General features: G+C 32.9%; 3 protein-coding genes, 1 long non-coding RNA gene and 1 other non-coding gene across 11 annotated transcripts; 2 read left to right on the plus strand and 3 right to left on the minus strand.

The window, feature by feature from the left end:
- Positions 1–6,982: 6,982 nt before the first annotated feature.
- On the plus strand, positions 6,983–9,248 carry LOC547709 (nucleoside diphosphate kinase). Its single transcript, NM_001249763.2, has 4 exons — positions 6,983–7,220; positions 7,702–7,750; positions 8,094–8,325; positions 8,813–9,248. The coding sequence occupies exons 1-4, from the start codon at positions 7,167–7,169 to the stop codon at positions 8,925–8,927; spliced, it is 450 nt and encodes a 149-aa protein (NP_001236692.2). The 5' UTR covers positions 6,983–7,166; the 3' UTR covers positions 8,928–9,248.
- A 4,961-nt stretch (positions 9,249–14,209) lies between these two features.
- LOC100801211 (ELMO domain-containing protein C) lies at positions 14,210–24,680 on the minus strand. Of its 6 annotated transcripts, XR_001389163.3 has the most exons (11): positions 24,378–24,680; positions 22,540–22,649; positions 21,963–22,031; positions 21,690–21,805; positions 21,544–21,598; positions 20,026–20,146; positions 19,658–19,705; positions 19,362–19,456; positions 18,890–19,009; positions 14,756–14,812; positions 14,210–14,664 (listed from the first exon to the last, which is right to left on the minus strand). XR_001389163.3 is itself a non-coding variant. In XM_026129218.2 (10 exons), exons 1-9 carry the CDS (start codon positions 24,448–24,450, stop codon positions 18,908–18,910), a joined length of 789 nt encoding a protein of 262 aa, XP_025985003.1. In that variant the 5' UTR covers positions 24,451–24,680; the 3' UTR covers positions 16,862–18,731; positions 18,890–18,907. The 6 variants fall into 6 exon arrangements, 5 of the variants coding, with proteins under 5 accessions (XP_025985003.1, XP_040873061.1, XP_003529029.1 ...); XM_026129218.2 differs by lacking the exons at positions 14,210–14,664; positions 14,756–14,812 and adding an exon at positions 16,862–18,731; XM_041017127.1 differs by lacking the exons at positions 14,210–14,664; positions 14,756–14,812 and having other exon boundaries at positions 16,862–19,009; positions 24,378–24,678.
- MIR5782 (microRNA MIR5782) lies at positions 23,372–23,512 on the minus strand. The gene has a single exon (NR_126640.1). It is a non-coding gene; the product is annotated as a microRNA MIR5782 (primary transcript).
- A 16,799-nt stretch (positions 24,681–41,479) lies between the features above and the next one.
- Positions 41,480–56,128, plus strand: LOC102668086 (uncharacterized). 2 transcript variants are annotated; one of them, XR_005892271.1, is made up of 7 exons: positions 41,480–41,764; positions 42,043–42,159; positions 42,241–42,475; positions 43,394–43,650; positions 43,891–44,299; positions 45,108–45,188; positions 55,472–56,128. It is a non-coding gene; the product is annotated as an uncharacterized lncRNA (long non-coding RNA). The 2 variants fall into 2 exon arrangements; XR_005892270.1 differs by having other exon boundaries at positions 41,500–41,764; positions 44,156–44,299.
- A 4,137-nt stretch (positions 56,129–60,265) lies between these two features.
- LOC100793626 (long chain acyl-CoA synthetase 2) lies at positions 60,266–61,662 on the minus strand. The gene is made up of 4 exons (XM_014777549.3): positions 61,456–61,662; positions 61,232–61,371; positions 60,651–61,051; positions 60,266–60,453 (listed from the first exon to the last, which is right to left on the minus strand). Exons 1-3 carry the CDS (start codon positions 61,646–61,648, stop codon positions 60,827–60,829), a joined length of 558 nt encoding a protein of 185 aa, XP_014633035.1. The 5' UTR covers positions 61,649–61,662; the 3' UTR covers positions 60,266–60,453; positions 60,651–60,826.
- Positions 61,663–72,089: the final 10,427 nt, after the last annotated feature.

The following is a 72,089-nucleotide window of genomic DNA, read 5'->3' on the forward strand; positions in this document are numbered from 1 at the left end:
GTCTTGGAGAGTAATAGTACACTCTCCGCATCTTATGTGAAACGTATGTGTTTCCGGCCTCCATCTTTCTATCAAAGCACTAATTAATGAGGCATTTATTTTTAAGTATCCCATCTTCATAATCCAGTAAAAACCAGATTGTCGAAGAAAAGGAAAATTTTGCTCTGGAATTTCTTCTTCCCCTTGATTCGTAGGGACAACTCGTCTGATATGTAATTTCCGATCTTCTTCCCCATTCCAAACATGTTCTGAAACATGCTTAGGTTGCATCTATAATGTTGGATCGAGTGGCCTCATAATAATTAAGAAAAGATTTCTTTCAACCTTGTAAAAATCCTTTTACAAGAAAAGATCCACAAGGGATGTACCCTCCCTTGTTCTCTTTGAAACCCTAGTGGATGTACCCTCCACTAGAACTGATCCACAAGAGATGTACCCTCTCTTATTCTCAGTCAAATCCAAGTAGATGTACCCTCTACTTGTACCACAAAGGATGTACCCTCCAATGTGTTAAGACAAAGATCTCAGGCTGTTAAACCTTTGATACTTTGTGAATGGGGATACAAAAGAATTCTCAGGCGGTTAGTCCTTTGAACACTTTTGTATAAGGGAATGGGAAGAATCAAAAGAATTCTCAGACTGTGTCGTTTTTAATTCTTTGACAAGGGAGAAGGGAGACACAAAAGAATTCAGGCGATTAGTCCTTTGTTCTTTTGGAAAAGGGAGAAGAGAGACACAAAAAGAATTCAGGTGGTTAGTCCTTGGCGAATTCTTTTTGGCAAAGGGAGAAGAGAATAAAAAGATGAATAGCGCAAGTTTTCAAGGTTTAGAAAACCATAAAACTTTAGAAAGCTTTTGGTACAAAGAAGAAGAAGAAGTTCAAAGAGATTCAAGGCTTGTAAAGGATTGTAAGAGATTGATTGGAAAAGTATTCAAGATTATTGAAATGCAAAACAAAGTCTTGCTTTTATAAACTCTTCATGTCTGGTCAAGACAACCATTTAGAAGAGTTATAACTTTTAGAAAAACTTAAAACCAATTTGAAAAAGTCAAAAACCATTTGAAGAGTTACATCTTTTGATTTATTCAGAAACAAACACTGGTAATCGATTACCAAATTAGTGTAATCGATTACACAAAGCTTTTATGTGAAAGGATGTGACTCTTCACATTTGAATTTGAATTTCAACGTTCAAAGGCACTGGTAATCGATTACCAAAACAGTGTAATTGATTACAGCATTTTGAAATTAATTGGAACGTTGTAAATTCAGTTTGAAAACTTTTTCAAAACAATTTTGCTACTGGTAATCGATTATCAGAGAGTAAAAACACTTTGGTAAACATGTTTTGAGAAAAAATCATGTGCTACTCAATTTTTGATAAAAACTTTTCATACTTATCTTGATTAAGCCTTCTTTTGATTCTTGAATCTTGATCTTGATTCTTGAGATCTTGAACCTTGAATCTTGATTCTTGACTCTTAACTTTCTTCTTGAGTCTTGAATTCTTCTTGATTCTATCTTGAACTCTTGAATTGTTCTTGATTCACTTGAGTTGTTCTTTGATTGATCTTTGAGTTTTTTGTCATCACCTTTGTCATCATCTTTTGTTATCATCCTTGTTATCATCAAAACACTTTTGAATCACCTTTGATTCACCATGAAGCTTTGCTTCTACACATAATACATCACTATCGATCGGGCCAAACTTAATTTTAATATGTGATGAACATGACGATGAAGATGTCATTGATACTGCAAAATAAAATATAATACAATAAATTCACAAAACAATTTATACATTATTTGTAGATAATATAAATAAAACTACGCACATTTATAAAAACATTATTAAATATATATAAATAAATTTGTAATAAATAAAACTGGGCAATTTTGAATATATTCTATAGATAAATTAAAATACATGCGAAGACAAATTTAAATAAATAACATAATATATTCTACAATTAACAAATAAATAATTAAATAAAATATGGACTACCAAATAAATTAAAATACAAACAAATATTCGAATGCAAAAAATTATTTAAACAACGTGTAATCCAAAAATAATAATAATGTACAATGTATCATATATTTAATCACGTAAATTTTCTAAAACAATTAATATTAACCTACAAACTGAAACTAACAAATAATATATATAACATTCTAACTAAAAATAATTAACTCAAATAATATTAACTTATCAACTCATTTATTTAAAATTGTACTATCTATATATAACATACAAAATTATAATACTAAAAAGATAAACTTACGTGTGTGAAGTGTCTAATATTACAATTATTTATTTACGTATGAAGTATTTAATATTACAAAAACTAAAAATTTACGTGTGCCTAAAATTTACAAATATATACCTAAAGCTAATATTAACTTGTGCCTAATACTACAAAAGTTAATATTATGTGTGCCTTGGCTAAAGTATCATGCTTGTATATACATTTATTTGGCTAAAGTATCATGCGTGTAAATATATACCTAATACTACAAAAGCTAATATCACACATATAATATCTAAGAATATATACAACAACTAAATAAAATTTTCATTCTAACTAACCAAATAATATTTTCATACTAACTAACTTAAACTTAGAATATCTATTAATACTAACTAACCTACTATTTTTATAATATTATTAACAGAATATATAAATGTTATTTACTTTGAAAACACTTACCAGGAATTTATGGAGGATAAGGGCACACACCAAACTTGAAGGAAGGAAGCACAGCAAGCACCAAACTTGAAGGAAGGAAGCACATCAAGCACAAGAAGCTCACACTCAAGAAGAAAGAGAAAAAGAGTTCAGCAACTTGAAGGAGAAATGTACATCCATTTACGTTGATGAACATTTTTTTTATAGGTGAAAACGTAAACAAGTAACGTTCAAAAGCTTAATGTTCACCTACAAAATCCTAGCCTTTTCAGAACACTGCAAACCCTAACCCTAAACACTGCAAGCCTACACTGCCATCTTCAGAACTGTGGCTGCATGGCGTGAAGGTGTCTCGCAGGAAGAAATGGCGGCATTGCTTATGTGGAAGGCTTCTCGTCATTGGGAGCAGCGAGACAGCATGCTTCTCGCCAGTGGGAGCAGCGAGACAACGTCCATGTCAGCTTTCTCGCCAAGCACAATGGCGGCACCCTCTTCTCTCAGCCAGGTCAGCATGCTTCTCGCCATTGACAATGGTGGCACCCTCCACGTCACCAAGCTTCTCGCCATTGACAATGGCGGCACGCATTTTTCGCCACTACTGTTGGCGGCATCCATGGTAGAACAGACCCCCTCCGTAAATACTTAGAAAAGAGACCCCTTTACGTAAATAATTTGTAAAAGTGACCCTCTACAGTAAATTTGCCTATATATGTCTTTACTGTGAATATGTATATAAGAAGTGTTTATAAGTGTTATAGAAAAAATTTAGAGATTAAATTGCTAAAGTATATAAGATTATTAATTTTCAAAAAATATATTTAAAACTATAGTAGAACTACTAATTTTGCACCAATTATTATTCACACCTGATCTCACATTAATTTTTCCTCCAATCAAATCCTAATTGAAAAATGTTTTTATGAGATCAAGAACTTTGCAAAAATGTTTTTGGTCCTACATCACACTAAAATGTTAGACTCTCATTGTTGACGTGGCTAATGACATCCATGTTAGTCATTCACACGTGTAATTAATTATATGAAATATTTAGAGTATCGTAATGTAATTGAGCTAAGGATTCGCCGTCTCGTGGTCTCCATGAGTACCAGATAACATATGAAGAACCACCAAGACTAAAGATTAAAATTCCTAAAATATTTAAAAATTTATTCTTGTAATTTCATGAGTTGATAGCAAATTAAAAAAAATTCAATTACAGAAATAATGGTTTTTTATCCCAAAAAATTAAATATAATAATTTACAAAAAAAATCAAATATAATTCATCTCCACAAGATCGAAAATGAGAGGAACAAGATATAAAGTTTGAATAAGTGAAAGAAATAGAGATATCGGATCAAGTAAAAGATAAATGAGTACTCAATGAGGTACGCATGGCAACGGGGCGGGTCAGGATCAGGTTTTGCTTACCCCACCCCGTCCCCGACTCCCTATTTCCCTCCCCGCCCCCGTCCGTGAAACCCAACAGGGGTGTATATTTACCCATTCCCGTCCCAATGGGGTTGTTAGTCATTCACACATGTAATTAATTATATGAAATATTTTTGTTTTACAATTTCTTGGCTCAAATATTCTTTTGGTTTCTCAAAATTGGGTAAGGTTTCTTTTTAGTCCTCAAATTAAAAAAAAAATTCAAATTTTACAATATGATCATCGTCATCCATCAAGAATCTTCAACTTGGTTATGTTCATGGCCAAATCATAATTTAGAGTATCGTAATGTAATTGAGCTAAGGATTTGCCGTCTCGTGGTCTCCATGAGTACTAGATAACATATGAAGAACCACCATGACCAAAGATTAAAATTCCTAAAATATTTAAAAATGTATTCTTGTAATTTCATGAGTTGATAGCAAATTAAAAAAAATTCAATTACAGAAATAACGGTTTTTTATCCCAAAAAATTAAATATAATAATTTACAAAAAAATCAAATATAATTCATCTCCACAAGATCGAAAATGATAGGAACAAGATATAAAGTTTGAATAAGTGAAAGAAAAAGAGATATCGGATCAAGTAAAAGATAAATGAGTACTCAATGAGGAACGCATGGCAACGGGGCGGGCCAGGATCAAGTTTTGCTTACCCCACCCCGTCCCCGAAACCCAACAGGGATGTATATTTACCCATTCCCGTCCCAATGGGGTTGGGTTTTCCCTGTCCCGTCCCGCCCCTGACATATTTATAAAATTTTATTAAAAAAATATAATTTTTCATAAAATGAAAATTATAATTTTAAATAACAACCATAATATATTTTTAGATTATACATGACAATATAAAATCTAATGCAACACTAGCATAAAATTTAATTTAATAGTTTCATGTTTTAATGTGTTATATATATGTAATGATATTTTTTTAAAATTAATTATTAACGGGACGGATTTGGGATATGTTCGGGGCAGGTATTAATAATTTCATCCCCCACCCCGAACCCGTCTTTGCCTATCGGAGAAAACCCGACTCCGACCCCGGTCAACTCAAATTTTTTCGATCAAAATCAAGGCGGGTCAGGGACGGACCCCACGAGTTCAGGTCTCGTTGCCATGCCTACAATGAGGTAAACAAAATAAAGAAATTTAAATCATCAATACACAAATTAAAATAAGGATAATTTCCTTAAAAATGTTAAGGATAATTTGAATCAAGATATTTTATTGACATAATGTGTTAAAATTTAAATTAAGATTAATGAAATTATAATAATCTTATTTTTTTTTATTAAAAATAAATATATTTTTAGTTTAATGTAATGTATCAGTATTTAAAATTAATATTAAATAATTGTATTTGAAATGAATAAATAATTGTAAATAAAAATTTAAATACTTAAGAAAAATAAATTTATTTAAAGATAAGAAATAAGAATATTTTGATTAAAAATTAAATTACTATGATTCTGAAAATATATAGATTACGAAATAAAAAATATTTTGGGTAAAAAAATTGAACAATTATTTTATGAGTGATTAAATATTGAAACGCTTTGATATTACCAAGTGAAATCTGCTAACAAAATCATCTTTTTTTTTATTGCTAACAAAATCTTCTTTTATAACCCATAGACATACTATTTGCGTCTCTTTTTATAAGATACTTTTTTGGATTTTTTTTCTTTTTTATAAGACTATATTCTAGTTGCACCTTAGATTAGTCATTTTTTTACCATAATATTCTTAATTATTTTAGTTTATAAATAATATAGATTTTATTAGTGGTCTCTTTACTGTTACAGAATTAGAGGAAACTTTAGTGCTACTAAATTAAAAATTTATGCCACTAAATTAGAGGAAAATTTTAAATTTTTGTGTGAATTCCACACTTTTACAACTATTTTAATGTAAGATTATGTTTAGTAAAATTAACTGAAAGTTAGATAAAAGTTGAAAAGGTAGCCTTTCACTAAAATTCTGAAAGTTGAAAAATTACAAAAATATATAATTACATAAATGGATATATTTATGTAATGCTTTTATACAAAATTTTATTTGATTTTTGTGATAAAAATATATTTTGTAATATTTATAATTTTAGTTTTAAATCAATTTTAAGCACTTGTAGCTTTTTATTTATAAAGTATATAAAATAAAAATAAAACCACATAAAATTATTATATATTATATCAATATCATATATAATAAAAAAATAGAAAAGATTAAAAAGAAAATTTAATAAATGTTTAAGGATAAAAAGAGAATAAATACAAAAATTAGAAGTTAGTATTTTTAAAAAAAATATTATTTTAAGTATTATCTCAAGAAATATTATAAGTTATTTAAATAAATTTATTTATCACACAATCAAATAAGCTTGTATTGTAAATATTTTTCCTCCATCATAGGCAAACTAGCTAATCCTCTATATGATAGCTGAAATGGCCTACCAAACTTATTGATGTTAAAAACTAAATTAACAAATTTTGTTTAACAACTTAAATTAGTTTACCCTTACTTGTAATCAAAGGAGGAAGGAAGTATTATATATTTGAGCCCGGTTATTTTGTAGACCAAAGAGAGAATTAGGTATTAAAAAAAAATTAAATAGAGAATTTGAATTGGAATATGTAGGTATAAGAAAAAAATATTAAAAATATTTCATTATAGAAAAGAGAGAATCAGAATATATATAGAGAGGTATTAGAATAAAAATATACAAAAATGAAGGAAATTCGTTACCATCAAAGAATTTATCCAAAAAAAAAAACAAAAATGAAGGAAATACGTTACTGTCAAAGAATATATATATATAAAAAAAAAAGTATAGCGTAAAGAAAATGATTCCCAACGCCAAAGGCAGAATATTCGTTCGGGAAATTAGGGTTAGGGTTGCAGCGTCCTCCATCAGCACCCGTATATAAATACCCTTTTCCCCCCCACTTGTTCTACCGTAATCCTTACGCTCTCTCACTCACAAACGCACACTGAATTCAAAAACATCGAAAGAGAGAGGCATGGCCGAGCAAACCTTCATCATGATCAAGCCAGATGGCGTTCAAAGAGGCCTTGTGCGCTTCCTTTCTCCACAACTCTCTGTTTTGTTCTCTTTTATTTGATATATTGCATCTTGTTCTTTAGAAATTTGGGATTTTTGCATGAATTTCGTGATATTTCTCGATATCTTGTGCTTCTTAGGGGGAGTTTCCAAGCATTTTTTTATGGGGTTGTGTTTTTCTTTTTTCTTTTTTGTGATTTGTATTTTCTGAACTGGGTTTTGAGAAATTGTGTTTTGAAAGGATCGGTTTGCTATTTTTGGATTTTCAGAAATTGAGTCCATGATTGTTTTGGTGGTGAGTTTTTGGTGTTTTGGGGATTTGAGTTTTCAGAAGATGGATTTGCTATACATGGATTTTCAGAAATTGGGTGGATGTTTGTTTTGGTGATGAGTTTTTCTGGGTCGATAATTTGATTTTTTATGTTTTTGAATTTAAGGTTATGCATGTGATTTGTGGTTTGTTAATATTTGACTGAAAAGTGGTTCTGTTTCAGATTGGCGAGATTATTAGCAGATTTGAGAGGAAGGGTTTTTACTTGAAAGGTAATAATTAGTTAAATACTTAATAGTATACTGAATTTTTGTTATGAGAGCATCCTGGCTAAGGTTGGAACATGATTTTTCGTTTCTGATTATTATCAGAAAACACAGTTCCTATTTTCCCCTAGATTATAGTTGAATATTTTGCCTAGACATCAAATGCAAGATGAATTCTAAGGTTAGAACAGGATTTGTCGTTTCTGATTATCAGAAAACACATTAGTTCCTGTTTTCCCCTTTTATAGATGACTATCAATTCTCAAATTTTGATTTGACAACATGTTATGGTTGTTTTTCAAAGTTTTGAAATTGTTATTAATGATTGTATGGTGTGATTTGGTTTCAGGGTTGAAACTCGTTACTGTGGACCGTCCTTTTGCTGAGAAGCACTATGCTGATTTGTCTGCAAAGCCTTTCTTTAGTGGTTTGGTGGATTACATTGTCTCTGGCCCTGTTGTTGCCATGATCTGGGAGGGTAAGAATGTTGTTACAACTGGCCGAAAGATTATCGGAGCCACAAACCCAGCTCAATCTGAGCCTGGAACTATTCGTGGTGACTTTGCTATTGACATTGGAAGGTATAATAGACTTGTTTCATCACAATCTTGTTCTTCAAGCTTTCAAATGTTTTGTTTCAGCTGCATGATTATGTGTTTGTTTTCATTTTTCAAATTTCTAATTTAATTGTGTGGATCTTAGGATGACTATTTTGTTGTATGATTTTCCATTTGTATATTTGTGTGTTTTTCTTATTACAATATTTGGTTTCTAAAGCCACATATTTTAGAGACAAGAGCATCCTCTGCCTATTTTTAATCTTGCGCTAATATTGCAATATGTTCATAATAACTTCAACTAAAGGAGATGTTAACAGTAGTGAGAATATATAAAACAAGGGAGTGCATTTTGTTGTATCCATGTGCTGTATCTATGTTATTGTGTTCATCAAAATAAAATTGTTGGTATTTTAGTCATGTTTTGTTGATCTAGATATTTTATTTGAATTTCATAGATTAATTAGAGTGGAACTTTGAATTTTGTTTAATGCAAACTTGTTTTGTGTAGGAATGTTATCCATGGAAGTGATTCAGTTGAGAGTGCTAACAAGGAAATTGCATTGTGGTTCCCTGAGGGCCCTGCTAACTGGCAAAGCTCCCAGCACTCTTGGATCTATGAGTAATACAAATGCCTCAAGTTGATCTTGAAATTGGCCTTAGGTTGATCCAGATTATCTACATGTTTTCTGTTTTTGTCCATTGTTGGACTTTTGCTAAGAGTTTGGTACCGTGGTTTGCATGTAGAGTCTATTTATGTCATTTCTGTTGAAACATGCTCACAGTTTGATAAATTAAATCCCAAACTAGTTTTGCTTTTACCTTGTTGATTGTTAATGTTTTTGCATATGAGCCATTGATGAGGATGCAGGTGCAGTTACATTATAGTCTTCCATTGTCATCTCAACTTCCCAGTTATCATAAATAAATTGGCACTTGTTAAAACATGTTCGCTTCTATTGTGTTGTCAATTACACCATCTATTTAAGAATAAATAAGGTGCTTGGAATAGCTAAATCAAAGTTTAAATGGAGCTGTAAAAAAATTTAGAGTTTTATAAGTAGTAACATTCTCACAACTTTTTCTTAACTTGATAAATTTTTTGGTACAGCTAATTTATATAAAGATTATGTTCTTGTTAAATAAATGATTTTTAAAGCTTTTCACATGTACTTTAAATCCTAAAAAGGTTTTGTTTTATTGTTGCAGACAAAATGCCTCTATCTTCCATTCTATATCCCGTTTGTGTTTAATTGGAAAATGGCATACCTTTTAAACTTGTTGCAATGTTACAGAATTGTCAAATAATGATTTAAAACTGGGCTTAAATATATTTTTTTCTTTTGCAATTTAATATTTTTTTTATTTTGTTTTTGTAATTTTTTTTTAATTTTAGTTATTACAAAATGGGTTTGTTTTATTTTGTCTTTAAAGTATTTTAGACATTATTTTTACTATCTAAAGCGTTTAATAGATATATTTTACAAGAATTAAAATGTAATTTTTTAATAGGAATGAAAATAAAAAATATGAAATTGTAAGATAAATATATTTAAATCTTAAAATTATACTCCGGGACAACGGACTAATTTTTTCGTATAGGGTTTCAATAAATAACGTTTTTCTTGGGACCGTACCAAAAAAAGATATTAAAAATGAGTGTTGCATATCAACGTAAATCTAACCTATTGTTATTTAGTTAAAATTAAACAGCTATGCACTTTATGGTATTAACTAATCACAAATAACTGATCATATATAGCTTTTAAAATAGTAAACTTTACGTAGCATATATTTTTCTTTAAAATTTATAAGAGAAAATGATACTTGTATACTTGTATTTTTTTTAATATATTTACTTGTCATTATTTTTAAACACGATCTTTTCGGTATCCTATCATGGAACTTTGTAGTTATTCTTTCCAAAACATTAAATAACCAAAAAAAATGTTGGTTGTAGTACGTGGAAACATTATAAGATTTTTCGAGTATTTCTAAACACTAGTGTAAAATAGACACTAGCATATGATTAAGAATTCATTACAGGGCGATATACTTTACACTAATTAAAATAGTGGAAGTACTTAGAACATGTCTTAATTTGAACTGTGGCCATAGTACACATTTAACATTTGTGGCCACTCGCCGCCGTTGTTAGGTAAAAAGTAAAGGGAGTGGAAAGGGTTTGAGACAGAATATCTATGGAATCAATTGTGCACAATCAATTACAGAGGTAAAGAAAGTGGGAGTAGTACAATGAATGAAATCAAGGAAAATATAAGCACAGTTGGTGACTCCTTAAATAATCATTTTTGTCCTGTCGTATCACTATGATAAACATGAAAGGTCGCGTAATTATAACCTTCGTGTGCACCTAAATTACACTAGATATGATCAAATTAAATTTTATTTATTTTTAAAAGTTGTGTTTTCTTTCTTTAAGATATTATATGTTTTGGTTATTCTAATTTAATATATTTAAATTTCTTAACAATAACAAGTAATCACGACGTATTTTCCTCAGTTCATGATTCTTAGTTTCAGTAATAATTAATTAAGTTAAAATTTTGATTCACATAATTAATTGAGTTTTACTAAGGATTATTAATAGAATTAATTTCAGGGTAAAAATATTTTAATAGTATTTTTTTATATAGAAAAGAGTTTTATTTGTTTTTATGTTTTTCTAAAACAAGGGTGATTATACATCGAAGCAAATAGTGGCCTATTGTTTTTATGGATACCACTGCTAGTAACAATGAAAGTGCAGTGAAAGGAGGAAAAACAAAGAGGAAGGAAGGAAAATAAATAGAAAGATAGGTTTTTTTTATGCAATTTTGTAGAAAATAGGATGTATGAAAGAAATGAAGTTAAAATTTCCTGTTATTACTCTTTGAAACTTTTATATCGTGTAATTTAGTCCATAAATTTTATAAACAATATGTTTTTAGTTTCTCTTCACAACTTAAAGTTAAAAAATGCAGATATAGGCCTGGGATTAAAACATTTTTTTTATAAAGTTTAGATATTAAATTGCATGATATAAAATATAAAAGTTTAAGGACTAAAAATAAGATTTAATAAAAAATATAAGCTAAAAACATTTTATCCTCAGAAATATAAAATAGTATAATATCTCTAATAAAAAAACAATGATAGTAAGGATAGTTCGATCATTATATACTTTAAACCATTTAATACTTTCTCTCCATAGAAGAATTGTTCTTCAAGTGGGGCCTGTGGAAGAAAAAGAAGAATTTGTTCAAACCATTACTTGCTTTCTCTGGGCTGATTTCTACCGGAAATCATTCATTCGGCATATGAAGCAAGATGGAACGCCAATCTTTTGGCTTTATTTTTTTATTCATAAATTTCTTCATCAGAACCAAAAATATGTTTCCAATTAGAATATTGTTTATTATATAATTAAAAAAATTAATAATTACTAAGAATCATTTTTAAAGTGATTTTTAATTAATTAATAATGAAAAACATTTACACCAATGATATATCAAAATTAAACGTAGTTCATCCTAATCTACAAGATGGTACACACCACAGACAAAGCAACCCTCGCATAACTAATAGATAGCGCACACAATCCCTCACGGTAAACACTAGAAGAGAGAATTTATTATTTAGCTTCTGAAAAAAAATTATTTTATCTTATTTTTTTATAAATATTTCTAGATAAATTTATATAAACCAACCTATAAGAGTAATCGATTGTTACATAAAATTTTGGATAAATAGCTACTTTTATCCCTGAAAGTGTAATTAAGTGACAAATGTGTCTCTGAAACATCTAAATGTAAAATTTAGTCCTCGAAAGTATTAAAAGTGCAACAAAAATATCCTTGTTGTCAACTTCCGTCCACCACTGTTAAAAAAGTTGCTTACGTGACACAGAGGAACAATTTTGTCAGTAAAAAATCACCCACATGGTTGCCAACGTGGGAACATATTTGTCATATACAAATGTAGTGACTTTTGATTTCCCTTACCATGGGAAAAATGATTTTTTGGCATCTGCTGATTTTCTTCATTCCCAAAGGGATTACACAACCCAAAATTGACTCTTCATTCCCAAACTACATTTTTAGAAACTTCAAGAGAAGTTCTTCATCTCCCACACTTCCACAGTCTCATTACGCTGGCAAATCTCCCAACCACAGTGACGCACAGCAACACACGACAACACACAACGACACATGGCGACGCACACTCATACAATCGTTCCCGTCGACAATGACCACAACGATGCACACCCAGGTTTGAACTTTATCATATGCTATGTCATTTTTGTATGTTTTTTTTTGTTTTTTTTTCTACGCATATGACTTTTATTGGTTGGCCGTAATGGCACTGTCGTCGACTATTGTCTTCGTCGTCGACAAACGGTTGTTTTGGGATTTCGACGATGACTATAACGACGCCATCGTCATCACATTTTTCGTGGTGGTCATCGTCCATCTGGCCTTTGTCGTCAAACCTCTTCTCTTGTGTTCTCTTCTTTATTCTCAAACTTCTTCTCTTCTCTTCTCTATTATGAAACTTTTTATGTTTTTTTTAATATACAATTAATTTTTGTTATGTTTCTCTATAGGATGTTTGATGAAATCAATCTTATTTTACACCACAATGGTAAATTCATACAAAATGCAAATGAGATATTGAAGTATGTCAATGGTGAATTCTGTATTTGGAAAGAAGTTGAAACAGATTTGGTTAATGTCTTCCTCCAACAAAAAAAATACTGACAATTTGATCCATAAAATTTTTACTAACGTTTACGTTCAAAAATGATTTATTACTAACATTTTCATCCAATCTAGTTAGCATGACCATGTTGACAATCAATTTTGTGACAAATTTGTCCCTCTATGCCACATAGGCAACTTTTTTAACGGTAACAGAAGAAAGTTGACGGCAGAATATTTTTGTCACAATTTTAACACTTTCGAGGACTAAATTTTGCATTTAAATCTTTCAGGGACACATTTCTCAGTGAATTACACTTTCAGGGAGAAAAATAATTATTTACCCTAAAATTTTTCCTTGAAAGTGAAAGTGTAGTTAAAGCATGGCAGATACCACCAAAAGTTGTTGGCACAAAAATCTCAGCTCCTTATCTTCCAAATTTAAATTCTCAACCAATCAAGCAGAATTCAAGAAATTTAATCTGGTATCGTAAAACATCCAAGATATGATAAAAACAAAGCGTGTTACTACCACTCTACCAGGAATGCTATCTTTATCAACTCCGGAAAGATAACACAATTAGGCCTAGCAAATTCATCGGCAAATATATGCAGTGTATAAAACAAGATCAGGAAGGAAATATGGTTTTCTGAAATACATTACTGCAAGCTGCAATTACCGGTTAAAAGGCCGCAAGGAAATATATTGGTAACGTGGAAAACCACAAATCATTAATATCCAATACCATGGAAATTTACATTTCAGCCTCCTGGCAGGCCAACAAAATCATCTTTCAACTAGACTAAAAGCTTAACTTCCGCATCCATCTCAAACCTAGTTGACATCAAGTATAAGGATTTGAACACTATTTTGAAAACCAGACCGGACTGGCCATCAGAAACCGTGATGATCACGTGTTCAATCCAATACTTCCTGAAAACCAACGCATCATAAAACCAGCTAAAAGTCATTGAATAGGTTAAAAACTGGTAAATCTGGTGGGTTAATCGATTTAACCAGTTTTGCTTAAAACTATTTTAAAAAAAAAAAGACTTTCAAAATGATGATGTTTTGGTTTAAAAAATACTAGCGAGAAGCCCGTGCCGATGCACGGGCTCATACTCTAATTTTGACTATCATTACTGGAGAAATAACAAAGATATAGATATATGCATTGAACATAATAAGTTGATAACCATTAACTCTGTGCAGCAGAAAATCAAAGAAATTGTTTAATACCCTAAGGTATTGGATTAACAACATTAATCAAAATATAAATAAAATTGAAACAAAAAAAGTCATCAACTTTAGGCATGGTCTTTCAAACCGGGAGGTCTTCATCCCATATAACTTGTTTCCTAAATATGACCTCCCATACATGTTCGTCAAACCTAAAGAAGAACATAACTTCATCTCCTGCCATTAAATTATTTTCAGAGAGGTATTGGAACCATGGATCTGCAACAGATGGCAGACCATTGTGACACTGTCATTAATGTCGTGGGTTCTTCTAAACTCTTTCAGCCCATCAGCAAAAAAGCATCGTGTGCCATATTTGCACACCTTAACAAAATGCTTGGTTCCATTGTAGTCAAATAAAACATAAGTTGGGTAATATAGTCTCCATTGTCTATGGTAAGTCAACGGAACTTCAATGATGTTCTGCAGGGAAACATGAAAACATTAGGCATTAGATATTTTTTTTATTTGGAATAAGAGAAAAGGAAAAGTGGTTAGGATTGTTAATGTTGACCTTGTGAACACGAAATGTTGCTGTAAATCGTGTTCTTGCCATCGAATTTGATGGGCCCTATAGCACAGCATTGAATGTAATTAGTTACAGAACAAAATAAGAAAACAACATATACGAAAGCACAAAAATCGATTCCAAAATGCAAACAACCTATAATGAAGTTATACATAAATATACATAAAGATAGATAAAAAAACATAACAGAAACCATGGAAGGTAATGATGAAAAACGTGAAAACCGTCCATATTAGGCATACAAACATAAGTCAATAACCAATTTATAAGGAACAAACACATATAAGAAACAACACACAAATGACATACAATATACCAAAATAGGCATGATAACATGATGAATACCCTAGTCGACAGAATTACAAACATCACCGTGAATATGTAGTCTATAATCAACATAAGCATATAATATAGATATAATAACCATGAAATGAAGAACAAAGTGTAAAATAGAGTATCATCATTGTAAGGATGTCTGATGAAACAAATGTCAAAAGTTAAACATAAATATGAAAGAAAAGAGGAAGGATTAAAATGTTAAAGACGCAATGAAAACGTGTTACAAACATCACCGTGAATATGTAGTCTATATTCAGCATAAACATATAATATAGATATAATAACCATGAAATGAAGAACAAAGTGTAAAATAGAGTATCATCATTGTAAGGATGTCTGATGAAACAAATGTCAAAAGTTAAACATAAATAAGAAAGAAAAGAGGAAGGATTAGAATGTTAAAGAACTTACCGCATTAGAGAAGATTGATGATTGTGTACTCATACTGTTAAGGGTTGAGTGATGTTCTTGGAGAAATGAGAAAAGAAATGTGGACAACTGTTGGTTATGATTTGATATACCCGAGATTTTATAATTTGTATTGATTGAGCTTTAGTAAATACACAATGTAGTTGTCGAATAAGTTATTACACATTGGAAACCGCTTTTAGTTATGTCTCTTCGTATACATTACGTCTCTTCCTATACATTGGAAATCGCTTTTAATTTGGGAGTCTTTAACAATTCCCGTACCCGTTTTTTGAATTTTGAAAATATTAATTAATAATTAGGAGGCTTTAACAATTCCCGTACTCGGTTTCTTTGATAATGGTGAATATATATATATATATATATATATATATATATATATTAATTAATTAATTAATTAATTAATTAATTGAGAGGCTTTAACAATTCTCGTAATGGTTTTGTTTCATAATGGTGAAAACAATTATTACCTTTCTGACTTGTGAATGACTTGTGAAATATGATTAGACGTGTAGAACTTTGTAGAGACGGCTAGAACATATATTATATGATGGAGTGGAGCATACACATATAGGAGAAAACTTGGTTTACTGTTGGTGTGGAGAGCTTCTGCATAATTAACAAATTGGAAGGATATTGATGCATAAGTAAATTGGAATGTGTTTTAACTAGAATGATGATGCTGCATAAATAATTAATAATTTGGAGTGTATTTCATTGGAAGGATGATGCTGGAGTGTGCTGGAGATGTGCTGCATAATCAACACTGACAGACGTGGGAGCATGGAAGAATTAGTAGGAGTGTGTTTTATTGTTGGATGAGTTAGAAATAAATTGTATTGCTCTTTTGTAGGAGGTGTTTTTTATGTATCAACTGAACACATAAGCATGTATTTTGGGGTACTCTTTTTTCTCCTTGAGTCTTTTTCCCATAGGGTTTTGGCTCCTATTGGAATTCGTGTCTATACGTGTACGCTCCACTCCATCATAGAGTATATGTTCTAGCCATCTCTACAAAGTTCTACATGTCTAATCATATTTCACAAGTCAGAAAGGTAATAATTGTTTTCACCATTATGAAACAAAATCAGTACGGGAATTGTTAAAGCCTCCCAATTAATATATATATATATATATATATATATATATATATATATATATATATATATATATATATATATTCACCATTATCAAAGAAACCGAGTACGAGAATTGTTAAAGCCTCCTAATTATTAATTAATATTTTCAAAATTCAAAAAACGGGTACGGAAATTGTAAAAAACTCCCAAATTAAAAGCAGTTTCCAATGTATACGAAGAGACGTAACTAAAAGCGGTTTCCAATGTGTAATAACTTATTCGACAACTACATTATGTATTTACTAAAGCTCATTCAATACAAATTACAAAATCTCAGGTATATCAAATCATAACCAACAGTTGTCCACATTTCTTTTTCTCATTTCTCCAACATCACTCAACCCTTAATAGTATAAGTACACAATCATCAATCTTCTCTAATGCAGTAAGTTCTTTAGCATTCTAATCCTTCCTCTTTTTTTTCTTATTTATGTTTAGCTTTTGACATTTGTTTCATCAGACATCCTTACAATGATGATACTCTATTTTACACTCTGTTATTCATTTCATGGTTATTATATCTATATTATATGTTTATGCTGATTATAGACTACATATTCACGGTGATGTTTGTAATTTTGTCGACTAGGATATTCATCGTGTTGTCATGCCTATTTTTGTATATTGTATGTCATTTGTGTGTTGCTTCTTATATGTGTTTGTTCCTTATAAATTGGTTATTGACTTCATATTTGTATGCCTAATATGGACGATTTTCACGTTTTTCATCATTACCTTCCATGGTTTCTGTTATGTTTTTTATCTATCTTCTTTATGTATATTTATGTATAACTTCATTATAGGTTGTTTGCATTTTGGAATCAATTTTTGTGCTTTCGTATATGTTGTTTTTTTATTTTGTTATGTAACTAATTACATTCAATGTTGTGCTATAGGGCCCATCAAATTCGATGGCAAGGACACGATTTACAGCAGCATTTCGTGTTCACAAGGTCAACATTAACAATCCCAACCAGTTTTCCTTTTCTCTTATTCCAAATAAAAAAAATATCTAATGCCTAATGTTTTCATGTTTCCCTGCAGAACATCATTGAAGTTCCGTTGACTTACCATAGACAATGGAGACCATATTACCCAACTTATGTTTTATTTGACTACAATGGAACCAAGCATTTTGTTAGGGTGCGCAAATATGGCACACAGATGCTTTTTTGCTGATGGACTGAAAGAGTTTAGAAGAACCCATGACATTAATGACAATGTCATTATCTGGTTTTTTGCCGCCTCAAAAGATACTTCTTTCGAAGTTGACATCATGGGACCTATCCTTAGAAAAAAATGTCGAAGGCCGATTGTTACAACCAGAAGGCACATCTTTACTGCTGATGTCACGCAAGACATGATGGAACATACCAACCTTTGGTAGGAGTTTGTTACCCACTCAATGATGTTTTTATTTTTTGGTTCTCATCTTCGCTTAGTTCAAATAACATTTTCAAATTACATTGACTGTTGATCACTTTAAATGGTCGTATAATCACTGTTTTGGTTTCAATGCAGGTTCTTCCAACAGCAGCTTTAAATTTTGTTTGGATCAAAAAAATATGTTCCTGTTCGGCGTCCAAATGGCAGACGTAACCAATGGCAGATCACCGTGCACAACGGTCTGCCATCTGTTGCAAATCCATGGTTCCAATACCTCTTTGAAAATAATTTAATGACAGGAGATGAAGTTATGTTCTTTAGGTTTGACGAACATGTATGGGAGGTCATATTTAGGAAACAAGTTATATGGGATGAAGACCTCCCGATTTGAAAGACCATGCCTAAAGTTGATGACTTTTTTTGTTTTAATTTTATTTATATTTTGATTAATGTTGTTAATCCAATACCTTAGGGTATTAACCAATTTCTTTGATTTTCTGCTGCACAGTTAATGGTTATCAACTTATTATGTTCAATGCATATATCTATATCTTTGTTGTTTCTTCAGTAATGATAGCAAAATTAGAGTATGAGCCCGTGTATCGGCACAGGCTTCTCGCTAGTTGACTCTTAAACCAATGCTTTCACTGGTTTAATCGGTCCCAGTCCTGAGAACAATTGATTTAAGCTCACATCAGTTTTACATGTTATAGCTCATTCTTGCTAAAATGTTATTAAAAATGCTGAATTGACAGGAGTGAAAATTATGATAGGAGGAGCATCACATCATATACAAAAGCCTATTGGCGAAAAATAGGAGACTGACAGGATTTTGGGACTGTTACTATCGGGAAAGTAATTTGTATGAGGGTAAATCTTCAAGCTGGGCTATGTCTTCAACGAGAAGTTCTTTCTCTAGCTGGCGTCGTGTTTCTTTCATCACTGCCTGTTAGAATATGAAGTAAATAGGTATATTAGCAGGATGGCCACTAGCAATCTAAAGCGTACCAAGTAAAGGTCAACCGCCAAGAAACAACATCAGGTTCACTTCCCTCCATGACAAACCCTTAATTTAAACAACAGATTTGTTCTCCCCTATAACTTCTATGTTAAGATAGGATCATGAAAGTTACCCAATAAAGTGCTCAAGCAGAGCATTTCCTCTTCGTATACAAATTTTCAAACTACCCTACCATTCCGATATATCTTCCATCCATACTATTGCCCTTCCACTCTTCCTTAACAAAATTTTTACACCATAATATTTCTACAGCAAGCTGAGGTTATAGAATACTTACATTAAAATCCATGTATGAGGCATGCATAGAAAGCCATTGATGATCCATTAGCTTGAAAGTTATGCAATAGAGAAGATCAAAAGCTGACTCATTTTCTGTCAGACAAGCATGAACAGATTTAGTTACTTAAAACATCAAGCTTAAATAAAATTTAGCCTGCAACTCGCAAGTAAAGGCTATAACATTTTAAATAAACCCTTTTTCATTTTGACTAATGCTCAGACCCTCCCTGATCAATCCCCTTCCATATTCAAGAAAAGCAAAATAATGGATTAAAAAGGGAGAGTGTAGGCTACCTGCAAGAAATTTTAGAAAAGTTGCTCCAACCAGATTGCGTGGCTTGACTGTAAAGGCAAAGCATATCATTATTAGATAACTGTTACTGATCCACACACTGATTCAATGTATCACAATATGATCCCATCAGTGATTCAGATGGTGATAACAGGTGACCTTTGCTATACTGATTTATGCAAAAGAAAACTGTCAACATACAAAAATCGAAAGGACACCTTAAATTTTAAGTATATTCATCATGGGTGCTCTATGAAATTCACATGACACAATACAAAAAGAAAATTGACCACCACATACACACAGCAACCCAATTCTTCATTTTAGACATACAAAAAACAGAGAAGTTATAACAGGAGAGGTAACAAACCTGCTTCAAGATCAAGCATTTGTATCAGCATGTATGTGATGTTAACACCAGCAACTGCAAATGGGTATTCCCACACTGATCGATCTCCTTCTTGCTTGCGTAAAAGATCCTGGAAGGATTTCTGCAAAAACAAAAGGATACAAGATACATGAACAGCAACAACTGATTAAATTTAAGGCTGGCAGAAAAGTTTTAGTGGTTCTTGGGGATAAAAACAACACTTGATTAACAAAGACAAACAAATAGGGTAACAAGGGTCTCACTAAATGTACAAAAATGACTTTAAGGTTATTTACAACAGTAAATTATGGAAGGCCTAAAGAAATCATTAGGATTAAATGTTTTCTTTTGGAGTCTTCAACGTTGTCTTTCTGATAAAGACTAAGGCAGAGTTGTTTCAGAGTTACTTTAGCTTTATTTCCTTTTTTGCAGATTTATTTGGGGAGTCTTATGAGTGTTTTGGGAAAGCTAACTGCCTAGCTTCCTCTCCGGTTTTTCTCTTTTGTGGAGCTTTTTTTTATCATTATTTCAGCTTTGTTTTTCCTGAAATGTATATTTCCTATCTAATAATAATAATCATAACACTTTTTCTACCCAAAAAAGAATCTATATGAGCCCTGGAAGTTACAATATGCCAGATAAAAATCAAGACCTAAAAGAAACAAAATAGGCAACAGTTCATTACAATGAAAAAAGTATGCAAGGAAATCCAACATTGATCCTTTGAAACCGGGGTGAATGGAGTAAAGTAAAGTTTACCAGTGACTTGCATGACATCATATTTTAGAGACACTGGTAAAGTAAGTGCATTTTAGAAGAAAGGTCATGGAAAAGAAAACAAATCAATTAATTTAAACATCATTCTCGTTTATAATGCAATCTCACTTGCTAGACCTTTTCTCTTCTTTTTTTTGCTCCGCAAAATGAAAGTATATTAATAAATGGCACCAAAAGTACCTAGAGTTACAAACACAGAGTGGTATTAGAGTTACAAAGAGAATAACAGAACAGACCATTCTCAGGATAACTCCACCACATACCAGAAAAGAAAGGTAATCTACTAATGTCTCCCCCCCAAAAAATTCCTTTCTCTTAAAGAAAGCCAGAGAATATACTAATATGGCCACAATTCTTATATCATGGAGAAATTCAAACACATGAATTTTCTTCAGATCTGCATGGACATTTTGCTAAATTATTGAGAAGAATTCATTTCCTACATCACCATTTAAACATCCTCTTAAATCACTACTGTGAGCGAGAAATACCCATTCTCCAAAAATTAATACTCCACAATAACACTATACTACAGAAGTTCCTTTCAATATTAGAAACTAAAAGGACTCTTCTTTTGGAAGAAATACAAGTACAATTTCCCTGTTACATTCTCTGGCTGTTAGGATGAGCTGTCACTCATAACACAAGGCTTTCCATTCTAAACTTTAATTTTGGTCAACATAAGTAATCTATTCGTTACAAAATCAGATAAGAGTGAACAAACCAATAAAGAAATCATACCGGGAAATTCCTAGCAAAGAAGAGAAAATTCTCCAATGATATAAAACCACCACCCCTGCCAAATATATAGAGGAAATTAACAACATTAGCTGGAATGAGTTCTAGATTTGGCAGCCAAAAAAAAAAAATAGGAGGACAATATCTACCTAAAATCTGTTGATGGATCTTTCCCTTGCCAACCCATTTCCTTCCACTGCTCAGATATCAAGCCATGAAGTTCTTCTTCAGGAAATGCAGCATTCCACAAAGCCCTAAGGGCATCCTAAATATGTAATTACAGTCTTAAGACATTGAAGATAGCACTTAGAGTAATAAGCCAGTGACAGCACATAAAGCTGTGTACATAGGTTGAAGGTGTACATCATAATGGTTGTCACATTGCTTACACAGACTTTGAAAAATATTAATGGCAAATATACCTGGTGCTCAATTATAGAACTATCATATGGAACATCTATACGTCTCTGTATCCTCTGCAAGCATTCCTCCTAAGAAATGGAAATTAAACACCATGAGAATTTGTTGTGGTATAATTATAAACTACAATATTTAACAGAAGAAACAAAATGTAGAAAGTATTCCACAATTTTATATGAGAGGGAGCTTAACTATCTTGGCAGTTGCCACCACTAAACACAACAACTGATTAGCTATTGGTAGTCAAGGTTTCCCCTCTAACAAATATATTTTTTGGCACTCCCAAACCATACACAAGATATGGATAATAAACAAGAATAAAACCCATATAATCAGAAATACAATGTAACACAAGGTTTGTTATTTGGTAAGAAGACAGATCATTCAATACAAATCTAAATTGCATGTATACAGTTTAGAAGATGTTTATTGTAGTAAAAATAGTGAAGCATCATTACTCTAATTTAAATTTTCTTACAACTTTATTTTAGTTATTGCAGAAAGATGCCTAAAGCATAATCAACTGAGATACTAGAACAGAAACCAAGTGCAACTTTAGTGAGATTACGAAAACATTACCTGGGCTAGGGTTAAATCGAAAGTGTTAGAAGCATCACTATCTCTTCTTTGTACACAGACACAAGACAGACCTCGCCCAAGCCATGCGGCTGACCCTACCACAACCTCAGCTGTAACAAAACAAAATTGCCATCAATGAAGATTCTACCCAATAAATTTTATTTTATGCTACATATTTCATCCTGAGTTATGGACTAGCAGGCAGTGTTTCAAACAACACAGAAAGTGGCAGCATTATATTTTTTTCTTAACAGCTTCATAATTTGCAATTTATTGTAATCAAATCCTCGCAACCATAACTGGAGAACTTTGAAATATAAAATAACACTGAACTATGTAAAAGCTGCCCATTCCAACTCCCCAGAGTGCAGTTCCTTTTGGGCTGTATACAAATTTCAATTCCCAGGCAAAAGACACAATCTGCCAATCAATTTTTATGGTGCTTTTGGAAGAGCTTATTTACAACCTATTTAGGCTTACATTATGACATAAGCACATATATAAGTAATTGAAAGAGTTTATGAAAATAATTTCTGATATATTCATAAAGCTATTTTCAGCTTATTTCAATAAGTGATCCAAGATAGCATATCAAGCTAGCTTAACTCCATTTCCTCTTCAATTTAGAAACAGGTTATATAAAAGCGCTTATACAATAAACACTTGGTGCTGTTTAGATAAACTTCTCCACAACTTAAAAACAGTTTAACTCTATTTCCTCTTCAATTATCGAAACAACCTATACATAAGTGCTTATACGATCCACACTTAGGCTCTGTTCAGATAAACTTATCAATAAAATAGTTATAGGAGCAGAAAAGAAAATATGGAGGTAAAATGAACTGAACTTCTCCTACCAGCTAAAATCAGGTTACACACTTCAGCTTTTGAAGAAGCTATAGGATAGAGTTTCTACGAAAATTATGTGTATAAGTTGATTTTAACTTATAGGAGAAGTTCAATTCAATTTACCTCCTTATTTTCTACTCTTAGAAGTGTTTATCGAAAAGTTTATCCAAACAAGACCAAGTGAGTGCTTGATCAAGCAATTACCTAAATGCATCCTTAACATTTAACAAGTAGATTCTGTGTTCCCAATAGGTCAATCCACAAACTAAGGCTTACCTGGATGTGGACCCACATGCCACAAGATCCCTCAAACAAAGAAACACACTATACACATTCAATTAAAAATAATAGTTAAAAAATAACGAGCCAACGCAGCAAAGCTTAATCACAGGAGACCTCTGTGCTGCTTTATTCTGAATTATATAGCTATCTATCGGTAGCAGCTTCAAACACAACACGTGAATCGCATTTACCAAGATATGAAGATAACAAAGCCGAATTTCATGAACGCTAGATCTACGGGAACAGCCACCACAGTGATTAAAATCTTAGATGCCACAAAACAGAGTAACATCTCCCATAATAATAATTAAAGAGAAAGAGAGATTGAATTATACAAAAATTGATTTGAAAATAAAGATATTGAAAAAATAATAATAATTGAAGAAAATGATTTCACCAACCAATGCAATTAAGAATAGCAGCAAACATCACGCAACTCGGGTTTATGAATAGGGCCTAGTACAAAACGGTTCGATCTCGACTGTCCATGTGTATGATATTTAATTTAATAATAATAATATATTTTATATTTTTTTTATGAAGGGAGAGAGAGAGAAAAGTAAAAGGTGGTGGTACAAGTACAACAACTATTGCGTAAAAAAAAAAAAAACTCTGCAAAAAGAGAGTGAGAGAGAAGAGTCGCGAAAAGCACGAAGAGAAAAGAAAGAAAAAAAAAACTAAACGGAGAAAATTAATTGGAAAAATACCAGAATTTGAATGGCAGGTTTCTCCGTGGGGAATTCTCCTAACAGTGATGAATGAGCTACCTCTATCGTCCATTTTTTTTTCTCTCTTTGTCTTCTTCTTCTACTATAGCATCATCGCGAAAGGAGGAAGCGATGAAATTCGAGAACCTTTTTCTGCGCCGAAGATCTGGGAGAGAAGAAAACAGTTACAGTTTATAGAAGAAGGAGAAAGAGTTTTTGAGAGTGTGTATGCGTTTTGGTTGTTACGGTGTTGGCGTTTTGTTAAGATTTAGAAAGAGAGGGAGACAGTGGGGAAGGGTGGTTTTAGAAGTTTTATTTATTTATTTTTCAAAAACGGGGAAATCAATTACGCTATTAAGTGGTGGCCATTAAGTTAAAAAAAAAAAAAAGGAGCATTTAAAAATCGGCACTATATTTACAGCGGTTTGTCATTTGGAATTAATTGTGGTCAAAGCTGTCATAAATACAAATGTTTCTTTTATATTATTTTATAAAATACTAGTATCTTTTTATGAAGAAAAATTTTGGGAGAGGAAATGACGTTCCTGTTCGACAGTAAAGCCCCTAAGTTTAAAGAACGTTTACAAAAATATTTGTTTAAGTTATTTCAAGCGGACATTGAATGGAGTTTGAACCTACAATTGGTCAAATATAAGAGCCTATCTTGCTCCACTACGTGAATCCCTTGAGGTTTATAAAAAACAAGTAACTCCTGTATTCGCACGAATAAGCTAAGAAATACAATTGACAATACATATGTGAATTACATAGTTATAATATTGTACAATATTATATAATATTATAATTCTTTCAATTTAAAAGCAAGTGAATGTGATAAAAAGCAATATAAGATAAAAAAAGCGGATCATCCATATGTACAAATGAAATCTGATGATGATACAAAATAAAAGTAGGTGTTATATAGCAAAACGGAAATAACAAAGTCATACAGTTAAAATGAGAGTTTGTTGCAAAAGGTTCAGAAGCAAATAAGTGTGCAATTTAACAAAAATTTACAAATGTTGCTTCAATATTGCAATAAATTTATAAGCATGGTCAAATCTAAGCATAGTTGACATTGGAATCAGGAAATTTGAAGACTAATTCCATGCTAGCTCTAAAGCTTTGGGCTTTGGAAAAATCTCTCCATCCAAATCTAATTTTTGTCATCATTCGCCAATCATTGTAAATAATGCGATAATTAAAAAAAATGAAGATGCTATTTAATTAATGAAGTATATAGCTAAGTAACTTACCAAGCTGCTTCACGTGGCCTTGTATTCATTAAGAAGCACCTTGAAAGTCACTGAATTCGACACTTGATGATATAATGAGTGTCATTTTGGAAAAGTTTTTGCAACACTAGTGGTTTTGAATATGGTTAGCAAGAAGAGAGATTAACCATAATAGGTTAATGTGACATGGTGATCTCCCTCGAGCCCATAGAAAGTCCTTAGAGCTGTTCATCCATGCACAATGGTTGGGCTGGTCAAATCTTTATTGTAGACAATATCATGCATGTTGCCATGTCTGTCAACCAAATGTCAGTGATGATTGAGCTAATCTTTCCCATCTAACAGCAAACAACCTATTGACTTCACCAAACATCTATATTTGAAATAGTTCAACATTAGAATGAGGCTAATTAGTTGGTTAGGTGTAGCAAAATGATAGTTAAATCGTTATAAATGGTTGACCCGATCCTTTGCAAGAATGGTCTAGAACATCTCATCTTCAGTTCATGTGATCTGCATCATTATTTTTGCCAATTGATAGCACTTTTCCTTCAAGTCATTCATCAACTCTGAACTCTGTATGGCATTAAAAACTTGGCATCATTAAATCTCGATACATTACATGATGCTATAACAAAAATTGCTATTAAAGTTGTACCTAATACTAATATAGAATGTTACACAGAAATCAGTAGTTCCTTGCTAGGTTAACATAAAAATTCAGATGACTCGACTATTTTCCATGTGCAATGTGGCCACCATTATGCATATTAACCATTGAAACAGAACAAATAATCAATACTTAACTTGAGAAAATTGAGCTTTCACCTTTGCAAGCTTGCTTATCTCTTGAGGATGATCAACATAGTACTACATACGTTCCCTCAACTTTGGCCTGTGCAAAGAGCTTAACACATTAGCTAAACTAACAATTTAAGTCTAGTAGCTTAAACTTTACAACCTTAGAACAGAAACTTAGTACCCAAATTCCTTGTTAAGGCTGTTCACAGGAGCAGTGCAGTCTTTCCACCACCATATTTTGACACAAATTCATCTTTGACACGCTCTAGAAAACCCATGGGTAACTGTCTTCCAATTGATTCATCTGCAACAACACAATATGCTGCAAAATTCCGAAAGTTCAATATTATAGAACACAACCAAACTCAAAAAAAAATAATTAAGGTTCACCTCTACAAAAGTAGTATCAGTTGATAAAATTAGAACTTAAAAGAAAACCAATAGAAATAGAAATGCATAAACATAGTTATCAATCTTCGATACAGGCACTTTGCACTTTGCAGCAATCCCAAAAGAGCTATAGCAAGATAAAAGATAGCTGAATGACTGCAATTCTGAAGATTCTAGGTACGAATTAAATATTTTTACAACATATATACATTTTCAAAATTGAAAATTTATGTAAATTTTAATATATTCATAATAATTAGCATTTAAACACCATCATCTTAAGACAAATAAAAACAAAATTCAAGAAAATCAAATTAGCCAAGGGTTTAAGCAAAGTAGTAAATTCAAAATATAAAAAAGGGATACAACAAAACAAATACAAAGGGGTGAGCATCGCCACATTAGAAAAACAGAGACAAACCAATGGCAAGACATATGTGTGAGAGGAAAAATAGAGGAATGGCTTGAAGTGCTTGGCTAGAATTATGTCCATGAGCATTGGATCGAGGGGATTGAATCAAAATAGAGAAGGATGTGAGTGATAAAAGGAAAGAATATCAAACTAGGTTTCGAACCCATTACACAACTGATGAAAAAATTAGGGAAATCAAAAAATAATCCTCCAAGTACAGGTACAACAACACATAAAATTGGAGGAGGAAAATAGGTTTTAGCCGTTGATTCACAATCGCAGTCGATAAACCCATAAATATTCACAATTTCAGGCATGCCATCTGCAAATCCAAAACAAAATGCTCTATAATGCAATTTAATTTCTGCAGCGATTAAAGCCACCATAACGCATTCTCCACTGCGTAATATTAATAAAAACATTCACACCTTAGCAGATTAACCATTAGATTCCCCCAACTTAGTGTAAAACATATTCTCAAAGCAGCACATATCGAAATCATTCCCGTGTTTCTCGACCTATTCACATTTGTGTTGTTTCTTGACTATCTTTCCAAATGTATGATGATATGCCCATATGGGGATAAAGGTGATAATTACTTAACTGTGTGTGTTAATCATTATTTGTTAGACAAGTCTACTCCTACTGTGGTGGTAAATTTTTTGTATTGTTTGTAGGTAGTATTGTTAAACCGTGTACCGATTGTTAAGGATAGCAATATAGTACTTGTTGATTCACTGAAGATACAATCATCTATTGATCTCCACCATGACCGCAAACAAACCTATTGTTAGTAGCATCTTTTGAGGTATGTAGTTGAACAGGGGTTGTTGTAGTTGAACAACTTATTCAGTTCTTCTTCAAATGTTTCGTACTCAGCCAGTTGATAAAAAACAGGTTTATTGCAAGAGCATGTTAAAATTTATGTTTTGATTACTACATCTGCTATTGGTCGGATTTTATTCACCTGCAATTCCTAGCATTGTTTTTCAAATTATTGAAAACCTGAAATTGTATGTGGAAATCATTGAGTAGCTTTCTTTTTGTTTCAAATCATTTGGTGACTACCTAAAATTGTATGCTTTTAACATTTTTGTTGGTCATTTGGTGAGTGCATTTTTTTTCCGGTTCACCTTCAGGGTCTATTGTTTGATAATAGAAATTTCTCTTGCTTGAGGGCAAATTTCTCCTATCCATTCTTAATTAATGCAAGATACAAAATGTAACTTCTGTTTGTGCCTGGATTTCGGAACCTTATTTTGCATTTATAAGTATTTATCTAATACAATTCATCATGATGTAGAATTGGTGCTTCTACTACACATTTGATATTTCATGCTAAGCTCTGGCCGCTCTTGCTAACTATTTCTTGTTCCTTCCTTTGTGGCAGTCACCCATTGTCTAAACAGCTGAAACTTGAAGTTCCCAAAGCTGATGAACTGGAGCTGTGTCCAATTTGGCAGGTAATAGAATGGAAAGAGTTTGCAACTTTCTTATACATTAAGTCATGGGAGTAAAGTTGGATTTCTCATGAATCTGGAGCAATTCTTATCAAATGTACTAATGTTAACATTTATTTGATTTGAAGATAGGTAGTTAGGTACTAGACATGGTGAAACAGTCCTCAAGAGTCTCAAATTAGAAATATTCTGGTGGTGGAAATATATAATCTTGTAGTGTTGCCTAGATCCAATATGAAGCTTTAGCCGAATCAAAACCTGATGTGTTGTTGTTCTTTGCTGGAGTCATGCCAACTTTGTCTCATTTCGAGTCCCAGCGCTCGTATTCTTGGTGGTGGGATAGCTACCTACCAAAGAATTCAAAATGGCTTCAAGAAAACCTTGTAGGTCTCTCTCTCCCTGTATTTATGTGTTTCTACAATTATGCTAGAGGAATTTGAATATATTGTTTGAACTTGTTACATTATCTAGTTAGGAAATTGAGACCACAATAGAGGCCCATAAATTTTGTATACTACGCATGCATGTGTGTATTGTATTTATCATACTTTCTATTCCTTCAAATCTTTTGGATTGATGGACTGAGGTAAAGCCAGTAGTAGAAGCTATGATAGCACCAAAAAAACAAAAACAAAATTCAAATTCTAAGTCGGTTACACAAAAAACTGTCTTAGAATGACGCAGCTACTAAGGCAGTTATTTGTACAACCGATGTAGAAAACAATATACAATATTCCTTTTCTAAGACGCTTATTCAATAACTGATCTAGAAAGGTAGATACAGTAATGCATTTCTAAGACGATTATACACATAACCAATGTAGAAAGTCAAGTAAAGTAATGCATTTCTAAGACGGGTATACACATAACTGATGTAGAAAGGAAGCTACAGTAGTGCATTTCTAATACGGTTATACGCATAACGAATGTAGAAAGCCACACACATTCTAAGTCGGTTATGCAAATAACTGTCTTAGAAACACTGATATACTAAGACAGGTCGAAAATCGGCGTTGTATAGCCCACCATATTTTACGACACCCCTATTTAAGATGGGTGAAAACCGTCGTAGAATAACCCTAATAACCGACTTAGAAAGGCTTATTTGTAGTAGTGCCAGAATCCATTGGCACAGTTGTTGTGATAGAAACAACTTATTTTTCCACCAGATGGCTAAATAGCAGCAAAAAACTCAGAGAATCTCTTTTCTTCAGGATGGAAGGGAGGTGATTACAGATTAGTCTGATACTGAGAATTGCTTTTTGAATTATTATACCAACCTGTTTGATGTAAGCTCCATTAGAGCTTGTAGGCCTAGGATCTTCTTCTTCAATGGATTTCTTTGCTTTTTGGAAGATGAATGGCAGCGGAATGGAGAAGGAAGAAAGAGAGGAGACGCCACTTCAAGGAGAAAATGAGTCTAGAAGAAGCTCACCACCATAAGAGGCCATGGATAAGAGCTTGGAGGAAGAAGGAGATGAATGAAGGGAGAGGAAGAGAAGAGCACAAAATTTTGTGCTCTAAAAGAGCTCTGAAATCTGAAGTTTAATTTTCAAATGATCAAAGTTTAAAAAATGCACACACATGACCTCTATTTATAACCTAAGTGTCACACAAAATTGGAGGAAAATTTGAATTTCTATTCAAATTTCACTTGCATTTGAAATTGAATTTGTGGAGCCAAAATTTCACTAATTATGATTAGTGAATTTTAGCTATGGTTCAGCACACTAATCCAAGATCAAGTACAAGATTCTCCACTAAGTGTGCTTAGGTATCATGAGGCATGTAAAGCATGAAGGACATGCACAAAGTGTGACTATATGATGTGGCAATGGGGTGTAGCAAGCAAATGCTCACCTCCCCCTCTAAAATTTAATTGTATTGGGCTTCTCCCAATTCAATTAAATTTATTTCTCAACACACACATCAAATATTCACTTAATGCATGTGAAATTATAAAAGTACCCCTAATACAAAAACTAGTCTAGGTGCCCTAAAATACAAGGACTGAAAAATCCTACATTTCTAGGGTACCTTACCTATTTTATAGAGCCCTAAATACAAGGCCCAAAAATAATGAAACTTTAATCTAATATGTACAAAGATAAGCAGGCTCAAACTTAGCCCATGGGCCCAAAATCTACCCTAAGGCTCATGAGAACCCTAGGGCCTTCTCTTGCATCTCTGGCCCAATCTACTTGGAGTCTTCTATCCAATGCCTTTGTGGGGTAGGATTGCATCATTCCATACCTCTTGAAAAGGATTTGACCTCAAATTTCGAGGTTCTTGAAACTCTCGGCTTTTTACCTCAACACCTGTAAAAAGAATAAAAACATATGTATTAGTGATGTTGGGTATGTTAGAGTAAGGTAAGGACTGAAAACCGCTTTCCTGACCATCTTCCCATGAGAGAACATAGTTCCTCACCAACTCAATGAGTGGTGCTACAAGTATAGAAAAATATGGGACAAACCTTTTGCAAAAGTTTGTTAAGTCATTGAAGCCCCAAATTTCCCTTATACATGGTGGAGTAGGCCACTCAAGAATGACCTTTATTCTCTTAGGGTCCATGGGTAGCCCTTGATCACTATTTAAAAAGTTAAGGAAAGTAATAGAATAAAACATACCTTTTTCTTTATTTTCATGTTCATTATTCCTACAAAAAATTATGAAAAACCTAGGTGTCCCATATGAGCACCTAAGTTTGTATTGAAACAAAAAATAAGAACAAACTTACCTAATGAGTCCCTATGTACACAAATCATGAAGATGTTGGGTGCATGAGTGATTTTACAAAAGAGGGTTGCACCACTCAACACATTCATCATGCCACCTATCATAGGGATTTGGTGTCTAATAATACCTATTTTGGGCACCAACAAAGCACAAGGGTTTAAGTTCTTGCGAACCAAACCCTAATCCAACAACTCCTTTACTTGAGGAATAAACTCAAGCCCAAGAGGCGTGGCAATGCTAACAAGTGTCTTTTTACATAGGAGAAAATGTGGAGGTTGTCTAAGAGGGGAAATTTCTTTAATATTTGTCTTTATTTCAAAATGTCTTTCCTTCTTAGCTAACCTCTTGGACGAGACACTTACCTCCTTACACTCCTCCTTAACCATTAAAGGTTGTTCTTCTTCTTGGGGGTAGATCTCTTCACTGGATTCTTCCCCTTTTGCTTCTTCACTTTTACTAGAGGAAGGTGAAGTAGTAGCCTCATCTTGGCTACTATAAATGTCTTGGTCCCTCATAATCATGGTTTTCTTGGTGGGGCATTGAGAAGTAATATGTCATCTTCCAAGACATTTAAAGCACTTCATGGAGCTAGTCTTCTCTTGCATACTAGCCTTAAGGGGTTGCTTTTCTATTGTCTTCCCCTTATCATCTTTGGGCTTAGAAGGTGCCACCCCTAAGATGCCTTGACCTTGGTCTTTCTTTGGATAAGAGTGAGAGTCATAAGATTTTAAAGTAGACTTCCTTTTAAGTTGATGCTCTACCCTTATTTCCCAATCTAAGTTAGCCTCTACATTGTCCTTCCCATGGAAGTATGAGAGGTTAATGTTAGCCTCTTGAGGCTTTCTTTCTTTTTCTCTCCTATGGGAGTGAGGTCTAAGATGTGACCTATGCCTTCCTTCATAATAGTCAGGAAGTTCTTCACTTAGGCTCTTGCAAGAGTTATGACTACTATAGGAGGCATGTTTTTCTTTTCTTAACTCTTTTAGTATTTTCCTTCTTTCTTCTTCCCTTATTTTCTCTTTTTCATCTTGACTTATTTCTTCTACTCTTTTTTTTCCTTTTTCTTTTCTCTCTTGTTTTACTTTCCACAACTTAAGGGATCTCAACTCATCTAATATCTTATACAAGGGGTCCTTAGGAGTATAACCCTCACCATTAACACTAGATGAAGAATGAAGACTCATGTTGGTTCCTAAGTTGTGGTTCTTTCTTGTTGAAGGTTTGAAAACAAAAGGTAAAAGAAACTATGGTTGAAACTAGCCAAAATAAACACTAAAAGAGGTGTGAAAGATAAGATAAAAACTAATTAGTAAAAAGAAAGCTATCTAGGCGGTTTGACAATGGAAGGTAATGGAAATAAGCTATGAAAGTAAGCAAGAAATGTAAACTAGGAAAATCCTAAGAGTGTTTGGATGACCACATTCACGGTTCCCAACAAAACACTCACAATCCTAAGGGAAAATTGCCTAAAATTATTACACACAAATGGAAGTAGGGTGGCCAATTGGAGGCTCCCAACTTACTTCCAATGAAAGGCTTTTTTGTTACAAAATTTGAAAGCAATGAAAGTAAGTAAATTATCAATTACAAAATTACAAAAAGGTCCTCAATTTTGGTGGTTGTTCTCTATTTGGTGATTCACTCAATTTGGAGTTCTTCTTAGTCCAATAGCTCTTAAGGTGGTTTTTCTCTTGCTTCTTGACTCAAATTCTTCAAGGGATGACACCAATCCTCCTTTCCAATTCCCTATATGGCAACTCACAAACAAGGAAACAAAGAGACAAGCAATAACCAAAGACCAAAAAAAATGAAATGAAAACTAAACCAATAGAGTTTTAGCAAGACAAATTTTCAAGGATTATTCAACAATTAAAGTAATGAAAAGCACACAAAAGCAAGCTAGGACTCAAAGAGAAACCTAGAATGGCTCTAGAGTAGAGTAGAAAAACTAAAAAAAAAAAACTCAAGAAACCTCTAGTTTTGGCACTTTTTTCACACTAATTTTCAATTGAAATTTCAGAACTAGGATTGGTATAAAATAGGCACCAATTATAGAACAAATTTTGAGCCAAAAACAACAAACACACTTTCCTTTCACTTTTTTTTTCTGGACATTGATTTTTCTGCCAACTTGTGTGATTTTTCTTATTGTTTCCTTTAATCCAAATCACTTATTTCTTTTTTCATAATTTTGATCCAGATGTCTAGAAAATTCAGTAAAAATTTAAGCTCAAAACACGTAGTGACCAATTCCCATTAATTTATACAAGTTTGTATGTTCAAGCTGCCAGCACCAGCTATTTCAACCTAGAAATCAAGAGTAGTGTTTATGTTGCTTAAGGCTTGGATAGTTACAATTTGTGTTTGTTTATGCTCAATTATCTTGAATAACACAATTCAAGAGATCTTAAGACTTATTTGATTCACAAATCCAGTCACAACTCAGCACCACAACGCAACTTCATCATAGGCATTATGTAGGAAACTTAGAAAACAAAAAAAAAGTTCAACAACAAGACTACTTCTAGGAATTGATTTAGAACATGTTATGAACTAAATAACATGCGTGAATTAGACTCAAAATTCAAAAAGATAGGCTAAGAATGACAAGAATACATTAACAAATGTATCTAGAATTCAATAAGCAAAATAAAAATTCAATACAAACTTAGAACATAATGTGACAATTACTATGACTAAACATGACTCTAAGACAACATGGATTAAGTGATTTACACTTAGATTTTTGTGTTTTTTTTTCTAATCAATATTTTGGAAGAAAATTTAGATCTAAAGGTTCAGCACAAGAATATTATGAATGAAAATTGATAGAACCTAAAATCAACACAAAAACATGATTGAAGAGTAGATCTACAAAATTTGAACCATAGAAATGCAAGAACAAGTGTAGATCTAAGATTTAATCGGTTTATTGTTTTTTTGAATCTACTCTAAACAACACCAAACCACAAAAAATGGAGGATATACATGGAGAATAAGATGAAGAACAAGGAATTAAAAAGAATTCACCGAACAAAAAGATAGAGGAAGCAAAAGAATATCACCTAGATGAAGATGCTCTTGATACCACATGATGTAAGCTCCATTGGAGCTTGTAGGCCTAGGATCTTTTTCATCAATGGATTCCTTTGCTTCTTGGAAGATGAATGGCAGCGGAATGGAGATGGATGAGAGAAAGGAGACGCCACTTCAAGGAGAAGATGAGTCTAGAAGAAGCTCACCACCATAGGAGGTCATGGATAAGAGCTTGGAGGAAGAAGGAGATGAATGAAGGGAGAGGAAGAGAAGATCACGAAATTTTATGCTCTAAAAGAGCTCTGAAATCTGAAGTTTTATTTTCAAATAATCAAAGTTTAAAAAATGCACACATATGACCTCTATTTATAGCCTAAGTGTCACACAAAATTGGATGGAAATTTGAATTTCTATTCAAATTTCCCTTGAATTTGTGGAGCCAAAATTTTACTAATTATAATTAGTGAATTTTAGCTATGGTTTAGCCCACTAATCCAAGATCAAGTCCAAGATTCTCCACTAAGTGTGCTTAGGTGTCATGAGACATGTAAAGCATGAAGGACATGCACAAAATGTGACTATATGATGTGACAATGGGGTGTAGCAAGCAAATGCTCATCTCCCCCTCTAAAATTTAATTGTATTGGGCTTTTCCCAATTCAATTAAATTTATTTCTCAACACACACATCAAATATTCAGTTAATGCATGTGAAATTACAAAAGTACCCCTAATACAAAAACTAGTCTAGGTGCCTTAAAATACAAGAGCTGAAAAATTTTACATTTCTAGGGTACCTTACCTATTTTATGGAGCCCTAAATACAAGGCCCAAAAATAATGAAACCTTAATCTAATATGTACAAAGATAAGCGAACTCAAACTTAGTCCATGGGTTCAAAATCTACCTAAGGTTCGTGAGAATCCTAGGGCCTTCTTTTGCATCTCTGACCCAATCTACTTGGAATTTTCTATCCAATGTCCTTGCGGGGTAGGATTGCATCACTGTTTGCTTCTGATTCCTATTGTGTTCACAACAACCTTATTGGGGAGATGATTCCTCACTTAGTCACCAACCAAGACAATGACATGCTTACAGCTATGCCATCTTTGGACGGAGTTAGGTACGTTGTTTTTGGTATGAACAATGACGTCACTCCTAGTCCAGATGGCTATGGTACCCATTTCTATCAAACTTACTGGAATATCGTCGCTTCTGATGTCTACAACTCAACGCTAGCCTTTAGTTCTTCAAGCAAGGTTGGGTGCTCCCATCATTAAATTCTAATGCGGTGATCATGATTCCAAAGTTCCCAGAAGCTGATAAAGGGGAGAACTTTCGGCCAATTGCCTTAGCCAACTTCCAATTTAAGATCTTCGCTGATAGAGTTTCCAACATCGCTCCTAATATCATTTCTGAGAACCAAAGAGGATTCATCAAAGGGAGATCAATTTTCGATTGCATCAACACTACTTCAGAGGTCATCAAACTTCTCTCTTTTATGGGGAGCGTGATGTTGGTGAAATTTGTTATTCACACTATGCTAGCTTACTCATTTCATGTTTACCTGTGGCCATGTGACCTCTTAGGCGTGTGGACTAGTGGATTAGAAACTTTCTCTGGAGTGGTGATGTGGATATTAGGAAGCATGTTATTGTCGCTTGGAGTTCGATTTGTAAGCCTTTTGAGGAAGGGGGGCTTGGTTTGCGCTCGATGGCTACCATTAACAAAGCAACAATGCTAAAGCTGGGTTGGGATATGCTCTCAACTGATTTGCAGTGGGCTAAAATTTTAAAAGCTCATGTTTTTAGAAGCCGCGAGATTACTTCTAGCCACATTGGGTCTTCCATTTGGTGTGGCATCAAAAAACCCAATTGCATAATGTCTTTGACAGCACCTCTTGGACTATTGGTTTTGTTAAGATCAGTTTTTGGTAAGATCGGTGGTTAGACAAACCTATTGCTGATATGATAAACTTACCCCCTCGAGTCTATCATTTATGATCTGCTTCTGTTGCTGATTTTTGGCCTGATAACAACTGGAACCTGCCCCTTTTTTTTGGTCAACAACTTCCCCCAAGTTGCTGAAGCTATCAATAGATCTGTTATCCCGGTGGTTTAAGTCCCTAATAGATTGGTTTGGAGACCTTCTGTCAATGGCTCCCTATCTACAAAGGATTCATACCTGCACCTGTTCCCTAAGGCTAATTCTTTCAAGTGGACTAAGCTAATTTGGTCCAAAGATATTCCCCCCTCCAAAACTGTGATTTTATGGAGGGCTGTTCACAATAAGCTTCCAACAAATGACAATTTACGGTCAAGAGGTATGACAATAGTTAGTGTGCGCTAGCTGTGTCAATGCGTATGAGTTCCAACATCATTTGTTTGTTGAGTGTCCTTTTTCCAAGGATATATGGCACTGGTTGGAGTAAAAATTAACTGCTCTTTAAATATCTTCTCATTGCTTGATATTCTAGATGCCTGTTTCATTTAAAGATCCCCTCAGGTGAACATTGTTATCCTAGCAGCCATCACCTTCTATGTTTATCAGATCTGGATTAGGAGAAATTAATATGATTAAATTCGAGAATCAACAGGCTTGTATCAACTCTGTCATCAGTTGTATTTTCTCCAATGCTAAATTTGTGGGTTGGTTGTCCTCTTCTGTAATGTCCAATTCTATGTTGTTTTTTTGGGTGCTTTTGCTGTTAATATTGGGGTTAAGTCAGCTTTTCATGCTGAAGTTCTAGCCGCTATAATTGCCATTGAAACTGCTAGGGAAAGGAATTGAAATCCTCTTTGGTTAGAATTTGACTCTTCTCTTTTGGTTCGTGCTTTCAGCCACCCCGAGAGTGTGCCTTGGCCCCTCTTCTACAGATGGACTAATTGTATTAATCTAACTAGATCACTTAGGTTTAAAATTACTCACATTTATAAGGAGGCAAATACTTGTGCTGACCAAATTTGCCTCTTTTGGTGCTTAGACGTTGGGTTATACATGGTGGGATTGCCCCCCTATTTTCATTTCTCAGGAGCTCCTTAGGTATAGACAAGGACTCCCCTCCTACAGGTTGTTAGCTTTGTCTTTCTTGGGTTTGGTTTAGCCCCCGCGCCCCCAAGTGTTTTGTTCTTCTTTTTGTGGACCAATATATTCAGGTTGCATGGTTTTCAGCTCTCTTTTTGAGGTGGGTGCCAATATAGTTGGGATATCTTCTTAGGTGGTTGAGATCTAAAGACACCTTCTTTTGCTAGAAAAAAAATAAAATAAAATAAAATATATATATATATATATATATATATATATATATATATATATATATATATATATATATATATATATATATATATATATATATATATATATATATATATATATATATATATATATAAAAAGTCTAACTATGTTGGTTCAATTTGTGACTTAACTTCAATCCTAAAGAGTCGGAGCGTATATTCAAGTTTAGGTCTCAATGTCACATTCTCTTTTATTTATTATCTGAGTTTGTGCTTCTTTTTTTTTTTCTTAATTTAGTTTTAAAGACCTTAGGTGATCTGTGTAATTGTTCTCATTTTTCCGGGGTTCTTTTTTGCTTGAATTTTTTAGCATTTTCATTTTTACTTTTTATAGGTTCCAACATTTTTCTTTTTGAATTTTTGGCTAAGAATGATGAAAATTTTGTTACCTGATTTATCTTAATTGACGTATTTATTTAAAAATACTGATCTAACACTTTATACTAACTCTTTTATTTATATACTATCTTTTAAATAAATTATTTCTAACCTGTGTGTTCGAGACTTATATTCTTCCACCCAACGAGTGGAGTAAAGATTGTCTGAGACCAATTGAATTGCTGATAGAAAAAGCCAATGTGATCAAATCGCATTATTAGAATAAGCAAAAAAGTTAGTGCATGTGTGCAACACAATTCAAAAAGTAAAGGCTACTTGTGTTCGTTGACTTTTTGTTTGATTTAAACAGTACATAGATTTACTTTTTTATTATATTATTTTTCATCATCATCCATTTTATACTTTTTAATTAACACGTATACTACTGGCTAATATTTCTTAGATTACACATAAAATATTAAAAGTTAAAAAAATTACTAAAAGAGAATACTAAAGTGATTAAAATTATTAGAAAAAAAAACATGTATGATTGATTCATTTGGATTTCAAAAGAAATACCAAACGATAAAAAAATGAATTATAAAAATAGCATACATAATTATTCATGCTGGAGAGAGCACCGATAGAGACCCTCAAAAGTCCGGTATGAATCCAAAGAGATAGTCAACTTTAACCATGTGTATACCGTGCGCAAGGATCATAGACCCATGATATGTTTGTGGTATGTAACATTTTATGTGTGCCTGGATACCCATCCAGAACGCATGTAAGATTTTCACGTCAAATTTGTGAAAAGGATGTCAAAGCTAGTTATACTGCCTTCAAGTTAACTTGCATCATTCCTTTCTGAAGGACAACAAAGAGATCATTACCCTAGTACTAATTAAATCGGGCTTATAAAATTGGCCTATAAGAGGGGCCTATAACAATCTTTGATGCGATTTTAGTCTTTAGTCGATCGTACGTATAGTTGAGATCTCATCTTTAATTGGATAGTTCATAATCCTTTCAAGTGTCAACCTTAAAATTAAGGTATAAACACTAACTCCCGTGTTGATGATTTAATTAAAAACTTAAATTTAAATTTAAAATAAAAAATAAAATAGAAGTATTTTCTTTAGTTAAGAAGGATTAAAAATTATGTTTTATGCTCTAATATTCTTGTTCGGAGACCACATTGAATATCCCAACTAATTTAAGTCAAATTGATAGATAATTTAAGGGGACAAAAAATTGTTTAAAGACACTTTTTTATTGGGTCACAATACTTCAAAATTCAAAATATTTTTTTTTACTACAATAAAGTATTTCACACTCAAAAGTCATGAGATTAATTCCTTGAGAAAGTAAAGTATTAGTTAAGGAGAAACTTTCCTTGACATTCACGTGCATTTTTTAATCAGATAGTGAGGAATCGAACCTCTAACACATATTTTATTTAAAGTGTCTAAATTACTTTTCACATGTGTTCCATCTTATGGATATTTTGAAATAACTTTATTTTGTGGAAAACTAAGATTCTTATTACTTGAACCTACTAGTGTTAGTGCATTATTCTTAAAAAATGTATAGTCTAATTTAGTATATAAAATGAGCTTAAAAATAATTAATTTGAGACTTATAAGCAATATAAAATTAAAAAAGAGAAAAATTAACACAAAAACAATTAAAAATAATTAATTTAAGAGTACAACAAATTTATAGAGAAATAAAGCAGAAATTTTAATATAAAAAAGGAATAAATAGTTTATGAACTAACATATAGTATATAAAAAATATAGTTATTTTAATTACAAATTGACATGTATTGCAAGTTGATTAATTTTTACAATAATTATCTTAAATGTCATACTTAATATGATTTTTTATTTGGTCGATTGTGTAAATTCTTTTACACAACAATATATAAAAATTAGTCTCAAAGAGAAATTTAAAACAATTCATTTATTTTTTGAAAAAAAGAAACATTGGTTTTTAACTATTTTTTGAGTCTAGAAAGACAGGTTTATAGCTGTGAAAACCAAAGGCAACTAAGGAGAAAAAATAAATAAGTAGACATACTAAGAAATAAGTATATTCTACTTTATTACGTAGATGCAAATATTATTGATACGAATTATCAAATTAAAATGGCATGGGATTACACTTTTTCATGATTAATGGTTACTTTTTTTTAAAAAAATATTTTTTACTAAATTTATTATGAAATGGCCACTTTGATACTCTCAATAAAGAAATCCTTACTGATTGCAATTGAAAACATAAATAAAGTTTAGGTCTCTAATTTTTTTTATCAGTTCTACACCTTTTTTTTTTATCAGTGTTCAGGTCTCTAAATTGTGAGCACGTACAACAAGAACGATGGTTGATAAATTAATAACATATCGTGCATCATCTAGAGACACTAGAGCAAATTAGTTTGGTGAAGATTGCTAAGTTACACCTGCAGCAAAAACATTCCTTTGAAAGCTTTCAAGAACCACCGTTGCTGTGAAACATATAAAGAAGTATTTTTTTTTTTATTTGAAAATTTTAAAAGAGGTTTGAGAGACATGGGGACCCATCAAATATCTGATTATTCACTCCACCATCATGAGATTTTGGAAGACTATGGAAATTGATTGGGGAGCCATAATTGCTGCATGGAATTCAGCACACTCACATACTACTCCTATTTGCTTCCTCATGATCACTACTTCCTTCTTTCTTTCACACTACCATATTGCTTCACATCGTATGCATGTTTACAGATTATTTTTTATTGCACTTTTAACTTTGTATTTATACATCACCAATATGTCGGGTCCCTAGGTGTCCTTTCTTATTTTCTCCTCCTTCAAAGGCAAAATATGTTTTGGTTTTGTTCATACAGATGGCCATGTTTACGTTGTAACTACATCAATAAAGTAACTTTTTTCTCTTTCCTTTTTTCAATTAGCGAAGAATACACTTTTTTAAGATTCTAATATGTGAATGATGTCAAGTGTGTGATCTTGGTCTATCAAACTTCCTTTCGTTAGGACATAGGGATGGATCCACGTCTGAAGAATGGGGGGCACCCCACCGATTAATTTTCAAATTTCTATTCCCTACTAAAATTATTGGATTCTTCCACCTTTGAAAGATAATCTGAGGTTACTTCTCTCTCCTCCATTAACAATGACACAAATTAAACACATTATTATAACAAAAATAAGATTTAATATAGTCAAATTAATATTAATTTTAACAAAAATTATCATTTTATTTAAATATCGTCAAATTAATATCGATTTAAATAAAATGTCATCATTAATATTAATTTTCAAAAAATTAATGTTAAAATGGGATTCCTATTTCAACATCATTTTGCTTTGTCTCTCAATTTCTTATCCTTATGCTTTTTTCTTGAAATCTTAATGTTAGGATTGACTCAACTTTTGATATAAAATTAACTTTTAAGGTAAGAATTATTAGTTTGTTTATATTGACAATATCTTTAATCGATGTGGAATTTCAACAATCCGTCCGCCCAGGCCTTGAGCTTGATGTTCGCCACTGTGCCGCCTGCAGTTTGCCACCACGCCACCTGTAGTCTGCCATCATGATGTCAGCCGTATGCTCTTCTTTCGCGATCGTGATAGCATCACGTCGCCCTACATATGGAGTAGGGCTTTGCTGTGCGAGACTCCACTGAGTAAAGAGTAAGCCTCTCTCTCACTCTAAACTATTGGTTGCAGAGAGATGGGAGAAAGGATTTTGTGTGGGAGTGGGAGTTATTTCCAGTTCCTGTTCGCTCTTCCTCTCTAAACGACGGCGTTTCCATTCCCAATGATAACAAGACTTCTGTTCTCACCAAGGAGAAGAAGTGCAAGTGCCAACTCAAACACAAACATCGTCAGGCACCCTCATTTACTTGCCTATGTCTTTCCACATTACAATTGCACTTAACTTTGTTTGCTTTCAATTCGAACATTCACAGGAACAAAAGTCAGTACGAAACCTATGTTCCGAAATTGCCAGAACAGGGGATGTTAGTTCATGTCCTTATAAAGACAAGTGTCGTTTCAGCCATGATTTGGAAGCCTTCAAGGCACAAGTGCGTACTATTCAATTGCTTTGATTTCTAGTGCTTTGTTTGTTTATGAACTAATTCTGATTGTATGAACCCTAAGTGCAGAAACCTACTGATCTAGAGGGGCAATATACTTTCTTTAAATCTGGAGGCGCTTGCCCATATGGGTTAGGGTGTAGATTTTCGAGTACGCATGAAGATGGTGTGCCTTCTGCCAATCTGAATGGTCCTAAAATAATTCCAATGTGAATGGATTGGGCAAAGATGTTCAAAAGCTTTTGTGGAAAAATAAGATGAGCTTCTCATGGAAGATGCCCAACTCAAAAGTCTAGGCCTCGTGGTATGTTATTTACTTTTTCCTTTTTGTTGCTTTTCATCTATGCTCCTTTTATGCTTTGTTTCTCCATTACCTTAGAAAATGCCATCCAAGAATACTTTACCTGTTGTTGGGGAATATGTTTGTTATAGTCTAAGTCAGGCTATAAGTTTGTCTTTCTTTCCATTTTTGTTACTTTGTTGGTTATGAAGCAAATTACACGAATAAGAAGGATTTTCGAGGCACTTGAAGTTTTGTCTTACATATACGGAGATTAAACTCGGTGTAGTTAGATGTCCAATGCCCGTATAAATTTTCATTAACATGCTCCTATTTTTGTCCCCTAGTTCTTCTTCAGTGCGAACTCTGATAGTGGCCACAGTAAAATATGAGGTGCAAAATGCCTTTGTTAGTGTTCCTCTTTTATCATAGTCTAAACTAACCCTAAATCTGGCTTTGATAAACTTGTAACTTCCTTTTAGTTTTCAGTTTTACTTTTTTCTTTTCATTTTGATTAATCTCTCTCTCTCTCTCTCTCTTTCTCTCATTTTAAAAAAATGTTGTAGGGACCTCTAAGTAAAAAAGGAATGACTTGGAAAATAAAGATGGAGGTGACACTGGTTCCAATAAGTGTGATCATTATGATTACAGTGGATCTTGTGTTGTTACCTCTGATTCATTTTCTAAGTTGGGATGCCCTAAAGTAGTTATGAAAGATGATGACAATGACAAATGGAAAATCTGAATTTGATGTACTTTGCTCCCAGAAGAGAAGAAAAGTAGCAGAAAATTGTGGTGCTATGGAGGCAAAAAATGAGGGTCATCGCTTCATCTTCGACTCTAGTAGTTCTAGTTTATGATTGATATCATATGATGACTTATATAATGTTGCTTTGACTTTATGTTCAGTATGTGTAACTTGGCTTCATACTACTGAAACAGGTGTTAAAGTTATTGAGAAAATTGTTGAAAGAAGTTGCACGAAATCTGAACCTAAAGCTGGAACTGATGCTCTAACCTGATAAACTGATCTAAGCCTGAAGTTGCACTCACGTGAAAAGAAGCGTATTGATTTTAGGGAGAAGTTGTATCTTGCACCCTTGACCACTATTGGCAATCTCCCTTTCCTAAGAGTTTGCAAAGTATTAGGAGCTGATGTAACTTGTGGTGAAATGGCAATGTGCACAAATCTTTTGCAGGTACCTATATGGATTTTTTGCTGGTTGGTTTGAATTTGATTGCTCTCTTTCATCCTCAGTATAATATATATCTTCTGTCTGGAGTTTATTTCCTGTTGTACTGGAAACTGTAAGAGTTTTACTAGTGTTTGATCTAACTTTGGTATAATGTGTTAAGGATTTTAGGCAGTTCCTATGTAGTTGTGTATCTGTCTTTTCTTCAGAAAAATTAATTTATCAAGTTGTTTTATATCCCTGCAGATTTACAGTGTTGCATTGAAGGGATGCTTTTGAATGTAGACTCCTTAATTTTGGAAGCAATAAAATTCCACATACTTGCCTAAAACCCAGTTGTGGACTGATGATATAATATCAAGAATATGGAACCTGATAATATTTTCCTATGATTCTCCCTGTTTTATTCTACACAACTCTAACATCATGCGTTTTCCAACCATCTGTTTTTTTTTTTTCTTTTATGGATAAGTTGTATTTACATTCTATTGTTATTTTACTTTTGCTATAGGGTCAAGCCTCTGAAAGGGCATTGCTAAGACGTCATTCATCTGAAGATTTATTTGGTGTACAACGATTAAACTGGCGTCCACCATCTTATTATGGGCATGATGAGCTTGAGACACTAATGGCCTCAGACTCTACTGCCGATTGGGTATGCAATTCCCTTTTATTTCAAGTTATTTATATTAAGGCTCTCTTTGTTGTTTTCTTTGGGGAAAATGACTTCATGGGGGCTATTTTTTGACGTGTGCTGCCTCAAACAACATAAAATGTTTTATTAAATACAGGATGCAGACGATAGAGAAATGTCTCTTGTGAAAGATGAAGATTAAGACTAAGAATACTTCCAAATTCTTTATTTACAGTCTTACACTTTTATGGATTTATTTTAATTATAATCTTTTAAGTTATTCAAATGCAAATAGGGATAATAATTAATTAATGTTTGGCTTATATAAAAGGTCTTTATATAAGTTGAGGATGAGAATGTTGCGTTGGATGAGTGACATACTAGACAAGGATAAGATTAAGAATGAATATGTTGGAGATAAGATGGGGTAACACCTACTAACACTATAGATAGAAATTGTAGAATCTCACGTTAGGTGATTTTGGCAAATATGGAGAAGACCTAGAGAAATCCTAGTACGAAAAAAAAAATAAAAGATCAGATGCAGGATGGCTCTATCGCTAGAGCTCAATAGTTTATATACATATATTAAAAACTAAATTGAGAGATAAGTAAAATTTACTTAACTGATGCTAATTTTGCAAATCTCACTTCCTCAATGTCTTTGTGTTCGTTTCTGCTAAGCTAGAAGATAGTTTTGGGATTGAAACTAAATCATTCTTTGTATTAAGTGCTTTTAACTTATGCATCAATATCCATTATATGGACTATGGAACCTTATATGAGAATGTGATCCAAGACCAGTTGATAGTGTCATTTATTGATGCAGCTTATGCAAGATATTCGTTCAAGGGTGCATGAAAATGACTTTACTAGGACACCATACGTTCCTGTTTATGTAAAGCTTCCAGTAAGTGTCTTCTTCTACTACTACTACTATTGTTGTTGCTACTCCTACTACTGCTACTCGTTTAGAGACAACAAATACTTAAAGATGATAACCTATAAATATCATAAGCTTTGAAGACATAAGTTACGAACCTACGTGTTATCATTCAAATTCTTTCTTTAAAACGTTCTCTATAAATTTTTGTATGGTTTGAAAAAGCTCTCAAAACACCTTTAACACTTTGAGAGAAAAGACAAAGTGTTGAGATTGTATATCTATCTATTAGACGATTAAGAGTTAGTCATTATGCAAACAAACAAATATGTTGATTTGTATAGAGCCATAGTGGCTTAGTAGAAAAAAGAATATTGAGTTGTATCAAGCATATAATTATAGAGCCAGAAGCAACAGTGGTTAATACTTATAACTTGTTGAAATTAGTGAAACTTGGTGGTTTATCAAGAACTGGATGTAGTCTCGGTGGTTGAGACAAATCAGTATAAACTCTTTGTGTCTATTTATATTCTTGCTCTCCTATCTTTTAATTGACCTAGGGTTTGAATTTGATTTTGTTTTAAAAACATATTATGTCTTACAAAATATGTGTCTATCATCCGAATCTGTTTATGAAAATTTGTTATCTGTTTTGTTAAAATATACATCAGACGAAAACATTATTTTTCATAAAAAAGGTTTGAATCTAAAATCACAATTCAAATCCCCTTCTTGTGATATTTTCCTTTTTCAGTTTGGTATCAAAGCTCAACCTCTAATTGTTGAGCAGTTGGCAGTGTTTATAGGAGAATATCTTAATGGCAGATAACAACAACAACAACAGTCAGCTCATTATTGAGGGAGCATCCCTTACAAGGCCATTAGGCTTCATAGTAGAGGGTTATCCTTACTAGAAAGATAGAATAGAGATGTATATCAAGTCCACTCAATACAGACTCTGGCTAATCATTACAAATGGAGACATACCCATCCCTATAACAGAAGCAGAATGGATAGACGCAGACCTTGCTATAACAAAGCTAAACACAAAAGCTCATTATACTTTGACATGTGCTTTGTCCAGGAATGAGTATAACAAGAACTGTAGACTAAAGACAACCAAAGAGATTTGGGATTCATTGAGCATCAACTATGATGGGACATAAGATGTTCAACTAAGAAAATTTGTCACTCTAACAATGCATTTTGAGAGCTTCTCTATGAAATAAGGAGAATTTGTGGATGATATGTTTGGAAGACTTCAAGTGCTTCTAGACAGACTTGAAGCTCCAAGACACATCTTCACCAAAGCTCAAATAAATTAAACTTAAGGATTTTATACAACTATCCCAAGGTGTAGGAACCTAAAACAATAGCCATCCAAGAGGCTGGAAACTTGAAACCTCTTGCATGGGATGAATTGTTGGGTATCCTAAGAGTTCATGAAGCCAATCTTTAGAACAAAGATAATCTACCAGAGAAAGATATTAAAGTCTAGAAAGACTAGCTCCAGAAGAGAAGAAAATAAGAGCTTCTATAAAGCTCTTAAAGTGCAAATGGCTGAGTATGATGGTTCAGACAATAATTCTAAAGAATCCACAACTGATGAAGTGGATGTCATGTCCAGAAATTTCAAGTAGATGCTAAAAAATAAAGGAAACTTTCAACTTTCCTCCAGAAGAAAAGACACAAGAGTCAAGAAGAAGTACAAGGAGGAAAGCAATGAGATCATCTGCTTTGAGTGTTGGAAACCTAGACATATGAAGGTTAAGTGTCCCTAGCTGAAGTAGATAAGATACTTTGGTAACAAGAAAAACAAAAGTTTAATGGTCACCTAGGACGACTTAGATAATGAGAATAGTAGTAGTTCAGACGATAACAAACCAACGTATCTCTGATGGCATATACAAACAAAAAATAGAGGTAAAAACTTGTGCTAAATCAGATACCTCTTCTAGTGCTTCATCAGACGATGAAGAAGATATGCCCAATGTTGTTCTTCTTCAGAACTGGCACATGATTTTTCTTCAATGCAAAAGTATAAAGAAAAATATAAAATATCCATTTTAGAAATACTGAGCTGAAGAAATCAAATGAAGTTTTGGAAAAGAAAATCCAGACTTTAAAAGAAAGTCTGAGTTTGGCCAGTAAGACAGGTGAATCCTTTATAGTTGAAAAACTAAGAGAGGAAGTAGCTTATCTTACAAAAGACTTTGGGAAGTTTTTGGAAAGCTCAAACACTTTAACCATAATTTTACAATTCCAACAAAATCCCCATGATAAATTTGGCTTTGTAGGAAAAGGCTAGGGTATAAGCTGGTACCTAGATAGTGGTTGCTAACGACATATGACATGGAAAAGGTGTATGTTCCTCAACCTAAATCCATTTGAAGGAGGAATTATTGCCTTTGGAGGCACGAGCAAAGGAAAGATCACCGATATAGGTATAATTGGTATTCCTTCTCTAGCCTCTATAGACAATGTTTATATGTTGAATGACTGAAGTATAATCTGCCGAGCATAAGTCAATTTTGTGACAATGGTTATATTGTGTCTTTCAATAAAGACCAATGTATAGTCAAGATAGAAGATGACAAGTTCTTCTTTACTGTTATATGACACAATAATCTGTATGAGATTGATCTGATAGGTCTTAGCAAATAAAATATAATGTGTTTGCTATCTAGAGAAGATGAGTGATGGATTTGGCATAAAAAACTTGGGCATATCAATTTAATACACATTTCAATATGATCCAAAAAAGGATATAATAAAATGATTGATTAAGATTTGTTAGAAAACCTATCTTCTCTGTGAACCTTATCAACAAGGGAAACAAATCAAAACCTTTTTTAAATCAAAAGATATTGTTTCCACTTTTAGACTGTTACAACTGTTGCACATTGGTCTATTTTGACCAACTAGAATGTTGATTTTGGGAGGCAAGAAATATGGCTGTCATAGTTGATGACTATTCAAGATATATATGGGTATACTTCCTTGCACATAAACATGAGTCAATCAGGGTCTTTGAAATATTTTGTAATAGAGTTCAAAATGGAAAAAAAGATTTTCGTATCTCTTCTATCAGAATTGAACATGAAACTGAGTTTTAGAATGTTGAGTTCAAATCATTTTGTGAAAGGAATTCTATTTTCCAAAACTTCTCTTCACAAAGAACACCTCAACAAAATGGGGTAATTCAAAGGAAAAATAGAATTATGAAAAAAATGGCTAGGAACATGTTTTGTGAAAACTTGCTTCCTAAGAATTTTTGGCAGAAGCAGTGGACAAAACTTGTTTTGTTCAAAACAAAATATTGATAAGATCATTGATAAAAAAAACTCCCTATCAGATATGGAGAGGAAGAAGGCCAAATATTTCATACTTTTATCCTTTTGTATGTAAGTGTTTCATCCTAAACACCAGAGATCAACTTACAAAATTTGTTCAAAGGTTGGCAAAGGAATCTTCCTTGGGTATTCTGATACTTCTAAAGCATATAGAGTGTTTAACTCAAGAACTTTAGTACTAGAGGAATCCATCCATGTTAAGTTCAATGATGGTTTAACGACTGATAAAAAGCTATAAGATCTTGAGGATTAATATGTAGATATTCATATCGGTCTATCTATTGTACCTAAAGTAGATGAAGTCAAATAGTCTGATGAAAACAACCTCATACGAAGGACTAGAAGTTTGTTAACTACCACCATTAAGATCAAATCATTGGAGATCAGACTGGAAGAATCAAAACCATATCATTATTCAAAAATCTTGTGTCTTATGCCCTTGTGTCACCTAAGACAATAGATGAAGCACTGCAAACGATGGCTAGATTATTGAAATGAAAGAAGAACTTCACCAGTGCACCAAAAATGATGTATGGACACTTGTTCCCAAACTTGAAACAAGAACATCATTGGAACAAGATGGGTGTTCAGAATAAACTAGATGAACAAGGTAAAGTGATAAGGAACAAAGCTAGGTTAGTAGCTCAAGGCTATAACTAGCAAGAAGGTATAGATTTCACTGAAACCTTTACTCTAGTTGCTAAACTTGAAGCTATAAGAATCATGCTTGCTTTTGTTTCTCATAAAAATATAAAGCTATTTTAAATGGACGTTAAATGTGCTTTCTTAAATGACTTTATTCAAGAGGAAGTGTATGTCAAACAACCCCCTAGGTTTGAATATCACACTCTTCCATATCATGTTTTTAAACCTAAAAAGGTTTTGTATGGTCTGAAACAAGCACCTTGTGCTTGGTATGACAGACTGAGTTCTTTTCTTTCAGAAAATGGTTTTATTGGGGGCAAAATGGATACAACTCTTTTCATAAGAGAAACTGGTAAGGATTTCATTATAATTCAAATATGTGTAGATGACATTATTTTTAGAGCTACTAATGAATCTTTGTGCAAAGATTTCTCTGATCCGATGAAGAATGAGTTCAAAATGAGCATAATGGAAGAACTTCAGTTCCTTTTAGGGTTTCAGATCACACAAGATAGCAAAGGGGTGTGTGTGTGGGTGCGGGTGTGGGTGCGTGTGTGCGTGCGGGTGCGTGTGCGTGGGCGTGTGGGTGCGTGTGTGTGTGCGCGGGCACGTGCGTGCGTGTGTGTGCGCGCGTGTGTGTGTGTGTGTGTGCGCGGGCATGTGTGTGTGTGTGTGTGTGTGTGTGTGTGTCTGTGTGCATATATATTCATCAATAGAAATACACTAGAGAACATCTAAAGCAGTTCGAGATGGAAGGTGTTAGACCTATTAAAACACCTAAGCCTGCTTCCAATCCTTTTAGCAAAGGCGAATCAGGTAAACCAGTAAATCAAATGATTCATAGAGGTGTGATTGCTTCACTTATGTATCTGACTGCCAGTAAACCTGATATTATATATAGTGTATATCTATATGCTAGATTTCATTCTGATCCTCGAGAATCACTTCTCAAAGTTGTTAAAAGGATCTTAGGTTATCTAGTAGGTACCGCTAACCAAAGTTTATTCTATAAAAAAAAAATCAAGATTTCAAGTTAGTAAGATTTGATGCAGACTATGCAAAAGACAAAGTTGAATGAAAAAACACAAGTGGTGGATGTCACTATATTGAACCTTGTCTGGTATCTAAGGCAAGAAAGAAGTAGAACTCCATTGCTCTGTCTACAACAAAAGTTGAGTATATGTCTTATGCAAGTTGTTGCTCACAAGTACTATGTGTAAAGTATCAGTTAGAAGATTACTCTAGTTTTGAAAACAATATACCTATATATTTGTGACAACACTAGTGTAATCAATCTATCCAAAAACCCATACAACATTCAAAGGTTAAGCATATTGAGATAATATATCATTTCAATTGTGATTATATGCAAAAAGGTGTTTTTGAAATAAAAATAGTAGACACGGATCATCAATAGGCTGATATCTTTACTAAGCCTTTGTCTGAAGATCGCTTCATTTGTATTAGGGAACATTTAAATATGGTTGGTTTATCAGACTAATGATGTATGCTTTATTCTCTCAAATAGTAGCATCGTCTTACATTCTTTCATTAATCTGTTTGGACTAACATATGCTCAAATGTATAGACGAAAGAAGAAATGTGTTCGTAATGATAAAAACCTTTCATTTTCTCTTAAAAGACATGGGCCACCCTTTTCACCATGATTGAAAAATAGTTTTCAGAAACTTTTAATGAGATTTGAATTGTTACTATTCATTTCTCTCTCATTTGTTTAGTACATATATAAGGCAAAGGCGAGCATTTAAGAGACTTTTTTGAAACTTTGAACTCTCAAAACTCTATGCATTTCTGCTTGCGCTTGAGAGGTCAAATTTCAAAAATCTTATAAAAAAATTTAATCTATGTGAACAATGGCACTTGAGAAGATTGAAGCAATGTGATCCTACGTATCAACAATAAAGAGGATGCCAAAAATATGTTCCTAGAAAAGTCCTTCATCCCTACATGATGGGTGAACTTTCAAGGCTTAGAAGAAAAGGGATTTCCTATTAGAGGCCTTTTTTATCACGTTGGATGGACAAGGTTTCTTGAAAAGTTAAATTCTTGGCATTTTAGTCCCTATGCCTTGTTCTGGGAACTGTGCGTCAAGATGAAGTCAATATCATAGGCAACGCCAAAGGAATGGAGGTGATCATCTCTCCAACAACCATTGAGGCTGCGCTAGGATGTTTGAAATAGGGGTTAGTTTTTGACAAGGATTGGAAAAGGGAAATAAGTCAAAAAAACTATAGATATCATGCTTTATGGTGGTCCACATCTAGTCATAGATGATTGAGTTGAGATGATCAGGTTTCTAAGGACTGCAAACCTAACCTATATGTTCAGACTCATCCATAGCTTTTTGTTCAACAAGTTTTTGAGGACTACAAACCTAACCTATATTAGCAACAAGGATAGGTTTTGCTTGTACAAGGTGATGGTAGGTGAAAAAGTGAATTTGCCTGAAGTCATCTTCTTCTAATTGATGTAGGACTTCAAGGAAAATTCAACCCTAAGGTAAAGAAGAACCATTTTCCCTATGGTATGTTGCTTACTTAGATCATAAGGGATGTTGGTGTTGATGTGTTTCGAATGGCACTGTTTGTTGGAGCAACACAACTTAAGGGTATGACTTTTGTGAAGATGGGAATCTCTAATAACTTCCCAGAATATGCTAAGAAGCATATCAAGAGAAAGGTCAACAAGGAGCCAAAGTCTATGGTTGGTTAGTTGATGGGCACTCAGGACCAATGTATTAATCTTGAGTCTAGAGCTACATCTCAATACACAAATGAGAAGGAAGCACACCCTAAGCTAAACTCATCCAACCTAAACCTAAACTTCCCACCAAAAGAAAAGACTTACCTCTATCACCATGTAAACCTAAACCCTCAGACCAAGCCAAAAAGCCTAAGAAACAACCACCTTCATACCCTAAACCTTCAACTCCTAGAACAACCCAAAAGAGAAAGGTTCCAAACTCTAAGTCTAAACCTAACTCTAGACCAACAACCGAAAGGCCAACCATCATGATCAAACACCCTCAAGCTCAACCTACTTCATCCTCACCTCCCAAACCACAAGAATCCACATCTAAGATTCTTGAATCTCCTCAACCTCAACCAGCCTCACCCTCAAAGGACAAAGAATCTAATGTCGTGATTCATGAGACTTTTACACCTTAACCTATACCCTTTCTAGCCCTTCCACCTCAGTCACCACCTCTTTTATCTCCTCAACCCATACTTAAGCCTGCTCTCTCTCCCATCAACAAAAAGGGAGTAGCAAACTTTGCTAAGGCTCAAAAGAAGTCCATGGTTGAAGCATGCAATAACGCTAAGTTGGACAAAACCTTGGAATTGAATGAGGCCTTGGAGATAGAGCAAGGCATCTGGGCATCTTTTGAGGCTCTTCCAGCTAGAGAGCATAAGATGAAGATGGTTGAAGATGCAAGACTTGTTGCCTTGGCAGGAAAGGAATATGAAGAAATTCTAAACGATGTTGTTTTGGAATCTTTGAAGACTTTGTTTGATGAAGAGGTTCAGAGTCAGAGTATTGAGAAGGACACCATGATAGATATAGATTGTGATATAGTGCATGAAGATGTGATTGTTGAATCAATCTAGGCATAATCTGAGCAAGAGCTGAAAAGGGTTGAGATGGAGGAACTTGAAAGAGTTCAGTTTGTAGTGGAGCATGCAACTGAACTTATGTCTCTTTATGCTGCAAAGAGACTTGCAGAGATGGAAGTTGTCACTATGTCTAAAGACATGGATCTTGCAAAGCAGGAAGTTCTTAAGAAGGCCAAGCTTCAATCTGTTATTAAAGTATTTCTTGTAGAAGTAGAAGATGATATAGTGGTAGCAGACCTTGGAGCGGAACAAGTGTACCCAAGGCCAATGACTGAAGTTGATGAGCAGATCATTGATGTTGCACAGTTTGATACAATGGATGAGGACAAACATAAGCGCATAGAAGAAGCATATGGAGTGCTAGAGTATATATCTATAGATGTTATGACTGCAAGACTGGAGTAAAGAAAGATCTATCATATCACTGAGGAGCCAATCAAATTGACAAATCTCTTCACCAGACTTGATAGACCCTTAATAAGGTCAGATGAACAACAAGCAATAGAGAGAATCTTTCCTTCAAGACGTCCTGTTCAGACTCAACCAGATGCGTAAGTTCATCCTAACCTCAACAACAGGCTATATCATGTCTTCAGAGGATATAAAGTCTTGGAAAGGTAGACTTGCAATAGAGTCTGGAAAGAAAAAAAAGAGGTTGGTTCTCATATATTTGCATCTTGAAATGCAAGAAGTAGAGCTTGACAAGCTCAATTTGTTGGACCTCTGGAAATAAGGCCTCCCTAATATAGATCCTTTCCACTATCCCTACAACTATACAAGGGATATCCATCCTAATGAAGAAGTAGATGTTATTGGGAGATATGGGCAAAGGGAACCAGTTTTTCAAGAGTTCCCCATCAGAGAGATTGTTTCTCCCAATCCAAATAGTCTTATCTTTGAGCATAGGCCAACAACAAGAAAAATGTATTCTCCTGGTGCCACAGTCTGGAAAAGCAGGGAAGTAAAACCCTTTGAGATGCCTTTCTCTACTCCCCTGGATCTTCAACTATTTATGGGTCTTATTTGTGCCCTTTATGTTGTTCTTCCTTGGGATTGTACTAAGTTTGGTGAGACCTTTCAAATTTAGGATACCAATCTAGAGGTACCAGAGGAAAGACCTAACTTCAATTATTGGGAGCAATTAGACTATGACCCTGAGCTCAGAATGAAATTGTCTCCTTACATTGAAGAAATTAGATGAAGAAGAGCTTCATTCAGGAGGATTGAAAGGCTCAATACTCATACCCATTTCATGCTTGGGTCACAATTTTCATGCATAGCCACTTCAGATACATGATTTCAGATAATAGTCGATGAATGTCTTATACTAGAAGGCTAACTACTACGAAGGCAAATAACTTCTAATTGAAGAAGATAAAGATGCTCTACCAACCAGATATGTGAAGGCTCACCCAAGAAGGCTCTTTAAGCATGAGCTTGAGGCTCTGAAGAAAAATACTAAGCTTACAAGTTTGGATTAGTCTCCCATGAAGTGATTTTGCAAACTGAAAACTCATTGCTCTAGTTTGGAACCTAACAAGAAGCCCCCTACAGAATGAGTTAATCATGAAATTTGGCGATGCTATTAGACTCTAAACCACACCTACTACACTCCAGAAACTCCTTTCAACATGGTCTGCTCTTGGACCAGGGAGTTCCATGCTATGTTTGATCGCTCCTTCTCATTTTTTGTATATCTACCCTTCTCCAAATTCATCTTCACTTATCAAGTGCAGCCTATCATTGAAGAAGTTGATTATGATGTTGAAGTAGTAGTTGATCCTGATGCTTTGGCCATAAAAGTCTATGACCCTCCACCTTTAATGGAGTATGTTCAACTAATAGAATCTGAGCTACTCAAAAACAAGAAAGGCCCTAGAACAAGCTATTAAAGGTCAAAGTTATGCTAAGAACGAAGATTTGAACTGACATCTAATTGGTGACTTCTTCTACAAGAGGGCCATTGGTTATGAATCTCATAGATCTCTCACCCCTCTTGGCAGTCCAATTGATCTATCATCAGATTCTTATTCATCTAGTGATGAGTTTCTAAGGAAGATTGATGAGGAATTTGCCAAACAAAAGAGGGAGAATAAGTAAAAGCTGAAGCTAAGATAATCATCTAAGGGGGAGCTAAAGTCTAAAGAAAACATCAACTCAAGGGGAGCTTTATGCTTAATAGTCTTTATTATTTGCCTTGATTCACTTTATTCTATGTACTCAAAACACATCTCCTTGATGTGAAAAATATTTTATGAATAAAATGAGATGTTTTTCGGATGTTCTAAACAACTTTTATCTCAAAGTCTTGTGATATAATGTTATCTCTGTCATATTTTCTTTTGCATATCATAAGACTGGTTGACTCTTATTGACATATCTTATAAGTCTTCCTTCAACTTTCAAATTTATAATTGTTCGGCATCATAAAAAAGGGAAGATTCTTAAGTCAAATGATATTTGTGTCTTAAGACAGATCAAGATCCCTAATTTTTTTTATAATATACAAATAAATACAGAAGTTAAAAGTTGTGTCTTATGCGATATCAAACTATGGCCCATGCATTTGCATTTGTATTTTCAGACAATAGCATAAATACACTATGATATGATATGACATTAAAGGATGACAATTAAGACTTCATTTAATATCTTGTGTCTGAGATTCATTTTGCAGAGACATTCTCCTAGGATTTGTTAAATTCTATGAAGAATAAATGAAGCTCAAGATCTAAACGTTGACAAACACCACCAAAAGACATGCTCTATTGTGACAAACTTGTTCTGACTCCAAAAAAGTGGTTTTTGTTGAAGTGTTCTACACGAAAGCAAACAAGAGTGATATTCCAACATGAAGAAGTATGTTCATTTTATGCAAGCATTAAATGCTCCGACAGCCATAACCATCAAATGCAACCTTAAGTGAAGGAAGCTATCTGTTTAGAGACATCCAATACTTGAAGATGAAGGCATATAAATACCATAAGCTTTCTAGACATAGGTTACAAACCTAAGTGCTATCATTCAAATTCTTTTTGTAAAAAGCTCTATGTAAATTCTTATATAGTTCGAAAAAGCTCTTAACACACCTTGAACACCATGAGAGAAAAGATTAAGTACTGAGATTGTATATATGTCTATAAGATGATTAAGAGTTAATCATTGTGCAAACAAACAACAAATCTGTTGATTCATATAGAGTCAGTAGTGGCTTGGTAAGACAAAGAATACTAGGACTTATTAAGCTTGGTGTAGAACTTGAAGTTGTAGAGCCACAAATGACATTGATTAATACTTGTAACATATTAAAGTTAGTGAAACTTGATGGTTTACCAAGAAGTGAATGTAGTCTCAGTGGTTGAGACGAACCAGTACAAACTCTTTGTGTCTAATTATCTTCTTGCTCTCCTTATTTCTTAACTTAGGGTTTGAATTTGATTTTGTTTTGAAACATATTCTGCTTTACAAAATCTTTATCTATTGTTTGAATCTGTTTACAAAAATCTGTTATATGTTTTATTAAAATATACATCGAACGATAATATTGTTTTTCCTCCAAAAATACGCGTTAAATTTTTCAAAATCACAATTCAACCTCCCTTCTTGTGATATTTGTCTTTACACTAACATAACTACATTAAACAACAACTAGATTTTTGATCCTGCATTTATTTTGATTTGTTTTTTAATTTTGACTTGTGTGTTTGAGTATCTTTATTTAAATTTTATTTTTTATTTAACTGTGAAAATGAACACAAATGGTTGCCAAAAGAATGTGACAACTTTAATTAACTTTTTTTAACTTAATTGATATTTCAATTTTATCTTGAATGTAATTTGCTTATATTTATTGGGACTAAACAATTGAACAATATTTACTAAGAATATGTTTGAAATATGTGAGACCACGATAAAAATAATACATCAATGATCAAATGTAGTATTTAACCAATGCATAAACATATATAATAAAATTAAAGCTTATATTTAACTATGTTATCCACTCAATGTGATTACCTTAAATGTAAAAATATGCATAAACAATTGCCAAAGACAATAACAACTTTTACTTGAATTTTATTTTTTGCGTCCAATTGATACCACAATTTTATTTTGAATGTTATTGTCATTATTTAAGATTTACCAAGAATATGTTTAAAATGTGTAAAACCGCAACAAGATTAATACATCAAACATATTATGTCTCGTACATGCACAAAATACACATATTAAAATTGAAGCATAATGTTTAACACATGTTATTCACCCTAAATGATTTGTCTAAGTGTGGAAACATGCATAAAAAATTGCAAAAAAAAAGTGATAATTTTATCTTGAATCTTTTTTTGGTATCCAATTAACCCACAATTTTAACTTAAATGTGATTGTCTTTACTGTAATGAACAATGGAACAATATTTAATAAGAATGTGTTTTAAATATGCAAAACCAACAACATCATCAATATGTCAAACGTATCATTTAACCTATATAGATATACATAATAAAATTGAAGTGTAGTAATTTTCAACCTAGATAAAATAATCCCATTTTTGAAATATATTTGAAATATACAAAACAAAAACAACATTTACATTAAGCATATATAGTATTTTATTTTTTTCACTGATATTTTATGTGTTAGATAAAATAAAACATTTAATAAATTAGTTTAAGTCATAAGATAATAAGCAAGAAAAAATATATTTATATTAATTATTATATTAATAGATAAATTATTTTAATATTTTTATTGGGAGTAAAAGTTAAATAACTTTTTTTTATGAAGGTGTAAGTTATATTTTTACTATAAATATGAAATAAACAATAATTAAAATCATTAGAGTTACATTTGTACTTAACTATTTGAAGACAATACATTGTATACGCTTATTTATCTTTTAATTATTTATTAAATTCTATTAATTACCTAATATAAATTATTTTAATATTTATAACTATGGAATAAAATAATGAAATATAAAAAATTTATTACAACTTATTAGGATTGACAAGTGATGGAGGATTGAGATAAAATATATGAAGTCATAGATTTGAATCTAGTGTGACAATTGTAAAAAAAATTCCAATTTATAAAAGAATATATGAAACATTTATTTCTAAATTTAATTTCATTTTTTAAATTACTAATAATTAAAAATGAACTCATATCACAATCTAAATGATTTATTATACATCTAAAATATAATTTATTTATTATAAATTTTAATTATAATATAATTTATATATTTGAAAATATTTATTATAAGTTTTAGTAATATAAAATAGTCATTTATCTTTTGTATTGTAAATACTAAAATACTAATTGTATTGATAAAATTGGAACCCATCTTAACACAAGATGTGTCATAGAGTTAGCATTCATAAATTTTTGGCAGAACCAAACTAATTCAATCGCTAGAACATATTTTTTAACACATTTTTTCTAACACTCTTTCTAACATATTTATTTTATTAAAATTTATTGAAAATTATAAAATCATGAGAAAGACATTAAATGAGATGTAAAATCTACTCAATTTTATAATTTTTAATAAAATCAATAAAAAAATGTGTTTACAAGAATATATTAAAAAAATATGTATTTAGCATTTTTCTTCAATCAATAGAAGTCGGTTAATATACAGAAAACATATGGTAACTTTTTTTTTAATCTTTATTCTTCTTTTTATTTCAAAACGTTAAGTCCCTTCCCCCCTGTTTCCATTTCCACGCATGCTCCATTGTTCACGCGGACAAATTTCACTATTTTAGTGACTACGCGTTTCTTTTTCATACTTTGCATATTTAGATTAAAGTTTAGAAATTTTAATTTCGGTTAAATTTAAGTTTTGAATTTGTAAAAGTATCTCAAGTTTTATTTCTCTCAAATTATGTTTTAAAACAAATATTTATCTCAAATACATTTTTACACTACTATAAAAGTAGCTTTTTAAGACGCGAGATTTATATCGGTTCTTAAAGAACCACTTTAGTATAGGACGCGGTGGCATTTTTGTAATTAGGGGGGAAATTTTGTTTTTAAAGTCTCACATTCTAAGGAGACGGTTACAAATAACCGCCTTAGAATGTTACCTTAATGTAAGGCAACGACGGTCCTCTGATAAGCCCGTCTTTGTTCCTCACGCGCGTGGCCCATACACTAACCCCTCTCTCTGCTGAACCTCGCTCTCTCTTTCCAAATTAAAGCTGAACCTCGCTCTCTCCCCTCTCTCTGGTGTGCCCTAACTCTAACCCTTCTCCCTGCTGTGCCCATTGTGTGCAGTGGAGCTCATGCTGTGAGTACGTGAGAGAGCCCGTGCCTGTGACCTGTGTGGCATCTCCCAGAAGTGTAGCTGCTGTGACCCGCCATGGTCTTCGCAGCTTAGGTCATCGTACCAGTAAGTTTACGAATCTCCTTAGGGTCTTTAATTTCTGCTACATATTTCCCCCATTTCCTGCGTTGAACTCCTCTGTACATGCTTGATGGTTTCCTGTTCTAGACCTAGAGAGCTGACACACGAAAATAGCCTAAATACTACGAGGCCTTGGCCAAATTTTCAAACCAAATAAATGAGAATCTATTCTAGACCTAGGGTCTTTAATTTCTGCTACATATTTCCCAACAAGAATGCATTCGGGCATTTGGTCATTTTATATATGCATATTCCTCTACAATTTGGATGTCGCTGCTGTATTTGTTATCAATCACAATTGGCATAATCATTCTGTTAGTCTATCTTGTCTGGACGCACGCTAGTTAGGCACACAAATATAGAGTAGCAAATTTGGACTTGGTTGATGTAAGTGAATGAAACAATTAATTTGTTTCCTCTGTCATTCATTTGATAGGAACTGATGTCTAGAGACTAGAATATCCTGCCTATGTGACTTATGCATTGTTGGGAAATACCCAAGTCCCACATCGGATGAAATCTAACAGGCATGTCCCAATAGTTTTTGCTTTTGTATAAAATGTTAAGTGAAATATTGAAAAGAATTTTTACTTTCATTGAACCTTAAAAATAAAAATGATGAGTAATGTGGACATGCGGTATCCAAGCTTGTGTATTCAAAAGACATGTGAGTGTGAGTGTGTGATTTGGATTTAATGTCTATCGTAGTTTTCACCACATTTTAGAAGTTATCAATCAATATCAAATAGAACCAAAGCATTTAAAAACCCAAAGACAATACCAGACATAGAAATATGTTGATGGTTGTGCGAAAATACAAGGTTAAATTGTAGAAAATTCCACCTTATTCTGATGGCTAAGATTGTGGATTGTTAGACGATATAATTATGAGTAATCACTGTACTCTTGAAATATTAAGTCATACCAAAACTATAAAAATGAAAGAATAAAGCATATCTACCAAAAGAAAATACAGATTTTGCATGGGCCACACAATTTTATTATGTGATTTTTTTACAAGAATTACAGATGGAGCTGCTGTTTCAGCATACAGCCTATTCTATCTATGTTTATGGTTTTGCACTTCAGTCAATACAATAATGAACCAAAATAAACAGAATGCCAAATGGATTTTTCTTCATAACTAGCAGAAATCTTAAAATTGTTGCACACAGCATGGCCACTTGCTGCATGGTTTACACCATTTCTCCCTTTGCTTCCTTGTATAGTTGATCAATATGATCCTACAAAATAATGTTGGCAAAGAGTAATGTTTATTTAAGTCATGCACACTCAAACATCTTATTGGAATTTATAGATCAGCATTTGGTGCTAAACATGGAAGCCAAAACTGATGCACATTTGGTACAAACTGTGAATCAAACTATTAATTCAAAAGGTCAATAGTTATGAAATTTTGATCAAAGCACAAGAAGCAAACCTTGTAGTACTTGAGCAATTGTGGTCTCTTCAATTTGAATGTTGGAGTTATTAAATCTTTTTCTATGTCGAAGGGATTTGGTTCCAGATGAATGGCTTTTAGCAACTCAAATCCTCTAAGCTGAATATTTCTTTCATGTCAAATGTTTGGTAATACAGGCAAAATATATCATAAAACTAGAAACTGGAAGCATATGATAATGAATTATATATACATACTTGGTGTTTCTGACCAGTGTTGTTGAGCTCATCCAAAATGTGTTTTCTTGCTTTAAGATTATTACATAAAGATTTAAAATCATCAGTCAAATTGTGCTCTTTTGCCCAATCCTCAATGGCTTTTCTTTCAGGGACCACAACAGCCACCAAGAATGACTCAAAGTTGTTTCCATACACCCAAATCTGCATGTGAAATAATTTCTTTTTTTACCCAATATTTAATTACACAAATTTAGTATAATAGGTGCACTGCAAAACTTTTTTCGAAGTAAACTTTCCCAGTAAACTTAATATGACCAAAAATGAACTATAACTATTGTTTCTCTACTTTTATCAATTGTTGTGATTAAACCCGAAGCATACCGATGCTATAAGAGGGCATTGCAAATACTTGTTTTCAATATTCTCCACAGCAATATATTCTCCTTGAGACAATTTAAAGAGATTCTTCTTCCGATCAATAATTTTCATGGCCCTATTTGATTGCCATTCTCCAATGTCACCTGCAATGGTTTACCTGTATGTGAATTTTGTGTTGATTTACAAATCACTATGTTAATTTTGAATCCAGGACAACCTGGTTTTACCTGTATGAAACCAGCCATCAACCATAACTTCTTTGGTAAGATCTTCACGCTTGTGGTAACCGAAGAACAAGGTATTTCCTCTCAAACAAATTTCTCCACGGGGTACATTGGAGAGGGCATCATATCCCATCTCTGGCACAGATTCAAGCCTGGCTTCAATGGTTGTCATGGGAACTCCAATAGTTCTTGTCATAGAATACACATCACCTATCGTCGTGAAACACCCGGCACAACTTTCAGTAAGACTCGCCTGTGATATTCTAAGCTTCAATTTTACTTTCAGTCATCTCATTCAAGACTTTGTTTGCATCCCTTATCTTGCCATCTTGGGACAACCTGCACAAAATTGAATTAAATTTAACAACTCCAGGGCACAATTAATCCCTTAGCCTCCATCATTCCTTTCATTTTTAGAGCTTTATCTAGATGATTTGTACATGACAAATACATATTTGAGCAACATTAGTTCACTAGATGTCATTATGTCCTTCCTTCATCCTGATAACATAGTCCTTCAGGCTGGTCATGTCATCACCACTCTTAGTGGAGTGATACCTCAGCAATTCAGCTAGCTTTGTCTTGTTTTGAGAATCCACATCAAGACCAAGTTTAAGGTTGTTAGAGAAGGCTTCATAAAACTTGTTATAGTCTTACAAGGCTAGTAACCTTGATGGTAACAAGTACGTCATTGGCATGACTATAGTTTTCCAACATGGTAGTATACTAGTATGTCTAATGCCTCATGGAATTTCAGTGATATTTGAATTATTCTGAGTCAAGTTCTTAACAAATTATTTTGCTAAATTTTTTGCACGTGTTTCTCCAATAAATGTTTCTCTTGCCAATTTGTAAAGCATCCCGATGCAGGTGGTACCATAACCTTGCATCCAAAATTAAAGAAGCAAAACATAAAAGAGGACATGTTGTACAAAATTCTCAAGGAAGTTACTCTGTCAGCCTGTCTACATTGACTCAAACTCCCCAACTATTCTATAATGTGTCCCTTCCATCTCTTTATCTTTGTTCTCGACAAGCCTCTAAAATGGAGTGTCTATTTTTTTCCTCGACATATCTCGACCTCTTCTCCATCCCTCTCTCACTCTCATTTTTCTATAATAATAACTTTTCTTTATCTACCAATCAAATTCTCTAAGGATTGTGGTTTTGAGGTTGATGAGGTCATGAAAATTTACTCGCTGCATATCATGACATACATAATAGATGATTTCCTAGTTCTAATTTATTTTGTCCATAATATAGTCATTTGAACTATTTTTTACTAATATATATATTATCTTTTGGTTTTGATCAGTTCAGATGTTGCATGCCAGTGAAAAATTGTTATAAGAGAGGCAATAGTACTGAGGTTATTGACCAAATCTGGAACATCAAACGCACAAGCATTACAGAAAATAGACTAACTAACAAGCACAGTTGGTGATAATCTCACAAAGACTAACCAAATATTTAATCTTAGCAGCCTTAGTCATGCCAATACCATTGTCAATGATAGACAATGTGTTGTTGGTCTTGTCAGGAATAATGTGAATGAACAACTCTGGCTGACCTATAAGTACCAGACATATAAATAAATTCATTTATTTCAAAGGATGAGACGCAGATTCAATGCCCTTCATTTATTTTAATTGTTATAAATAAATTCTTTTAAATTTCAAAGAACCAAACCTATAAGTAATCAACATAAAAATAAATATTGTACATGCTTGTATAGTGGGTCCTGGGGACTTTTATTTTTATTTTTTTTTCTTATCTGTGGGGGACTTATATATATACTTGATGGGGTACAGCTCATCATGTTGATAAAATTAAAAATATCATGATTTTTTGTGTTTTGCCTCCCTTATTTTTATAAGAAAAAGTATATTCTAGGTTCCTATGATTTTACGTTGATAAAAATATATTCTAGGTTCTTATTAATGAAAAACTATGATCAAGTGTTGAAAATGTGACAAATTGAATGTGATTTGTATGGAGTAAACTCTAATTTTTTTTCGTTAAAATTGTAAGCATTTTTTAACTTAAAAAAATAGTATTTTATTCCCTACTTTGCAAAATATGCTTTAGTTTAGTCTATTTTAGTGTAAAATGACAATAAAAATATACTTTAGTCCCTACCATCTTTGACACTGCAGGCCTAGCTAGCCTCTTCTCCTTCCAATCAACCCCACGACGTGGAGCAACTTCCCGCCTCGAACTTCCAAGTTGGTGAACAAATTAGTTTGCATCAAGGAGTGGCAGTTTGTCAACAAGGACATTGGAGTCAAGAAACCAGGTTAGTTAAAAAATTACTTTCTTTTACTCAAATTAAGGTTGCCTTAGTGTTCAACAGACGTTGTGCGTTCGACATAACTTAACCTTGTTTTGTTGTTGTTGTTTGGTAATGGTGGTTGCGGGGAACATATTTGAACAACAACTGATACATACTTCACTGGGCTGCAAACGGGTCAGTGTGTATTTGTTGATTTTATCTGCTTGATGGATGCTCATATATAGTTGTTACTTAGGGTGATGTTGTTTAAGTAAATTCAGTTGAATGGATTGAAGATTATTTATGTTCATGTTAACAATTTTATATTTTGTGTGTTTAGGGAAATTTGTGTTTGCTTGCATTTATGTGTTTACAATGTATATGTAATTTTATTTTTAGGTGTAGTAGATATAATGCTGTAGGTTTTGGGAACAACAAAGAATCTAAGTAAAAGACTTAAGTTAGGGATTATTAGACAAACATAGGTAGTATAAATACAAGCATTGTACAAAAATCCACAAACCTGATCCCACAAATTTGTAATTACTAGAATGATGAGTTCCCCAATTAAATAACAACAACAAAACCAACAGTATAAATTAAAAAACTACGGAAGAAAATTTGGACCAAATATTGAGAGTTCTAACTTCCAAATCTCCAATCGGACATCAAATACCTAACTTATCTCGCATTATTATATGAGTTTAATGTTTATCTATTAATTTTATATTATCATTCTAATTATATATTATTATTTAAAATATTTTTAAATATTTATTTTAAAAATTAAAAAGTTATTATATATAATAAATCGCTACCAACGTATCATTCATTATATATGGGGATGTGACACTTTCATATATTCAATTTTTACAAACAAAAAGAAACATATAATTAAAATTGTTACAAAATTTAATAGTCAAGATCTCCCATTGAAGACCTTGAGCTTAAACACTCTCTCTAATAGTAGTATTTTACATAAAAATAATAATAAATAATGATATTCATACTACAATTCTTACCACAAATTATACCACAAGTACCACATCGGCAAAATATTTAAATCTTAATGTGAAAAAAAAAACAAATCTCATCCCTTAACAGGTCAGAATTTACTTTTTAAATCTAAAAAAACAGGTTAGAAAAAAAATCAAATTTTAATGGGAAAAAAATAAGATAAAAACGGAATGAGTTTTGTTTGTTTTAATCATATTTGTTATTTTTTTCGTTAAGATTTGATTTTTTTATTTTATTTTTGTTGACTAGGGATGAGATTTGTTTTTTTTTCATTAAAATTTAAATATTTTGCTGACATGACAATTGTATAATTTGTTGTAAAAGTTGTAATATGAATATCATTATTAAAAATAATCAAAGAAGAGAGAATCTTCATAAACATGATCGGTCAAGAAAATTAATAAATATTTTGTAAATAACATGTAACGAGAAAGAACTTGATTATCAATACCACGTTGGTGGATTTCATCATAGGCACTTTTCATGATAAATTGAGCTTGGCTACCCACTACACTTTGAATAATATCGACGATATTCTCAGGTAACAAATGTTATATCGACAAATATTTCATCATAGGCACTTTTTATGTAAAATACTACTATTAGAGAGAGTGTTTAAGCTCAAGGTTATGTAAAATATCATTATTTTTTCACATAAAAATACTACTATTTTGCCGAGCTGGTTATTGAAGACCAAGCTGTATCTGTGATTCCAAATAGTCAAGGGCAATGCTATCCATAAGACCTCCCATTGTTTTTGCTTTTGACAAGTGGATAGTGATTACACATTTTTCTATATTTGTAAAAAATAAAAAAGAATGCGTGTGTCAATGACATAATGACAGACAACAGAGAAAGTTACGGTACTTTTATTAGTCAGCAGTACACAAGAAAGAGCGAACAGGTCATCGGAAACAGGACATTTCAAAATTTTAACTCTTGATACGTAATGAATGCTTGCTTTGTGATTGTATGATACCATAACACATTCTAGTCTAAATCCCTAGACATAATCTTCTAATAATAGTAATGATAGTAATATAATTATAATACATGAGTGACCTAAATAGCTAGCTTAAGGTAGACGGGACTCGAGAAAGGCAAAAATGTATAATAGCAGAAACAAGGGACCAAAATTACCAGTGCCAAAATTCGCAATAATAGTATCTTCACCATATCTGGCCTTCCTAAACAATGAATCAGAGGGAATTACCCCATCATTCCCTTCCAGGTCCATCAATTCCCACGAATGAGTAGTGTGCAGTTTTCTTCCTTTTTGTTTTAGTGAATTTTTAACACAAAAAGTGAGACACCTGTGCAAAAAGTGAAAAGGAAATCAAACAAACTCACCTAGTGACTCTAATAAAAATTCATAACTTCTTTTCTTAACTTTGATGTTGATCACCTAGAGCAAAAACTTCTCATTTGAGAGCCTCCTCAACAGTTCTCATTGAGCTTGAGCAAAAACTCACCTGTGCTATTTTTTCCTTGTTTCTTAACATCGGGAAATGCCATATTTGTCTAAGTTAGATAGGGCATAACCCCTGTACCACACACGCCTTCATTTTCGTTTTTGGTCGGGTGAGGGGTGGTTTTTTTTTTTTATTTATAAAACTTATAATATTACAGATATTATTGTCTAATCAAAATTAGCATTGCATTTAAGCAATCATTATTTCATCAAGATAAATAAAATTAAATGTTGGTTTTGGTTAAAAAAAATACCTCCATCTATAACGAGAATTTGGATTTTTGAAATGCAATTAGATGCAACCGAAAACAGTAGTTGGAGTGCAGGAAGCTTTTAGTCACCTAATGATACTAAATCTAAGGTCCTATTTCATTGTGTTTAATTTTTTTTTAAAGAATATTCGGTAAAATAGTAACGAAGACTTGTAAATTTATAATTAAATATAAACTTGTTTGATAAATATCAATTTGGAAAACAAATTGAAATTAAAAAATATTTTTAAAAAGAAACCACTAAAACAAAACAAAAAATTCAATTGATTTTTTTTAAAAAAAGTTATGAATCAAGATCAAAGAGTTTGTTTGATTTTTAAAATAGTAACGTAGAGTTTGTTAGACTAAAACTCACCTAGTGACTCTAATAAAAATTCCAAGGCTTTCCCTTTGTCCCATTTAATAGTGGGACGAATCTCTAGCACCTGTGCAAAACAAATGGCAATGAAAGTGAGACACCTCTCACTTCTTTCAAACTAAATCAAACGCCCACTTAAAAAATAGATAAAAAGAAAAAGAAAACAGAACCATGGCCCACCTTTCTTCCTTGGGTAAGTCAAAGCTTCGGGTACTCCTTTAAAATTGATTTCACTTGGCGTGCCAGTTCACTCCATTTCTATGTATAGTGTACATTTTGTTTAGACTTTTTCATGAACAGAGAAATAAGTAGTCCATATAATAAAAAAAAGCTGGACAGGAACCAAAAACACTGCAAATAGTTACAAACGAATGTCTAAACTGTAAAACATGGATGATTTCATAGCTTATAGTTTGTACCTTTTCATCAACGCAACAAAAATGGACTGAAAGATAGAACTTGTTGTTCTCAACCAGAGCTCCGGGAGTTGATTTTGTCTTTTCAACTAATTGTTGATACACCTAAAAAAGTTGTACCCAAAATAAATTACTTTTAACATTCTAGAAACAAAATCCATTTGGGTAACTAGGAAGGGTTAATATACTAATAGACGAACCTCATCTATCAAGGGAAGAAAATCACTGGCAGGTTGACAAAGGATTGGCTCAGCTTTGCTATCCTATATAGACCACAACCAATGCAAAATTATGAGTTCTCATAAAATTTGGGAAACTTAGGATATAGGAATTAATATATGCGACCATATAATAAATAACCCGTACATGTACTACATCTAACTCACTCACTTTGTTGTATTTGGAGGTTGTTGTTGGTCCTTTAATATCCATGCCATGGCTTCCTACATAATATAGCTCTGTCAATCGAACAAAATTGTACACCTATTGTTTCCAAAGCCATGATCAAATTAGGCTTCCTCTTTTCTTTTCTTGTTTAGGCTTCTGTTAATAGAATCAATTAAACACCTATGAACAGGTTATTAACCAATTAGACACCTATATATGAACAGGTTATTAACCAATCGAACAAAGTTGTCGTCTCTCCGTAAGAGGTTACCTGTTCCACCTTGCTTTCACTACATACACTACGACCATTGTTCTCAATAATAACAACCCTTGAAACTGTCAACACCACAATAACATGAGAAGAAAAAAGAAGTGTTCCAATTGGCCAAGAGCTAAGTATTGATTTCTTGAAATAGTAACATTTATTTATGAAGATAATATTTTACAATAAATATTTTATAAGCATTAATCAGAAATAAAATTCCTAATTACATGATAAAAAACAATATAATTGATGAAAAAATATTACATCAGTGACGTGATACTGTGCTGATAAGTGGACAGCTAGTAGGATTTTCAGGCCCTATCCCATCTCTGCATCGTGCAACTTTATATTATATGATATCACTTCATGAGATGCTCCAAAACTTTCACAAACTAAGCCAATTCAATTTATGTGCATAGTACAATTATGGACCATCATCTAACGATTTTTAGTGAGTAGGGTAGCTGCACGCCCTAAGGTACTAACTTACCTCTAGTTTCCGCACATGATAGAGGGACGACTACAAATTTAGATCATTTGCATTTTTCTTTTTTATATTATGATTGACATACGGAATTGAATTTTGATTGAAATTGTACACTATGATGATATGTGTAATATGGGTTAGGACAAAGATCAAGTTGAGATTATAAACTTAAGCTTAATCCAGATTAACATTCGTCAACGAAATTAGTTGTGGCTGTTGTTTCCTACAACGATTGATGGTGATTCGAAGGTTGTGTGGCAAATTTTTTTGTTATTTGCTGCAAGGTGAGCTTAATTGATCTCTCTATTTAAATTCTAACTATGTTCGGGCTTATCTTATGCTAGAGTTCCTTATGCATGCCTTTTTTTTAATAGTAACCATACTTTTGCACCACCCTCAACAATTTGATCAAACTTTAATATTCTAACAAGACTTCTTAAATTTGATTTGTTGTAATGCTAAAACTAATGCAACAAGCCTGCTTTAAATAGCAGTGATTGTTGACTAGGATGGACTATTCTCTGATATGAAAGAGATTGACAAACATACCTATTATTAAAAACCTCTAAGTTCATCTTCTATTCATTTTGCAGTATGGAAATTTTCAGAATACACAGTACTCAACTACTCACTGAGTTTCAAGCCTTTTATATGTTTGTGTTGTATTTTAAAATTTTAAGATTTTGCGCTTTCATGATCATTTGATGCTCACTGCATTATTGTGACTGCAAAGGAATCATGATTTGAGTTTCTCCTGCTCTTTTGTTGTGTGTGGGCATGTATATGTGCATGTGTGTGTATTGGAACATTTTATGAAATAAGCTTACGCATCATGGATTTTACTTTCTAGTTCTGCTTTTGGTAGACAGGCATATGCAAATTTTAGTGTTCATTTCCTATTTCATTTTAGGAAAGGAATTCAAATGATGAGAAGGCCCTGTGTGATTATGGAAAGAAATACTTTTTCCAAGTACAAACAGCTCCTATCAGCGATGGTGTTCTTCCAGGAACAATACACCAACTAGTGCTTGAGTAATATTTGATTATAAATCTAATTTTTTGTTGCTATATTTTCTTTGACCATAAAGAAATTGTGCCCTTGTGTAAATTTTTTAGTAGAATTTATGTTATTTACTATGGTCTATATTTTAAAAATTTGCTTGACATTAGTATAGAATTAGGGTTTTATCTCGTACTCGTAACAAGAAGACTTAAAGCATTGCCTTTCTATTTTTGTAGTTTTTGAATAGTCTACTTATGATATATTGCCTTTTTGTGCACTGCCTATGCAATCTAAATTATTATTATTTTTTTCCCTTTCATATGGAGCTCTTAGATCTATTGTATCAGTTATCACAGTTATAAACTTAATTCTTAAAGCCAGTTTGGTAAGGGGGGAGTCTTGCTTTCTCTAATATTGGGATTTTGTCATGGCCACAGAGAAATGTTAGTGGGGTAAAATGAAACTAGGTTATTATTTTGTCAGGAAGATGTCACGCTGGAAATGCAAAAGGAATAAAAAGAAATGGGGGCAGTGTCTTATTTTATTGGATTGAGAGACTACTTAGAAGCACTGACAAGTTGCTTCTTATGTTATTGAGCAATTACTTGCATTATGTGCAGGATATGAAGGAGTGAAGGAATTCCATTTCGAGAAGTTGCTCCATCATGGTCAGAATGTGAAATTTGGGAGGAGGCATTCATCACAAGTATGACTTTGGTTTTTCAATTTCATTTATTTAGTGTTCAAATGCTTAAGAATAGTATTATAAAATAGTTCTTTTTAGAAATTTCAGTATCTATGTTGACTGAGTAGCTAATGAAGACGTATGAAAGCTGTAACACTGCATAACTTCTAAAATTGCTCCTTCCTGGATCTGAATCAACGGGTGCTAATTGTTTCCAATACCTTTAAAGTGGATCAGACTAGTTGTTGGACTCAAGAAATGAACACCCTGAATTCTAAATAAAGACAAAAGCCTGGTTTTTGGGCCAGGTTTGAGCACAAACACGGTTTCCCCCTAAGAAAAAGCTTCCTCATTCAAAGCACAGGGAATAACAATCTGACACCTTAATTTCCTTTTACAAGTCTACAACACAACTTATGTATCACTATAACTGTCACATCATCACCTAAAAATATAACTTCCTAATCTGAAATTAATATAAAAATAAATGCCCACTGACTTCCTAATAAAAATTTATAACTGCTTAAATCAAATGTTGGCCTAGCATGTTCTAACATTCACTAGGGACTAAATGTCATTGCAGATTGTGACGTCCTGGAAATTTCTACCCAGAATTTTGTAAGCGATGCATTTTGAATGATTATATATATAAGTATTATTCAGTGTGTGTGTATATATATATATATATATATATATATATATATATATATATACACTCCTGGTAGAAGTAGGTATATTGGGGGAAAGATACGCGGGTTAGGCTAATTAACGAAGAGAAATCCATAACTGGATAGTTATAGGTTAATTCTCAATTAATTAGTCTAGAAAAATTATCGTTTAGCGTGCAACTTAAAATTTAACAAAACCAACTTCTAAACCACGCTCGGGGTTTCATTCTGAGCGTTTTGATATATATATTGCTTACCTTTGAAAACTGGCCCCGACGGGTGCAGAGAAACGCGAGGGATTGGAACCAGACAAATGACACGCAAACCGAGGCAAGATTTTAGCATTTCAAAAGGTCAGATTTTTCTCTTCTTGTGGCTAAGTATGAGTCACATCAAGAGAAAAAGTGGACCCCTTTTTGCTCCACTCAAAAGGAGACATGTGGCATACCTTTTTTTTTTTTAAAAAAAAGAGGAAGCTTTTTTTTTTTAAACTAAAAAGCCACGTTCTCTCTCCTCACTCAGCCAAAAAGTTTAGAAGCTTTTCTCCCTCTCCCTCTCGCGTTGCTATTCCCTTTTTCTTCCTCACCATTGAAGCTCCATCAAAGCTCCAACCTTTGCTCACCATTTCTGCTCCAAATCGCAAAAGGAAGCCATTTTCGGAGTCGTGAAGTGCACCTCTACGTTGTGGGACTTCAAATTTCAGGTTTGGGTAGACTTCTTCTCACATAAATTTCGTGGGTATTGGGTGTTTGGGAGATATGATGGGTAGTTTTACTAGGTTTATGCCTTATGATAGTTATTTGTGAAGAAATTTGTTGAAAGAATGTTAAACTTGTCATGTTGGGTGTGAGTCAAACTTACCCATTCTGTTTTAGGGTTTTATGATGATGTTTGTGATGTTTGTGTGCTGAAATTGCTGATGGAAAATTGATAGAGATGAAGGGTAGAGTTAACCTAGGGTTGAAAAGTGAGAATGTAGTGATATGAGTGGAAAAGTGTGATGCTTTGAGGGTTTTGAAAAGCTAAATCTGAATTTAGTGGTAATTGGAGATTAAAGTGAGTTAATCCTAGTTTGAAATGTCATTTAGGACTTATGGGAAAGCTTGGGCAGAGCAAATGAGGAAAATGAGTGACCAAAGTGAAAACAAGAGTCATTTCTAGGGCAAATTGGGTGTTGAGGGGTCAAATTTTGATTCGGTGGAATTTTAGTAGTAAAACCAGTTTGAGAAAGTTTAGATTAATGTTATAGACTTGTGTGAGATGAAAGTTTGCTCCAAAATTACCCCATTCTCATTTTCACTTCTCAAACCTTGAAAATCCACTAAATTGAGGGGTT

This window comes from Glycine max, chromosome 7 (assembly GCF_000004515.6).
Source record: "Glycine max cultivar Williams 82 chromosome 7, Glycine_max_v4.0, whole genome shotgun sequence".
In the NCBI taxonomy this organism is placed as follows: Eukaryota; Viridiplantae; Streptophyta; class Magnoliopsida; order Fabales; family Fabaceae; genus Glycine; species Glycine max.

Coding starts and splice junctions, on each gene's coding strand:
- LOC100801211 (XM_026129218.2), bottom strand. CDS start 24,450: ATGGACGATAGAGGTAGCTCATTCATCACTGTTAGGAGAATTCCCCAC. Junction 20,147..21,543: donor TCTTTGCTAGGAATTTCCCG/GTATGATTTCTT, acceptor TTGTTTTTGCAG/AAATCCTTCCAGGATCTTTT. Junction 19,010..19,361: donor CCTCATACATGGATTTTAAT/GTAAGTATTCTA, acceptor ATATTCTAACAG/GCAGTGATGAAAGAAACACG.
- LOC547709 (NM_001249763.2), top strand. CDS start 7,167: ATGGCCGAGCAAACCTTCATCATGATCAAGCCAGATGGCGTTCAAAGA. Junction 7,221..7,701: donor ATGGCGTTCAAAGAGGCCTT/GTGCGCTTCCTT, acceptor GTTCTGTTTCAG/ATTGGCGAGATTATTAGCAG. Junction 7,751..8,093: donor GAAGGGTTTTTACTTGAAAG/GTAATAATTAGT, acceptor ATTTGGTTTCAG/GGTTGAAACTCGTTACTGTG.
- LOC100793626 (XM_014777549.3), bottom strand. CDS start 61,648: ATGACAAGAACTATTGGAGTTCCCATGACAACCATTGAAGCCAGGCTT. Junction 61,372..61,455: donor TGATGGCTGGTTTCATACAG/GTAAAACCAGGT, acceptor AAACCATTGCAG/GTGACATTGGAGAATGGCAA. Junction 61,052..61,231: donor AATGCCCTCTTATAGCATCG/GTATGCTTCGGG, acceptor TTTCACATGCAG/ATTTGGGTGTATGGAAACAA.